At 45.2% G+C, this 72,089-nt stretch overlaps 1 protein-coding gene across 1 annotated transcript; it reads left to right on the top strand.

The window, feature by feature from the left end:
• The first annotated feature begins 41,736 nt into the window (after positions 1 to 41,736).
• On the top strand, positions 41,737 to 48,298 carry LOC123132366 (uncharacterized). The gene is made up of 6 exons (XM_044552142.1): positions 41,737 to 42,204; positions 43,538 to 43,683; positions 46,271 to 46,439; positions 46,572 to 46,670; positions 47,330 to 47,412; positions 47,777 to 48,298. The coding sequence occupies exons 1-6, from the start codon at positions 41,818 to 41,820 to the stop codon at positions 47,910 to 47,912; spliced, it is 1,020 nt and encodes a 339-aa protein (XP_044408077.1). The 5' UTR covers positions 41,737 to 41,817; the 3' UTR covers positions 47,913 to 48,298.
• Positions 48,299 to 72,089: the final 23,791 nt, after the last annotated feature.

Here is a 72,089-nt window from a genome sequence, read left to right as displayed (position 1 = left end):
CCAGATGAGCTTCCAAAAAGGAGGAAGTTGGGGAGTAAATACTTCTCAATATGCGGGCACTTAGGGACTCGGGGTTTTGCAATATTCTCCAGGCCTGCTTGGCTAACATGGCCAAGTTAAAAAGTTCAAAATCTTTGAATCCCAAGCCCCCCATGTTTTTCGGTTGTGTCATGGCCTTCCATGATGCCCAGTTAGGCTTACGTTTTCCATTCTTACTCCCCCACCAGAATTTCCGAATCAACATGTTCATATGTTCGCACAGACTTCGTGGCAGCTTGAAACATGACATGAAATATACCGGGACTGCTTGTGCAACTGATTTAACCAAAACTTCTTTGCCCGCCGTAGACAAGTGTTTTTCTATCCATCCTTGGACCTTGTTCCAGAGTCTATCTTTCAAGTACTTAAACGCTCCATTCTTAGAGGTACCAATGTCACTCGGCATCCCTAGATACTTTTCATTCAAAGTTTCCTTGGGTACATGCAATATATCTTTGATTTGCTGGCACACACTATCAGGAACTCCTTTGCTGAAAAAGATTGACGATTTATCATAATTTATGCGCTGACCCGAAGCTTGGCAGTACACATCCAAGGTTTGGTGGACCTCTGTAGCTCCCATACTGTTGGCCTTAAAAACAGCAGGCTGTCATCTGCGAAAAGTAAATGGTTTACTGGCGGCGCCGTAGGTGCCACAGTTATACCATGAAGGTTTGATGACTCACTCTTTGATTTCAATAGGCACGAAAGGCCCTCTGCTGCAATCAAGAACAAGTATGGGGATATAGGGTCCCCTTGCCTAATACCTCGTGAAGGTGAAAACTGCTCCAACTTTCTCCCATTCATCAGGACAGAAAATTTGACCGAGCTTACCATATCCATGATGATGTTTACCCACCCTTCTGAAAAACCCAGCTTTATCATGATCGCCCTCAAATATGCCCATTCAACTCTATCATAGGCCTTCATCATGTCCAATTTGAGAGCAATGTGCTGGTTCTTCTTTGCCCTGTTCCTCTTCATAAAATGAACACATTCATATGCTGTGATGATATTATCAGTTATGAGCCTTCCTGGGACAAAGGCTGATTGTTCCTCAGAAATTATTTCTGAAAGCACTTGTTTCAGACGGTTAGAAATCACTTTCGACGCAATCTTATATAGGACGTTATATAAACTGATGGGTCGAAGTTGTGATAGTAGGGTCAGGTTTTTTACCTTTGGTATGAGTACCAATACTGTCTCGTTAATGCATGCTGCTGACTCCGTCCCATTAATGATTTTCAACACCGCCTTCATCACTTCCTCCCCACAAATATCCCAATGTCGCTGGAAAAAAAGGGCGGGGAAGCCATCGGGTCCCGGAGCCTTAATCGGAAACATCTAAAAAAGGCCTCTTTTCACCTCTTCCTCCTAATATGGTGCATTCAACATATTGTTCATGGCTGGCGTGACTTTGACTGGCACATGCTGGAGGACCTCTTCCATGTTATTGACCCCCTCCGAAGTATAAAGTGTTTTGTAAAACTAAAACTCTGTGGTCATATTTTCCAATTCTGCCTTATCCTCAGTGAGGCTCCCGTCGGGACGTGTCAAGGCTTTGATTTGGTTCTTTCTTCGCCTCCGACTAGCTCGAAGATGGAAAAAATACGTGTTTTTGTCTCCATGAACTAGCCAATCTAGCCTTGCCCTTTGTCTCCACAAAATCTCTTCGCGGTGGTACAGTTCAACTAATCGATCAGTTATCTTCACTTCCACGTGTGAAGGAGCCGCCCTTGTCGGCTGTGATCGGAGCATATCCAGCTGCCCCTTTAGATTTTTTATCTCCTGGCGCACACTTCCAAAGGTCTCCCGATCCCAGGTGGATAGACCGGCAGCCAATCCTCCCAGCTTGTCCTTTAGTGCATGCACCGAGTCCGCAGCCGTCGCTGTCCATCTGTCCCGAACACATTCAAATAGGCTGGGGTCCCTTTCCCACATCAATTCATATTTAAAACTCCTGGGCCCCGCCCTGCATGCATGCACGTCGACCCTAAGCAGAAGTGCCGAGTGATCGGACGAAACAGTGTTTTTGTGCTCAAGAATGGCCTCTGGGTAGGACAACAACCATTTTGCGGTGGCAACACACCTGTCAAGACGAACTCAGGTGAAGGTGCCCCCCGTCACTTTTCTCTCGAAGGTCCACTTGTTCCCTGTATAACCAATATCCATCTGACCACATGTATCGAGTGCGTCTCGAAATGCGTCCATCTGAGCTTGACTTCTGTTGCCCACTCCATCATGTTCACAACCATGTATCACCTCATTAAAATCTCCAATTACAGCCCAAGGTAGAGTGCTTGTCCCAGCAATGCCTCTTAGCATATCCCATGTTTTGTATCTCTCGTTTACCTGAGCTTCCCCATAAACGAAGGTCACTCTAGATTTTGTTCCAAACAAATCATCAACAATCACGTCAATGTGATACTCTGAGTAACCAGAAACTTCCACTTTTATTGAATCATTCCAAAAAATTCCCAAACCACCACTTCTACCAGAGCTACTAACAGCAAAACTTTTATTGAAACCTAAAGTACTGGATAAATTCTCAACACGTGAGCCTTCTATCTGTGTTTCTAAGATACAAAGAATAGAAGGGGCATATTGCCTCGTCATATCACGAAGCTCTTTCACTGTCGCGGGCTTGCCAGCCCCGCGACAGTTCCAACAGAGGAGACTCATTGCGCTAGGTGCGACCCCTCTAGGGAGCCCGCCAAACGCGCATCAAAAGGTGTGTTGTTGGTGTTGTTCTTCCCACTGATCCTGTCACTAGCCTTAGGTGTGTGCTTGTTTCTCTTCGGCTCTTGTTTCGAAGAAGGGCTCAAAGGATCCCCTGGGTTTGATGTGCTCGTCCCATTCTCCAACATCAGGATGGTTTTGGCTACACCAGACCCGGCCACCTCGTCCACATTAGATGCTACCCTCTTCCTGTTCAGCTCGGCTTCACCCATGTCAGCATCTTCCTCCTCGACTGCTTTGCTGTTATCCTCACCCTGGTCATCAAAATGCTCTTCCCTTCCACGACCGCCATTACGCCCACCTCTGCGTCCTCCTCGTCGACCCCGGCCACCCCCGGACCTTGGCCAGTGCGCATTACCCATGAAGCTCAGAGGTTCTTGAAAATTAAAGCTGATGGTGGGTGGATTCCCGAACCGTGCTCCTTGAAGAGATGCCCCAACATGCCGCAAACAGCACACCAATCCGGGAGCTTTTCATATTTAACTCTGTATATCTGCCGTTTTCCATCTCTTATCATTGACACTGCATTTTTCAGGGGTTTCGTGACATTGATCCGTACCCACACTCGATGGAAATTGCCTGTAAAGTCTAGCGATTGGGGCTCGGCATAGAGAACTTCACCCACCTTCGCCGCTAGAGATGGCACCAGATGGGCATAAAGAGGCGGAATATCATGAACTTGTATCCAGATTTCAATGGAATCCAGTGGGACAGTCGATGGCTTTGCTAAACCGCCGTAGGGTTTAAGGATGACCGCATCACCCCTGAAGTGCCAAGGTCCTTCCTGGGTGACTCTCTCCCAATCCCCTAGACACGAGAATTGGATCGTGTATAGGTTATCCTCCAGCGGTTTGAACTTCACATCTTGGGCCAAATCCCACGCTGCCCTCATATTCCTGAAGAACCAATATTGGCTATAGGTTTTGGTGCAATGGACCCTAGCTAGGGCAATCCATCGAGCAGCCTCTGGTGGTGCAGAATCCTCATCAAAAACCACGTCATCCAGGTCCTCCTCACAAAGACCTAGTTCCTTCATCATTGCCTCCACGTCGTCGATCTCCTGCGACCCCGCCGTAGCAGCACCGGGAGTATCATGTGAAGCCATCTCGAAGCCCTTACTCTATGGAGAAGTTATCGGGTGTTGTTGGAGCCGCCCCAACTCCGCTCCTCCCACCCGTCCCGCCCGGCCTCAGAGAAGTCCCCTTGGGATCCCCTGATCACGAGCAGACTCCGGGAAGGATCAATGGAGGGGCAGGGAAGGTAGATCTCAACGGCGGCGACAAGTCGCCTCCGAGAGGAACAGAAACCCTAGCGTGAGGGGAATACGAGACGCCTTGTTCGGATGTAAGCGAGCCAGATCAGTGTGGCTCGAGTTGGGCCTTGTCGAGATGTATATTGCATGTGTGTTTCTTGTACAAGAAGTCTATCTCCTTTCTTGTATAGTTGAGGTCTAAACTCCTTTTGTACCTATATATATACACGTGCATATGCATCCGATGAATATATCGTGAGTTGCATCAATCCTCTACTCCCTCCATTCCACAATACATGCCTTTCATTTATCAAAATATAGATGTATTTAGACATGTTTTAGTATATAGGTACATTCATTTTTGAACAAATGAAAGTCAAGTATTTTGGAACGGAGGGAGTACATGGTATCAGCCTAACACGGTCCCTCCCCGTGCGCCGCAACCCTAGCCTGCCGCCGCACCTTCCTTCCTCCGCGTGCCACCGATCTACGCTGCCGCCGCGCCCTCCCTTTAGCGCCGCCACCCTGGTCCCCGCGCGCCGCACCTCACGCTTACCCTCCTGCTGCGCCGCTCCCTCCTCTTAGCCGCGCATCGCCTCCCTCGCAGAAACCCCGTCGCGCTGCTGCTCTTCTCCAGCCGCGCCGCTCCCCTCCAAACCCTAAACCTCACCCGCGCCCAGCCCAACCACCGCTGCCGCTGCCATCTCTCACTCCACCCGCTCCCACCCCCGCAACCCGTTCGCCTCCTCCTCCAAGGCCCGTTCTCTCCCCGACTCGGCGTACATCCGTGACGTTTCGATCTTCGATCGCGTCCTGATCAAGCTTTCTCACACGGAGGCCAATTTCTATGCTTGGAAAACCTACTTTAACCTCCTCTTCCGCGAGTACAATCTGCGCGATCACATCGACGGCACCACCGACTTCCTCGCCATGCGTCACGATGAGGATTGGATGGCGGTTGACGCCACCATCATCCGGTGCCTTTTTCTCACCATGTCCAAGGACATCTTACACACCATTGTTCGCGATGGGGACGATGCCTACACGGTGTGGACGAAGATCATCGGCCTCTTCGCCGACAACAAGCTCCAACAGATCGTCTTCTTGCAGCAGGAGTTTTTTGGTTGCCACCAAAACGACTCCTCCATTGATGCCTACTGCATGCGCCTCAAGACCCTCTCCGACGAGCTCAATGACGTCGGCTTCAAGGTTGGGGACGAGCTCCTCCTCTCCACCCTCCCAGCCGGCCTCATCGAAGATCTCGGTAATGCCGCGTCCAATCTTACTCTTATGGCTAACCCTACTTATGAACGGGCGGTGGCTTACCTTCGCCTCGAGGAGCGTCGTCTGAAGAATCTGCGGGCTCGCACGGTCCACACCGCCTTCACCGCTGGTTTCTCCCACGGCGGGTCTTCTTCAGCTCCTCCCGCCGGGGGCCACGGCGCCCCGCACCCGCAGCAGCCTCGTCCGCCGCTGCCTCCAGCACCGGCCGGTGCGGGCGGGTATGGTGCCTTCCCGCCTCGGCCTCCAGCGCCTGGCCTGCCGCCTCCACCATAGCAGCCCAACCAGGGCGATCGCCGTGGCCATGGTGGCCGCCGTGGTCGTGGCAACCGCAACAACAACGGCGGCGGCCAACAACGCAATGGTGGGCAGCAGCAACAGCTTCCTTCGCCGCCCTGGGATACTGGCCACAATCCCTGGACCGGGGTTGTGCATGCTTACACGATGCCAGTTCCCCGTGCTCCACTCCCGGGTCTTCTCGGGCCTCGGCCGGCGACGCACCATGCCTTCTACGCGGCCCCTTGGCCCGGCGCTGCTACACCACCGCCCCCCTACCCTCCACCGTTCGGCTATGGCGCGCCGAACCCTAGTGGGGGTTGACGGGGTTCACTGGCTACCCACTGCCGGTCCCGCCGGTCTCTTACGACCCGGCTCTGCTCTCAGCGCTCCAGTACACGCCTCAGCCCGGTTCCTACACCGGCGATGGTGACTGGTTCATGGACACTGGTGCATCATCTCATATGGCAGCCTACCCGGGTAACCTCTCCTCCGCGTCTCCCGTTCATACTTCTTCCCGTATCATCGTCGGTAACGGTGCTGGACTCCCCATTACTCATGTTGGCTATACTCCCTTTCCTTCTCAGTCTAGGCCATTGTCTCTTAATAATGTTCTTGTGTCCCCTCAACTTATTCAGAATTTAGTCTCTGTTCGTAATCTTTCTCGTGATAACTCTGTAACTGTCGAATTTGACGAAGCTGGTTTTTCTGTTAAGGACGCCCGTACCCGGATGGTTCTTCACCGATGTGACAGTTCCGGTGACATGTACCCCGTCCAGCCCTCATCATCTTTGCATGCTGGACCTCTCGCTCTCTTTGCCGGCATTGATCTTTGGCACGCCCGTCTCGGCCATCCTAGCTCCATCGCACTTCGTCAAATAGTCAAGGATTTCTCTTTTTCATGTAATAAAGCGGATGCTCATTCTTGTCAAGCATGCCGCATGGGCAAACGTGTTAGACTCCCGTTTAGTTCCTCTTCGACAGTTGCATCTTATCCTTTTGAATTAATTCATAGCGATGTATGGACGTCACCTATCACAAGTAATTCCGGTTTTCTATACTATCTTGTTATTCTCGATAACTATTCTCACTTTGTGTGGACTTTTTTGCTTCGTAGGAAATCCGACGTTCCAGCCACTCTCCTAGCTTTTTATTCCTACATGTCTACACAATTTGGTCGTCCCATACTTGCTATTCAAACCAACAGCGGGAAGGAATTCGATAATCTCACCATCCGTACACTTCTCTCCAACCATGGCACTATCTTCCGGTTAACATGTCCATACACCTCCCAACAAAATGGTCGGGCGGAATGAGTCCTTCGTACTCTTAATGATTGTGTCCGCACTCTTCTATTCCATGCTTACATGCCACCCCGTTTTGGTCGGATGCCCTTGCCACCGCCACACTTCTTGTTAACATTCGTCCTTGTTGTGTCCGTTGGAATTATACACCTCATCAACTTCTCTTCGGTTCCCCTCCCTCTTACGATGGTCTCCGCATCTTCGGATGCCTCTGTTTCCCTAGTATAGCCGCCACCACTCCTCATAAACTTGCTCCTCGCTCCTTGCCTTGTGTCTTTCTTGGTTACCCGGCTAACACTAAAGGCTACCGATGTTATGATCTGATGTCTCACCGTGTCATCACCTCTAGGCATGTTTACTTCGACGAGCATTGTTTTCCTTTTGCACAGGAACAGTTGATGGCACCACCTGTAGGAGATGATCCCGCCTTGCCTGGCTCCTCTCACCGCCGCGCTGCACTGGGCCCTGCACCACCGGCCTCGCCAGCTCCCTTGCCTGGCGCGCTGGGCACGTCGGCCTCTTCGCTAGCCTTATTGGGGAACGTAGTAATTTCAAAAAAAATTCTACGCACACGCAAGATCATGGTGATGCATAGCAACGAGAGGGGAGAGTGTTGTCCACGTACCCTCGTAGACCGAAAGCGAAAGCGTTAGCACAATGCGGTTGATGTAGTTGTACGTCTTCACGATCTGACCGATCAAGTACCGAACGCACGTCACCTCCGAGTTCAGCACACGTTCAGCCCGATGACGTCCCTCGAACTCCGATCCAGCCGAGTTTTGAGGGAGAGTTTCGTCAGCACGACGGCGTGGTGACGATGATGATGTTCTACCGACGCAGGGCTCGCCTAAGCACCGCTATAGTATTATCAAGGTGGACTATGGTGGAGGGGGGCACCGCACACGGCTAAAAGATCAACTTGATCAATTGTTGTGTCTCTAGGGTCCCCTCTGCCCCCGTATATAAAGGAGCAAGGGGGGTGTGGCCGGCCAGGAGAGAGGGCGCGCCAGGAGGAGTCCTACTCCTACCGGGAGTAGGACTCCCTCCCTTTTCCTAGTTGGATTAGGACTTGGGAGGGGGGAGTGGAGGAGAAGAAGGAAAGGGGGGCGCCGCCCCCCTCTCCTTGTCCTATCCGGACTAGGGGGGAGGGGCGCGTGACCCTTGCCCTGGCCGCATCTCCTCTCTTCCACTAAGGCCCAATATGGCCCATTAACTTCTCGGGGGGTTCCGGTAACCTCTCGGTACTCCGGTAAAATCCCGATTTCTCCCGGAACAATTCTGATATCCAAACATAGGCTTCCAATATATTAGTCTTCATGTCTCGACCATTTCGAGACTCCTCGTCATGTCCGTGATCACATCCGGGACTCCGAACAACCTTCGGTACATCAAAACATATAAACTCATAATATAACTGTCATCGAAACGTTAAGCGTGCGGACCCTACGGGTTCGAGAACTATGTAGACATGACCGAGACACGTCTCCGGTCAATAACCAATAGCGGAACCTGGATGCTCATATTGGCTCCCACATATTCTACAAAGATATTTATCGGTCAGACCGCATAACAACATACGTTGTTCCCTTTGTCATTGGTATGTTACTTGCCCGAGATTCGATCGTCTGTATCTCAATACCTAGTTCAATCTCGTCACCGACAAGTATATTTACTCGTTTTGAAATACATCATCCCGCAACTAATTCATTAGTTGCAATGCTTGCAAGGCTTAAGTGATGTGCATTACCGAGAGGGCCCAGAGATACCTCTCCGACAATTGGAGTGACAAATCCTAATCTCGAAATACGCCAACCCAACAGGTACCTTCGGAGACACCTGTAGAGCACCTTTATAATCACCCAGTTATGTTGTGACGTTTGGTAGCACACAAAGTGTTCCTCCGGTAAACGGGAGTTGCATAATCTCATAGTCATAGGAACATGTATAAGTTATGAAGAAAGCAATAGCAACATACTAAACGATCGGGTGCTAAGCTAACGGAATTAGTCAAGTCAATCACATCATTCTCCTAATGATGTGACCCTGTTAATCAAATGACAACCCATGTCAATGGTTAGGAAACTTAACCATCTTTGATCAACGAGCTAGTCAAGTAGAGGCATACTAGTGACACTCTGTTTGTCTATGTATTCACACATGTATTATGTTTCCGGTTAATACAATTCTAGCATGAATAATAAACATTTATCATGATATAAGGAAATAAATAATAACTTTATTATTGCCTCTAGGGCATATTTCCTTTAGTCTCCCACTTGCACTAGAGTCAATAATCTAGTTCACATCGCCATGTGATTTAATACCAATAGTTCACATCACCATGTGATTAACACCCATAGTTCACATCGACATGTGACCAACACCCAAAGGGTTTACTAGAGTCAATAATCTAGTTCACATCGCTATGTGATTAACACCCAAAGAGTACTAAGGTGTGATCATGTTTTGCTTGTGAGAGAAGTTTAGTCAACGGGTCTGCCACATTCAGATCCGTAAGTATTTTGCAAATTTCTATGTAAACAATGCTCTGCACGGAGCTACTCTAGCTAATTGCTCCCACTTTCAATATGTATCCAGATTGGGATTTAGAGTCATCTGGATCAGTGTCAAAATTTGCATCGACGTAACCCTTTATGACGAACCTTTTTGTCACCTCCATAATCGGGAAACATATCCTTATTCCACTAAGGATAATTTTGACCGCTGTCCAGTGATCTACTCCTAGATCACTATTGTACTCCCTTGCCAAAAACAGTGTAGGGTATACAATAGATCTGGTACACAGCATGGCATATTTTATAGAACCTATGGCCAAGGCACAGGGAATGACTTTCATTCTCTTTCTATCTTCTGCCGTGGTCGGGATTTGAGTCTTACTCAGTTTCACACCTTGTAACATAGGCAAGAACTCTTTCTTTGACTGCTCCATTTTGAACTACTTCAAAATCTTGTCAAGGTATGTACTCATTGAAAAACTTATCAAGCGTCTTGATCTATCTTTATAGATCTTGATGCTCAATATGTAAGCAGCTTCACCGAGGTCTTTCTTTGAAAAACTCCTTTGAAACACTCCTTTATGCTTTGCAGAATAATTCTACATTATCTCCGATCAACAATATGTCATTCACATATACTTATCAGAAATGTTGTAGTGCTCCCACTCACTTTCTTGTAAATACAGGCTTCACCGCAAGTCTGCACAAAACTATATGCTTTGATCAACTTATCAAAGCGTATATTCCAACTTCGAGATGCTTGCACCAGTCCATAGATGGATCACTGGAGCTTGCATATTTTGTTAGCACCTTTAGGATTGACAAAACATTCTGGTTGCATCATATACAACTCTTCTTTAATAAATCCATTAAGGAATGCAGTTTTGTTTATCCATTTGCCAGATTTCATAAAATGCGGCAATTGCTAACATGATTCGGATAGACTTAAGCATAGATACGAGTGAGAAACTCTCATCGTAGTCAATACCTTGAACTTGTCAAAAACCTTTTGCGACAATTCTAGCTTTGTAGATAGTAACACTACTATCAGCGTCCGTCTTCCTCTTGAAGATCCATTTAATCTCAATGGCTCACCGATCATTGGGCAAGTCAATCAAAGTCCACACTTTGTTCTCATACATGGATCTCATCTCAGATTTCATGGCCTTAAGACATTTCGCGGAATCTGGGCTCATCATCGCTTCCTCATAGTTCGTAGGTTCGTCATGGTCAAGTAACATGATCTCCAGAACAGGATTACCATACCACTCTGGTGCGGATCTCACTCTGGTTTACCTACGAGGTTCGGTAGTAACTTGATCTGAAGTTACATGATCATCATCATTAGCTTCCTCACTAATTGGTGTAGTAGTCACAGGAAAGATTTCTGTGATGAACTACTTTCCAATAAGGGAGCAGGTACAGTTACCTCATCAAGTTCTACTTTCCTCCCACTCACTTCTTTCGAGAGAAACTCCTTCTCTAGAAAGGATCTATTCTCAGCAATGAATATCTTGCCTTCGGATCTGTGATAGAAGGTGTACCCAACATTTTCTTTTGGGTATCCTATGAAGACGCACTTCTCTGATTTGGGTTTGAGCTTATCAAGTTGAAACTTTTTCACATAAGCATTGCAACCTCAAACTTTAAGAAACGACAGCTTAGGTTTCTTACCAAACCATAGTTCATACGGTGTCGTCTCAACGGATTTAGATGGTGCCCTATTTAACGTGAATGTAGCTGTCTCTAATGCATAACCCCAAAATGATAGTGGTAAATCGATAAGAGACATCATAGATCGCACCATATCTAATAAAGTACGGTTACGATGTTCGGACACACCATTACGCTGTGGTGTTCCAGGTGGCATGAGTTTTGTGAAACTATTCCACATTGTTTTAATTGAAGGCCAAACTCGTAACTCAAATATTCTCCTCCATGATCAGATCGTAGAAACTTTATTTTCTTGTTACGATGATTTTCAACTTAACTCTGAAATTCTTTGAACTTTTCAAGCGTTTCAGACTCATGTTTCATTAAGTAGATATACCCATATCTGCTTAAATCGTCTGAGAAGGTGAGAAAATAATGATATCCGCCACGAGCCTCAACATTCATCGGACCACATACATCTGTATGTATGATTTCCAACAAATCTATTGCTCTCTCCATAGTTCCAGAGAACGGTGTTTTAGTCATCTTGCCCATGAGGCACGGTTCGCAAGTACCAAGTGATTCATAATCAAGTGGTTCCAAAAGTCCATCAGTATGGAGTTTTCATGCGCTTTACACCGATATGACCTAAACGGCAGTGCCACAAATAAGTTGCACTATCATTATTAAGTTTGCATCTTTTGGCTTCAATATTATGAATATGTGTATCACTACGATCGAGATTCAACAAACCATTTTCATTGGGTGCATAACCATAGAAGGTCTTATTCATGTAAACAGAATAACAATTATTCTCTAACTTAAATGAATAACCGTATTGCAATAAACATGATCAAATCATATTCATGCTCAACGCAAACACCAAATAACACTTATTTAGGTTCAACACTAATCCCGAAAGTGTAGGGAGTGTATGATGATGATCATATCAATCTTGGAACCACTTCCAACACACATCGTCACTTCACCCTTAACTAGTCTTTGTTCATTCTGCAACTCCCGTTTCGAGTTACTACTCTTAGCAACTGAACCAGTATCAAATACCGAGGGGTTGCTATAAACACTAGTAAAGTACACATCAATAACATGTATATCAAATATAGCATTTGTTCACTTTGCCATCCTTCTTATCCGCCAAATAGTTGGGGCAGTTCCGCTTCCAGTGACCAGTCCCTTTGCAGTAGAAGCACTTAGTCTCATGCTTAGGTCCAGACTTGGGCTTCTTCACTTGAGCAGCAACTTGCTTGCTGTTCTTCTTGAAGTTCCCTTTCTTTCCCTTTGCCCTTTTCTTGAAACTAGTGGTCTTGTTAATCATCAACACTTGATGCTCTTTCTTGGTTTCTACCTTCATCGATTTCATCATAATGAAAAGCTCGGGAATCGTTTTCGCCATCCCTTGCATATTATAGTTCATCATGAAGTTCTACTAACTTGGTGATTGTGACTAGAGAATTCTGTCAATCACTATTTTATCTGGAAGATTAACTCCCACTTGATTCAAGCGATTGTAGTACCCAGACAATCTGAGCACATGCTCACTGCTTGAGCTATTCTCCTCCATCTTTTAGCTATAGAACTTGTTGGAGACTTCATATCTCTCAACTCGGGTATTTGCTTGAAATATTAACTTCAACTCCTGGAACATCTCATATGGTCCATGACATTCAAAACGTCTTTTAAGTCCCGATTCTAAGCCGTTTAAGCATGGTGCACTAAACTATCAAGTAGTCATCATATTGATCTAGCCAAACGTTCATAACATATGCATCTGCTCCTGCAATAGGTTTGTCATCTAGCGGTGCATCAAGGACATAATTCTTCTGTGCAGCAATGAGGATAAACCTCAGATCACAGATCCAATCCGCATCATTGCTACTAACATGTTTCAACTTAGTTTTCTCTAGGAACATATCAAAAATAAAATAGGGGAGCTAAACGCGAGCTATTGATCTACAACATAGATATGCTAATACTACCAGGACTAAGTTCATGATAAATTTAAGTTCAATTACTCATATTACTTAAGAACTCCCACTTAGATAGACATCCCTCTAATACTCTAAGTGATCACGTGATCCATATCAACTAAACCATGTCCGATCATCACGTGATATGGAGTAGTTTCAATGGTGAACATCACTATGTTGATCATATCTACTATATGATTCACGCTCGACCTTTCGGTCTCAGTGTTCCGAGGCCATATATGTTATATGCTAGGCTCGTCAAGTTTAACCTGAGTATTCCGCGTGTGCAACTGTTTTGCACCCGTTGTATTTGAACGTAGAGCCTATCACACCCGATCATCACGTGGTGTCTCAGCACGAAGAACTTTCGCAACGGTGCATACTCAGGGAGAACACTTGTACCTTGATAATTAGTGAGAGATCATCTTATAAAGCTACCGCCCAACTAAGCAAAATAAGATGTATAAAAGATAAACATCACATGCAATCAAAATATGTGACATGATATGGCCATCATCATCTTGTGCCTTTGATCTCCATCTCCAAAGCATCGTCATGATCTCCATCGTCACCGGCATGACACCATGATCTCCGTCATCTTGATCTATATCAATGTGTTATCACATGGTCGTCTCGCCAACTATTGCTCTTGCAACTATTGCTATCGCATAGCGATAAATTAAAGCAATTATTTGGCGCTTGCATCTTATGCAATAAAGAGACAACCATAAGGCTTCTGCCAGTTGCCGATAACTTCAACAAAACATGATCATCTTATACAATAACTTATATCTCATCACGTCTTGACCATATCACATCACAACATGCCCTGCAAAAACAAGTTAGACGTCCTCTACTTTGTTGTTGCAAGTTTTACGTGGCTGCTACGGGCTGAGCAAGAACCGTTCTTACCTATGCATCAAAACCACAACGATAGTTTGTCAAGTTAGTGCTGTTTTAACCTTCTTAAGGACCGGGCGTAGCCACACTCGGTTCAACTAAAGTTGGATAAACTGACACCCGCCAGCCACCTGTGTGCAAAGCACGTCGGTAGAACCAGTCTCGCGTAAGCGTACGCGTAATGTCGGTCCAGGCCGCTTCATTAAACAATACCGCCGAACCAAAGTATGACATGCTGGTAAGCAGTATGACTTATATCGCCCATAACTTACTTGTGTTCTACTCGTGGATATGACATCTACGCATAAAACCTGGCTCTGATGCCATTATTGGGGAACATAGTAATTTCAAAAAAAATCCTACGCACACGCAAGATCATGGTGATGCATAGAAACGAGAGGGGAGAGTGTTGTCCACGTACCCTCGTAGACCGAAAGCGGAAGCGTTAGCACAACGCGGTTGATGTAGTCGTACGTCTTCACGATCCGACCGATCAAGTACCGAACGCACGACACCTCTGAGTTCAGCACACGTTCAGCCCGATGACGTCCCTCGAACTCCGATCCAGCCGAGTGTTGAGGGAGAGTTTCATCAGCACGACGGCATGGTGACGATGATGATGTTCTACCGACGCAGGGCTTCGCCTAAGCAACGCTACAGTATTATCGAGGTGGACTAGGGTGGAGGAGGCACCACACACGGCTAAAAGATCAACTTGATCAATTGTTGTGTCTCTAGGGTGCCCCTCTGCCCCCGTATATAAAGGAGCAAGGGGGTGCGGCCGGCCAAGAGAGAGGGCGCACCAGGAGGAGTCCTACTCCTACCGGGAGTAGGACTCCCTCCCTTTTCCTAGTTGGATTAGGACTTGTGAGGGGGGAGTGGAGGAGAAGAAGGAAAGGGGGGCGCCGCCCCCCTCTCCTTGTCCTATTCGGACTAGGGGGGAGGGGCACGCGGCCCTTGCCCTGGCCGCCTCTCCTCTCTTCCACTAAGACCCACTATGGCCCATTAACTTCCCGGGGGGTTCCGGTAACCTCCCGGTACTCCGGTAAAATTCCGATTTCAACTGGAACACTTCCGATATCCAAACATAGGCTTCCAATATATCAATCTTCATGTCTTGACCATTTCGAGACTCCTCGTCATGTCCGTGATCACATCCGGGACTCCAAAAAACCTTCGGTACATCAAAACATATAAACTCATAATATAACTGTCATCGAAACGTTAAGCGTGCGGACCCTACGGGTTCGAGAACTAGGTAGACATGACTGAGACAAGTCTCCGGTCAATAACCAATAGCAGAACCTGGATGCTCATATTGGCTCCCGCATATTTTATGAAGATATTTATCGGTCAGACCGCATAACAACATACGTTGTTCCCTTTGTCATCGGTATGTTACTTGCCCGAGATTCGATCGTCTGTATCTCAATACCTAGTTCAATCTCGTTACCGGCAAGTATATTTACTCGTTTTGTAATACATCATCCCACAACTAACTCATTAGTTGCAATGCTTGCAAGTCTTAAGTGATGTGCATTACCGAGAGGGCCCAGAGATACCTCTCCGACAATTGGAGTGACAAATCCTAATCTCGAAATACGCCAACCCAACAAGTACCTTCGGAGACACCTGTAGAGCACCTTTATAATCACCCAGTTACGTTGTGATGTTTGGTAGCACACAAAGTGTTCCTCCGGTAAACGGGAGTTCCATAATCTCATAGTCATAGGAACATGTATAAGTTATGAAGAAAGCAATAGCTAGCAACATACTAAACGATCGGGTGCTAAGCTAACGGAATGGGTCAAGTCAATCACATCATTCTCCTAATGATGTGACCCTGTTAATCAAATGACAACCCATGTCAATGGTTAGGAAACTTAACCATCTTTGATTAACGAGCTAGCCAAGTAGAGGCATACTAGTGACACTCTGTTTGTCTATGTATTCACACATGTATTATGTTTCCGGTTAATACAATTCTAGTATGAATAATAAACATTTATCATGATATAAGGAAATAAATAATAACTTTATTATTGCCTCTAGGGCATATTTCCTTCAAGCCTCGCCGGCCACGCCAGCTTCGCTGGATTCCTCAGTCACGCCGGCTTCTTCGCCGGGCTCCCCGGCTATTGGGGATATTACTACTGGGCGTAAACCGGCCTATCTGGGCCGGATTAACTTCATCAGTAGTTAAGCATGTTAAAGCCTATGAAGATAGATGAGGGCTGCAGACCCATAATCGGCTGAGAGCCTGTAGCCGTAAACCAGTGTCAATATGTAACTTGTATTGTAAGTAAGGAATAAGTAGAGACCAAACCGGACACATCTATGAGCCGGTGTTGGGACTCTGTAAACCGACGGGCGTCACCCATGTATATAAGGGGATGACCCGGCGGCGGTTCAACAACAACAGACAACAACACGAGACATAGGCGAAGCTTATTTGCTCCCTAGTCATCGAAACACCCATCAATTCCATCACAACTAGACGTAGGCTTTTACCTTCCTTGAAGGGGCCGAACTACTATAAACTCTCTTGCATCCTTGTGTCCGCTTTAACCCCTTCAAGCTAACCCGTAGCGATGGCTCCACGACTAAGTCCTTTCTCTAGGACATTTGCCGTGACAAAACCACGACAGTTGGCGCCCACCGTGGGGCCATCGCATGATGGTTTCCGGTTCTTGGAGGGCCGCTTTGAAGGACTTGAGGGCTACACTGTAGGCCGGATGACTAAGAGTCGTCGCGGCAAACTCTACATCGATGACGCAGGCTGGGGCCCCGAGGCCGGCTCAATTGAGTATGGGTACCGGGTCCCCTTTGGTAGCATTCACGTTTTCATTGGCAAGATCGGCGAACCGGGCCCTGAGCCGAACATCTGCACCAACCTCGTCGAGACGGCTCAGCGTACGTGATCTGCCCGGGTTAAACCGGCCATGAAGCGTGCCTTCGTGGGAATGATCCATGGAGGGAGTTACGAGGATGGATCGGAGCTTCGCGGGGCGACTGCCGTTCGTCCTGGTGATGAATCTTCGACCGAAGAAATCGAATCTCTTTATCAGCTACAAGATGGCCGGATTGAGAGCTGTTCCGATGGCGACAGTATTCTGGACCCCTCTGATCTGCCTAACCGGGTTGGAATATTCATGACCGGAACACAAGCAGCGCTTCACTCTTCGACAGCCGCGACAACGATCTCCGGTTCAGCAACGGCAACGGTTGCCGGGGTGGGAGGCCCTGTGCGCCCACCGGCTCAGGTTCTATCAGAACTATTTGATGCATTGGCTGTGCTTATGGCAGAAGTTAATCCGCCAGATCAGGACGCTCACAACGCGGAGATTGCAAAGGTGAAGGAACAAATCATCCAGGCCAAAACGGATCTGGCGGCTGAGGACACCAGGATGGCCGCAGAGCGGGCCGCTTTAGACGCACAGGCCTACAGGCTTATGTTGGATCAGAGCGCGTCACATGAAGTCATGAGGAGGAAGCACCGGTCCTGCTTACCTCCAGTTTTCGAGGACAGAGACCTTTTCAACACTCCAGGACCAAGAGCCAGTAATCCGCTGGAGGGGAACCGGGCAGAAACCCTTGGGACCGGTGCACCAGTTCAGCCCCGTCAGATGGACCCGCCTCGTCAAAACACTGTTATACCTCAGGATGCTTTAACGCCTCCGGGTCACTACTCCAACCCAATGGACAATCTTGTTGCCGCTGCTGCACGACTGGAGGCCATTCCAGTTGAAGGTGACTCGCCGCAAGCAGTAGAGACGCGACGGGTCAAGGAACTTCTGAGGACGGCTTTGGCCCAACAGGAGGCGTACTCGTACAGCCGCGACCGAATCCACTCGACCCCCCGTCCAAGCCGGAGCTATAGCAGACATATGGATAAACCAACAGTGTCGAGTAATGAACGACGTGGAGCACCCCGTGGTAACAACCCGACGGGTGGTGCTGATGACGCTCAGGAAGTGGTGAACCGGGCCCGAGCGCGTAGGGAGGCCGAGTTAGCCACACAGCATCAGGCTCGGCAGCTCACGCGGGTTCGTCCAACCATTTCAATCGAACCTTGTGTTACTTCTAGTTCTTTGGGGGTGCCTTGCCTCATCCCCGCTTTACGCAACGTGCGCTTGCCCAAGGATTTCAAAGGCCCACGCAAGGTACCAAATTATATGGTGGATCAACCACCAGAGACATGGGTAGAGAGCTATGAGATGGCCATGGAGATGCTTGATGTGGATGACACGGCGTGTGCGAAATACTTCACCATGATGCTCAAAGGAACAGCCCGTACTTGGTTAAAAAGCTTGCCCACTAATTCTATCAGTTCATGGGCCCAATTACGAGCCCGGTTTATCAACAATTTCAAGGATACCTGTAAACAACCTATGTCGATAGTGGACTTAGCTGCATGCGTCCAGGAGGAAGGAGAGTCAACGACTCATTGGGTGCGCTGGGTTTCACAAGTGTTGCACTCCTCAGACCGCATCAACGCTGACACCGCAGTATTAACCCTAGAAGGCAACTGCCGGTTTGGGCCCCTGAAGTTGAAATTGGGACGGATGAAGCGTCATTGCACCGACATGGGGACCCTGATGGCCGCTTTGGTAAAATATGCTGATTCTGATAGTACCAAGGATCCCGAATCTGATGATGACAAGACAGGGAAGGGGAAGAAGAACAGCAGCTCCAAAGGTCAGCAGCATCACTGGGTAGGCAATGGCGGAGGAGGCAAGCGTAAAGCGGATGGCAACATGGATTTTGTGGCTAATACCAACGTACAGGACAATGGCCAACGGCGCAAGGGTAGGCCGAAAAATCATAGTGGAGCACCCAACCCCAACCCAAACCGCCTGAACTATCTGCTAAGCCAGCCCTGTCCAAGACATGGGACGAAGGAGGAGCCAGCAAACCACCTTTGGAAGGATTGCTTTATTATGCAGGAGTTCAAGAATTCTAATAATTTCCGGTATGATCACGGATCTGGCAGTGGCTCAGGGTCCGGGCCGGGTTACGGTGGAGGAAGTTCCGGTTCAGGATTTAATGGTAATCCGGGCGGACATAATGGTCAAAAAGTCAGAACAACCAGGGTGGTTACAACCAACAGCAGCAACAGTCAGGTTACCAAAGCAACCCAAAGCAGTTGAGTAATGGGCAGTACCATGTCTTTACCACTAGCTTGGACAAGCGAGACCGGAAGGTTCAGAGGCGGGCAGTCAACTCTGTTGAACCGGCCACACCCCGTTATCTACGTTGGTCTGAACAGCCAATCATATGGAGCAGAGAGGATCACCCACTCCAGGTCGATAATCCGGGTCAGTTGGCTCTGGTGGTGGCGCCTCAGGTGGGAGGTTATAAGTTCACCAAGGTGCTCATGGATGGAGGGAGCAGCATTAACATCCTATACTATGAGACCTTCCGTCGTATGGGACTTACAGATAAGAATCTCAAACCGTCCAATACAGTATTCCACGGTGTAGTGCCTGGCAGATCAGCATATCCCGTTGGTAAGATAGCTCTTGAAGTGGCCTTTGGGGATGATCATGATTCCAGGGCGGAGACATTAACGTTTGAAGTGGTGAAAATCCAAAGTCCATATCATGCCCTGTTTGGGCGTCCGGCATACGCCAAGTTTATGGCTCGGCCCTGTTATGTGTATTTGCAGCTCAAGATGCCGGGTCACAAGGGGACAATAACGGTTCACGGTAGCCGCAAAATCGCTTTGGAATGCGAGGAAGGAGATGCGGCTTATGCAGAGACGGTTTGTGCCACCGAGGAGTTGAAGTACTATAAAGACAATGTTGACCCGGCGGACATGACTCCGTTGAAGAAGCCAACTACGGAGCATGATCCGGCCCTGAAGTTCAAATCGGCAGCAGAAACTAAGCTTGTTGACTTCGTACCTGGCGATTCGTCCAAGCAGTTCAGCATTAGTGCCAACTTGGATCTGAAATAGGAAAGCGCGCTCATCGAGTTCATCCGTGAGAATCGGGACATTTTTGCATGGAAGCCCTCTGACATGCCAGGTGTACCGAGGCAACTCGCTGAGCACACACTTAATGTGGATCCTAAATACAAACCGGTGAAACAGTTCCTCCGCCGGTTTAACAAAGAAAGACGCAAGGCGATTGGAGAAGAGGTAGCCAGGCTCTTAGGAGCTGGTTTTATTGTTGAAGTTTTCCACCCTGAGTGGCTTGCCAATCCGGTGCTAGTCCTTAAGAAAAACGGCACCTGGCGTATGTGTGTGGATTACACAGATCTTAATAAAGCTTGTCCAGCAGATCCTTTTGCCCTCCCCCGTATTGATCAAATCATTGATGCTACGGCGGGTTGTGAGCGTTTAAGTTTTTTGGATGCATATTCTGGCTATCATCAGATCAAAATGGCAGTTAAGGACCAGGAGAAGACGGCATTCATAACTCCCTTTGGAGCCTTCTGCTATGTGTCTATGCCCTTTGGGCTCAAAAGTGCCCAGGCAACTTATCAACGGTGTGTACAAAATTGTCTTCACAAGCAGATTGGCCGTAATGTACATGCTTACGTGGATGATATCGTGGTTAAATCCAGGGAGAAGGAGACTCTGGTTGATGATTTGAAGGAAACCTTTGATAACCTAAGGACGTACAAGATGATGCTTAATCCGGACAAGTGTGTCTTTGGTGTACCGGCGGGCAAGTTATTGGGTTTTCTGGTGTCCAACAGGGGAATTGAGGCTAATCCGGAGAAGATCACAGCCATCACCTCCCTGGCTAAACCGAAGTGTATCAATGATGTTCAACGCCTGGCAGGCCGGATTGCCGCGTTAAGCCGGTTTATCAGCCGCCTTGGTGAGAAGGCGATCCCTTTGTATCAGATGTTGAAGAAGACGGATCAATTCGTCTGGAGTTCTGCTGCTGATGAAGCATTTGAGGACTTAAAGCGGCAATTGGCCAAACCGCCTGTGCTCGCCGCTCCCATTGACAAGGAGCCGTTACTGCTATATGTTGCTGCTAATGCTCGTGCGGTCAGCGTGGCTATTGTGGTGGAACGAAAGGAGGCAGGTAAGGAGCATCCGGTTCAACGTCCGGTCTATTATATCAGCGAGGTACTCATTGAGTCCAAGCAAAGGTATCCGCATTGGCAGAAGCTGGTGTACGGAGTTTTTATGGCAAGCCGGAAGCTTAAGCAATACTTCCAAGGGCACCCAATTACGGTGGTCAGTTCTGCTCCTTTGGGAGATATCATCCAGAACCGGGAAGCAACTGGCCGGATTGCAAAGTGGGCTATAGAGCTGGGGCCGTACGGTTTGAAATATGTGCCTCGGACAGCGATTAAGTCTCAAGCACTTGTTGATTTCATCAATGATTGGACGGAAATGCAAGCACCTGAAGAAAAGCCGGATCATACGTATTGGACCATCCATTTTGACGGATCCAGGCAGTTGGAAGGCTCGGGGGCTGGAGTCGTATTAACTTCCCCACGAGGTGATAAGTTTTGTTATGTTCTCCGTTTAATGTTCCCTTGTACTAACAATGCAGCTGAGTATGAAGCCTTGCTCCATGGTCTTCGGATGGCTAAGGAGATGAATCTAAGTCGAGTTAAGTGCTTCGGTGATTCGGACCTTGTGGCTCAGCAAGTGTCTGGCACTTGGGACTCCAAGGACCCACTCATGGCAGCATATCGTCGTGAGGTGGATATTGTTGCAGGTTATTTCAGAGGCTATCAGGTGGACCACGTGGACCGGCGGAAAAATGAAGCGGCGGACGCTTTAAGCCGGCTGGGCTCTCAGCGCAAACCGGTCCCACCCAATGTTTTTCTGGATGTGCTGCACAACCCGTCGGTGAAGATCCCTGGTGAAGAGGATTTGGCCATTCCTGATCCGGAGGCTCAATTGGTGGCAGTTCTTCATGTTATTCCGGATTGGACGCTTCCTTATCTGGCGTACAAGAACCGGGGCGAGTTGCCAGAAGATGAGATTCTGGCCCGGCAGATAATCCGGCGATCCAAGTCCATGGCTGTCATCAACGGTGAGTTGCATCATTGCAGTGTATCAGGAGCTTTTCAACGTTGCGTGTCTCCTGAAGAAGGCCGTGAAATTTTGCGGGAGATCCACGAAGGAGATTGTGGTCACCATGCCGGTTCAAAGTCTCTGGTGGCTAAAGCGTTTCGCCATGGTTTCTATTGGTTAACTGCTCATGCTGATGCGAAGGATCTGGTCAAACGATGTGATGGTTGCCAAAGGTTTTCAAGACGTGCTCATGTACCGGCTCAAGAATTGAGGATGATTCCAATTACTTGGCCATTTGCGACTTGGGGGCTGGATATGGTTGGGCCTTTCAAAAGGTCCAAAGATAAGAAGACCCACCTCCTGGTGGCGGTGGACAAGTTTACAAAGTGGGTGGAGGCAGAACCTGTTAGCAAGTGTGATGCGGCCATGGCAGTTCAGTTCATCAAAAAGGTGATTTTCCGGTTTGGCTTTCCCCCACAGTATTATCACAGATAATGGTACCAATTTATCCAAAGGTGCTATGAAGGAGTTCTGCGAACGGGAGCACATCCGGCTCGACGTTTCATCAGTGGCACATCCACAGTCCAATGGTCAAGCAGAAAGAGCTAATCAAGAGATCTTGAGAGGCATCAAGCCCCGGCTCATGGTTCCTTTGCAGAGAACGCCGGGTTGTTGGGTAGAAGAACTACCATCTGTGTTATGGAGCATCAATACAACACCCAACATATCAACAGGATACACACCATTCTTCATGGTTTATGGAGCGGAAGCGGTTCTCCCCAGTGATATCCGTCATGATTCACCTCGTGTCACGGCTTATATTAAAGCGGACAACGAGACAGCACGGCAAGATGCTTTGGACCGGTTGGATGAAGAGCGTGACATCGCAGCCACCCGATCGGCGATTTACCAGCAGGATCTTCGTCGTTATCACAGTCGCCGAGTGAGAACCAGAGCCTTCCAGGAAGAAGATTTGGTGCTTCAGCTCATCCAAGATCAGACTGATATGCATAAGCTATCCCCACCTTGGGAGGGGCCTTTTGTGGTCAGCAAGAATCTGCACAACGGGTCGTACTATCTGATCGATATTCGAGAGCATAAGGACTCACGTACATCAGAGGAAGAGACTAACAGGCCGTGGAATATAGCTCATCTTCGGCCTTACTATACCTGAGCCATTGGCTATGCTTATGTACATACAATGTATATATTATGATTAAGTATAATAAACCGGAACCTCAGCTAAAGCGGGGTATCTGTTCTTTTACATCATGTGAGGTTACACGGAGTTGCTCTAAAGCGGCCTCCGGTTTACCCCTTGAGTTCGCTTTGCTAAAAGCATCGTGTTATATCACTTGGAGGATTGGTCGTCTACGAACCAATACCATGCCTCTTGATAGGCGAAAGCCACTAGATCACTTGGGGACTTGGTCATGTCTGAACCAGTCATGCCTCTTGATCGGCCTAAGGCCACAGAATCACTTGGGGGCTTGGTCGAACCCGAACCATGACCACGCCATTTGGTCGGCATAAATGCCACAAGAATCACTTGGGGACCTGGCTAACTAGAACCATAGTTACACCTAACGGGAGCTTGGTCGTGTTTGGCCATGGTTACGCCATTTGATCAGCTTAAATAAATCTTTTTTGGCAAACATTTTTGTCGTTGCTTTTGCTTCATACTTTTCTTTGAAGGTTTTTTTTGCTTTTTATTGTGTTCTTTAAAACCGACAAAGTTTTTTAAACAATCAATTGACGGAACACAGTTCACGTCAATCCGGAGACTATTTGTCTGGTTTGATCCTTGTTGTTAACATCCTCTTATGGAGTAACACGGTGTTCATTATAACCCGACACGGTTTACATGGTAACCAGTGTCATATACATATACAGGAGTTGTTATTTCCTCCAAACAGTGTGGGTTTGCAAAAGCTCCGCTTCAAGGTTGGCCAAGCCACCTTCACACTCAATGGTGGCAGGTATTATGTATCTCAATTTTTTTGATCATATACTTAAAATTTTATTTTGGATGTTTTGACTTTATATATACAAACATCATATTCCGCCTAACGGTACAACCGCGGTGGCACTTAACGAATTTCTTATTTCAGAAAGTATTTTGGAAAGTTCATTACCACAGGAAGAACAAGTTATGCGCGAAGGCATATCAACATCAAAGGTATCAGCTAGCCTATTACAAGGCAACATGGTGCCCATAATAACATAATTGTTTTTCACAAAGGAGAGACAGTTTTAAAACTGGCTTCCGGTTTAAGCTTGGCCACCAGCCTAGCCTGATGGTTGTGGGTCATCCTGCGCCGTTTCAGCTTCCGTTTCTCTACCCAGTGGCTGAAAATCCACAGTTGTCCAGTCGATTCCCATCAATGCTTGAAAAACAGCTTCGTCATGGATTAGCGAAGACGGGTCAATATCGGGAGCGTAAGTATGCTTATGGATTGGAGGGATCAGGTTTTCCAATTTATGGATTGGTGCAGCTATTCGCTTGTTCTGGCTGTCATGTTGGGCTTGATAATGAGACAAATCTGCTTCCTCAGCCGGTTGACAAGCTAGCGGACGTACCTCCCGGTTTATGGCTCTCAGATCTGCTTCACCAAATTCTGACCCGTCTTCCTTCAAACTGGGATAACCCTGAGCCGCTTCAATAGGATCAAAATCCGGCACCCAGGCTTTTGCCCGGATTAAAGCATTGATTACGCCGGTTCGAGCAGCAGATTTCTTCAGCTCTTCAACCCGGGCAGGAAGCACTGACAGTTTCATCAAAGTATCTTGAATCAGAGTGGGCGCCGGTTTGTTATGAGACGCGGTATAGATGATCCGCTGGGTACCAGTATACAATTGTTCAACCAAGGTATAGGCGGCTTTCAATTTCTTCCGCACATCTGACCCCAAGTGACCAATGCGTGTCCCTGAAATACCATAAAAGGTTAATAAACCGGCGACTCTGTAAGAAGGCAGAACCAATTCAGAAGGCAAGCTGGCTTACCAAAGATAGCAGTGGTCATGGCATGAACGTGCCGCTTTATCCTGGTCAGTTCATCCGTCACTGGTTTCAGTGCAGCCTCAACATCCTCTGCTCGTTTGATCAAAGCGGACTTTTCAGTGGCCCAATCCGCCCGTTTCTTCTTGAAGTTCTCCTTAAGTTGTTCCATGGCGCTTAAGGCACTGGCCAATTCCTCTTTTGCCTTGGAGGTTTCAGCCTGTTGGGTTTTTAGGTTTTCTCGCAGATCGATGACTTGGCTTTCTTTCGCCTTCAGCTCCGCCTGCAGGCATACAGATATATGTTTCAACAAATCGGTAGAAGGATTCAAGTACCAACCACATAACAAGTTATGCGCTTGGCACTTGGGGGCTAATGCATATTCGATCTTCATCTTTCAATTATTTACAAAGTCCCAAGCTCAATACAAGTATTCAACTTGGCACTTGGGGGCTAATGCATATTCGATCTTCATCTTTCAATTGTTTACAAAGTCCCAAGCTCAATACAAGTATTCAACTTGACACTTGGGGGCTAATGGCTATTTGATCATATGTATTCTGATGCGGCAGTTTCAATTACTTAAAGTACCGGTTTAACTACGCTAAGTTGAACCGGCCCTTGGGGGCTACATCAGCAAATTTCAAAGCATCAAGATTTATATTATTAAGTCCCGGTTTGAAAGAATAGTTCAAGCCGGCCCTTGGGGGCTAGGAGAGTCAGCAAGAATAAAAGCATACAAGCAGGAAGGAGCATATGGAAGTTACCTCATATTTATCTTTCATCATATTAACCAGACTGGCTTCGTAGTCACGGCTGGTATACAGCCGGTTCAGATAGCCGGAATGGATATCTTGGGCGTTCAGAGCAGAGTAAGCCGTCAGATCAGTGTTCCACGTGCCTTTGCCAAAAGCAGCAAATTCTTCCTTGGCAGAATGTTTGGATAAAGCGACAGTATTGCTTGGTTCAGCATGACCAGTGCCAGTAATGACAACCTCATCATCCTTGGTACCGCCGGTTTGCACTGGAGCTGTTGGCTTCTTAGTAGATTTTGCTGGACAGGTGGAGCTTTCAATCCGGATGGAACCTGTGGGCTGTTGGATAGGGCCTGAGGTATCAACAGGTCTCTCTTCAGCAATAAGATCATCATATGGCTGCGGTGGATTGTTGGGAATATCCTCAGAGATAGCCGCTTCAGGAATGACATCTTCTTCGGCCGCTTTGTCCAGGCGGGCCTTCTTGCTTGGCCTAGGTTTGGCCCTGAGAAGAGTAACCAAATTAAACACAACATGTGTTCTGAGGCAATGTACTGCAAACATCACAAAAATATGGCTTACCCAAGCACCGTTTTGAGCGGCGGGAGCTGAGTGGCCGATGACTCGCCAGAAGATGAGTGGGAAATAACCTGGTAATCGGAGTCAGACGGATTAAGAGGTTGACGAAAGCAGCCCGCTTTAGGACAAGCACTGATAGGCGAGTTAGAGACCTCGGAATGACGTTTCCGAACCGGACTGTTCGGTAAACCGGCGGAGGTAACTACCTGGCCGCTGTGCCGGGTGGTGCGGCGAGCCTCGTGTTGTTGAGTCTTCATAAGAAGTTTAGGATCCAAATAAGCAAGAGGATGAGAAAATTTAACTTTCCGGTTTGCCTGACGGATTTTTTGTGAAGGCAAAGTTTCTGAATCGGAAGAGAGAATAATTACCTCTGCAACATCCGCGTGGCTGGCTTCGGCATCATCCTGACAAATATCATCATCAATAAGACGCATGAAAAATAAACCAAGTGAGTCAAGCTCTACCTCAAAGTCCGGATTATCCACCTCATCATCAGGGGCCGGATTAGAAGATGCAGTGGTTCTTTTCCTGTGGGCAGTCTTCTTCACAGCTTTAGTTTTTTGCCGGATTGCTCTTTCCAGTTTGTCTGCCTTCTCTGGTTTCTCTTGCGGTAGCTTTTTGCTCCAAAACGGATCATCGCCCTGATTATACAGACACTGATATTACAAACAATGACCAGACATGTCAATAACATATTCAGCAAAGAGAAAAATCAAAGTCTTACAGCTGGCGGTTTGTTGGTGGCACAGAAGGGAAGCAGGCCGGTTCTAGCGCAGATGTGCTCCGGTTCATTCAGTATCTTACGCACAGCCTCTGTGATTTCTTCACCGGAGAGCTGGAGTCTTGAATGTCACAGTGGGTCATCCACACTATCAGTATATTCGCACATCAAACCGGAGCGCTGACTAAGGGGCAGTATGCTGCATGATATCCAACAGCGAGCAAGGTCAACCCCTGTTAAACCGTTGGCCATAAAGGCTCTGAGCTTTGACAGCTGAGGAGCATATTTGCTTCTCTCCTGGGCAGTCAATCATTGAGGAAAAGGATGGGTATTGCTGAGCCGCTCCGGACGAAAGCCAGGCAAGGGATTCTCACCAGCAGGGGAGGTGTCTTTGCAGTAGAACCATGTCTGATTCCATTCCTTGGGGTGACTGTGCAGCTTGGCATGAGGGTATGTGACCTCTTTCCTTTTTTGAATCGCCATGCCACCCAACTCCGTATTAGAGCCATCAGTCCTTTCTCTAGGACATCTGCCGTGACAAAACCACGACACCGGCCATGCCGGCCTCTTCGTCAGGCTCGCCGGGCATGCCGGCTACTTCATCGACCACGCCGGGCTCACCGGCTGTTTCACCGGGATCGCCGGGCTCACCGGCTGTTTTGCCAGGATTGCCGGCCTCTTCTTCACCAGCACCCTAACCGAGACAGACGCCCCGTGCGCCATCTTCTGGCGCCGCGCCTGGGTCGCCCTCGGCTCCTGCAGCCCCGGCCACTGTCATACAGCCCGTCGGCCCTACTACCCGTGCCCGCATGGGGGTTCATCGGCCGAGTCTTAGTTACTCTGCCGACGAGTATTCATGTCCAGTGATGACCCACAAGTATAGGGGATCTATCATAGTCCTTTCGATAAGTAAGAGTGTCGAACCCAATGAGGAGTAGAAGGAAATGATAAGCGGTTTTCAACAAGGTATTCTCTGCAAGTACTGAAATAAGTGGTAACAGATAGTTTTGTGATAAGATAGGTTGTAACGAGCAACAAGTAACAAAAGTAAATAAAGTGCAGCAAGGTGGCCCAATCCTTTTGTAGCAAAGGACAAGCCGGAACAAACTCTTATAATAGGAAAAGCGCTCCCGAGGACACATGGGAATATCGTCAAGCTAGTTTTCATCACGTTCATATGATTTGCGTTTGATACTTTGATAATTTGATATGTGGGTGGACCGGTGCTTGGGTGATGTCCTTACTTGAACAAGCATCCCACTTATGATTAACCTCTATTGCAAGCATCCGCAACTACAACAAAAGTATTAAGGTAAACCTAACCATAGCATGAAACATATGGATCCAAATCAGCCCCTTACGAAGCAACGCATAAACTAGGGTTTAAGCTTCTGTCACCCTAGCAACCCATCATCTACTTATTACTTCCCAATGCCTTCCTCTAGGCCCAAATAATGGCGAAGTGTTATGTAGTCGATGTTCACATAACACCACTAGAGGCTAGACAACATACATCTTATCAAAATATCAAACGAATACCAAATTCACATGACTACTCATAGCAAGACTTCTCCCTTGTCCTCAGGAACAAACGTAATTACTCACAAAGCATATTCATGTTCATAATCAGAGGGTTATAATATGCTTATAGGATCTGAACATATGATCTTCCACCAAATAAACCAACTAGCATCAACTACAAGGAGTAATCAACACTACTAGCAACCTACTAGCATCAATCCCGAACTTTGAGACAACAATTGGATACAAGAGATGAACTAGGGTTTGGAGATGAGATGGTGTTGGTGAAGATGTTGATGGAGATTGCCCTCTCCCGATGAGAGGAGCGTTGGTGATGACGATGGTGATGATTTCCCCCTCCCGGAGGGAAGTATCCCCAACAGAACAGCTCTACCGGAGCTCTAGATTGGTTCCGCCAAGGTTCCGCCATGTGGCGGCGAAGTCTCGTCCCAAAAAGTTCCTTCTTATTTTTTTTTCTCATCAAAAGACTTCATATAGGAGAAGATGGACGTCGGAGAGCCACCAGGGGGCCCACGAGGTAGGGGGCGCGCCCTAGGGGGGCGCCCCCCACCCTCGTGAGCAGGGTGTGGGCCCCCTGGCCTTCATCTTTGGCGAGGATTTTTCTTTATTTGTTTTAAGATGTTCCGTGGAGTTTCAGGACTTTTGGAGTTGCACAGAATAGGTCTCTAATATTTGCTCCTTTTCCAGCCCAGAATTCCAGCTGTCGGCATTCTCCCTCCTTATGTAAACCTTGTAAAATAAGAGAGAATGGCCATAAGTATTGTGACATAAAGTGAAATAACAGTCCATAATGCAATAAATATCGATATAAAAGCATGATGCAAAATGGACGTATCTACTCCCCCAAGCTTAGACCTCGCTTGCCCTCAAGCGAAAAGTCGATAACAATAAATATGTCCTCATGTTTAGAGGTAGAGGCATCGATAAAAATAAAATACAGACATGAAGGCATCATGATTATTCTCATAACAGCAACATATATAGATTTTGTCATATGATTACTTATGTTCAAGTGATGATCTATTCACAATGCAAAAGTATAAATCATAAACCTTATTGGGCTCCGACAAACTATAATCTTAGTCATTGAAGCAATTGCAATTTATCATAACATCGGAAAGAGTCTATGTCAGAGCTAAAAAGCAAGTCCACATACTCAAGTATCATTTAGTCCTCCATAATTGCTAACACTCACGCAATACTTGTGGTTACGGAGTTTTAATCGGACACAGAGAAATATAGGGGTTTATAGTTTTGCCCCACAACCTTTTACCTCAAGGGTAATGTCAACAATAATGGTTCATGCTCCCCTACATCCAATTAGATATATATATCATGTTCTTTCCAACATGCTGAGCTTGCCAAAGGATAAAATGAAAAAGAAAAGGTGAAGATCACCATGACTCTTGCATAAGGTAGAAGATAATAATAAAGGATAGGCCCTTCGCAAAGGGAAGCAAAGGTTGCCATGCACTTTTATGGTTGAATGCATAAAATCTCAATGCTAAAGAACGCCACTTTATATTGCCCCTTGTGATATGAACCTTTATTATGCAGTCCATCGCTTTTATTACTTCCACATCACAAGATCGTATAAAGCTTATTTCTCCCACACCAATCAATCATACATATTTAGAGCAATTTTTGTTGCTTTGCACCGATGACAACTTACTTGAAGGATCTTACTCAATCTATAGGTAGATATGGTGGACTCTCATGGCAAAACTGGTTTAAGGATATTTGGAAGCACAAGTAGTATTTCTACTTGGTGCTAAGAATTTGGCTAGCATGAGGGGGAAAGGCAAGCTCAACAAGTTAGAGGATCCATGACAACATACTTTATCTCAGATATAAGAAAGACATAACTCATTACGTTGTCTTCCTTGTCCAACATCAACTCTTTAGCATGTCATATTTTAATGAGTGCTCCCAATCATAAAAGATGTCAATGATAATATATCTATATGTGAAAACCTCTCTTTCCTTATTACTTCCTATTAATTGCAACAATGACCAAAGCTATGTCTGCCAACTCCCAACAACTTTTAATCATCATACTCTTTCTATGTGAAGTCATTACTCTCAATAAGATCAATATGAACTCTTTGTTTCTTTTTATTCTTTTCTCTTTTCTTTTATTCATCCAAGATCATGCCAAAATAGTCAAGCCCTTGACTAAACACTAATCTTTATTATATATAGCTCACGGACTCGATTACATAGAGAGATCATAAAGCAAAACTCAAAACTAGATCATGCCATAAACTTTATTCTACTAGATCAAGATACTACTAATAGGATCGAACTAAGAAAAACGGTAAAGATAGGAGTTGTGATTGTGATACGATACCAGGGCACCTCAGCTTGGCAGTTGCCAAGGGGAGTGCCCATACCCATGTGATTATATCTCCTTTGTCGGTGAAGAAGGTGGTGGTGATGTTGGCTTAGTTGATGGCTTAGGCTTCTCCCTTAATTTGCGCTCGAGGACGGCATTTTGATCCCTCATATCATCAATCTCCCACTCCAGGGTTAATATCTTTTTGCATAGGTCCTGCTTATTTTCCTGCAAGAGATGAAAAGGGATAAACTCGAACTTGGGTTTCTTTACCCTATCAGGGAGACTTGACTTTTTGAACTCCACGTGCATGTCCCCAAGTTGAGGTAATGGTGCTTCATCTTCATCTGAGCTTGTCTCCTCCTCCCCCTTGGGTTCATAGTCCTCTTCTTCCTCCGTGGTCCATCCATCGTGTTCCACATCTCCATAGACCTTTGGATTTTCTAAGTAATCATCCACATAGCTTTCTCCTTCCGAATCCTGGGAAGACATGTTGATTTAATCTGCAATGGGACAGCTCGAAACGAAAAACAGAGGATATTTGCGTGATACGGGAGTCAAAACCTTCGGGAGGTTATATAATAAATTTTTACCGACCAAAATATGTAACGTGCAAGAAAACGGAGTCCGGAAGGCACACGAGGTGCTCACGAGGTAGGGGGCGCGCCCAGGGGGTAGGGCGCGCCCACCATCCTCGTGGGGCCCTTGTGTCCTTCCCGAACTGCTACTTATTTTTCTATTTTTCTAAATATTCCAAAACGGAGAAATATTGCCTTAAAAATTGTTTGAGAGCCGGTTTACTTACCGTACCACATACCTATTCCTTTTCGGAGTCTGAAACGTTCCGAAAAGTGTCTCTTATGTATTCCTCCGGGGTTACGGTTTCAATAATATTGGTTTCAACATTTATGGGATTACCTGAGATATAATGTTTAATTCTTTGACCGTTTACCACCTTTGGATTTGTGCCCTCGAAGTTGTTGATTTTTATGGCACCGGAACGATAGACCTCTTCGATAACATAGGGGCCTTCCCATTTAGAGAGAAGTTTTCCTGCAAAAAAATCTTAAACGAGAGTTGTATAGCAATACATAATCACCTACATTAAACTCACGCTTTTGTATCCTTTTGTCATGCCATCTTTTAAACTTTTTCTTTAAACAACTTGGCATTTTCATAAGCTTGGGTTCTCCATTCATCAAGTAAGCTAATATCAAATAACCTCTTCTCACCGGCAATTTTAAAATCATAGTTAAGCTCTTTAATAGCCCAATATGCCTTATGTTCCAGTTCGAGAGGTAAGTGACATGCTTTTCCATAAACCATTTTATACGGAGACATACCCATAGGATTAATAATATGCAATTCTATAAGCCCATAATGCATCATCAAGTTTCTTAGACCAATTCTTTCCAAACCTATTAACAGTCTTTTGCAAAATTAATTTGAGCTCTCTATTGCTCAACTCTACTTGACCACTAGACTGTGGGTGATAAGGAGATGCAATTCTATGATTAACATCATATTTAGCAAGCATTTTACGGAAAGCACCATGAATAAAGTGTGAACCACCATCAGTCATTAAATATCTAGGGACTCCAAACCTTGGGAAAATAACTTGTAGATGGAATAGCTTCTACCCACTTAGTAACGTAATCAACAGCAACTAAAATATGTGTGTATCCATTAGAGGCAGGAAAAGGTCCCATATAATCAAAGCCCCAAACATCAAACGGTTCAATAACAAGAGAATAATTCATAGGCATTTCTTGACGTCTACTAATATTACCAATTCTTTGACATTCATCACAATACAAGACAAACTTACAGGCATCCTTGAAGAGAGTAGGCCAATAAAAACCAGATTGCAATACCTTATGTGCAGTTCTATCTCCAGCGTGGTGTCCTCCATAAGACTCGGAGTGACACTTGCGTAGGATCTGTTCCTGTTCATGCTCAGGTACACAACATCTAATACCACCATCTACTCCTTCTTTATAAAGATGTGGGTCATCCCAAAAGTAATGTCTTAAATAATAGAAAAACTTTTTCTTTTGCTGGTATGTGAAGCTAGGTGGTATAAGCTTAGCAACAATATAATTAGCATAATCAGCATACCATGGAGTACTACGAGAAGTACTTATAACATTTAATTGTTCATCAGGAAAGCTATCATTAATAGGTAGTGGGTCATCAAGAATATTCTCTAACCTAGACAAGTTGTCTGCAACGGGGTTCTCAGCTCCTTTCTATCAATAATATGCAAATCAAATTCTTGTAGCAAGAGAACCCATCTAATAAGTCTAGGTTTAGCATCTTTCTTTTCCATAAGATATTTAATAGCAGCATGATCAGTTTGAATAGTTACTTTAGAATCAACAATATAAGATCTGAATTCATCACAACCAAATACAACTGCTAAAAGCTCTTTTTCAGTAGTAGCATAATTTCTTTGAGCATTGTCTAGAGTCTTACTAGCATAATGAATAACATTTGATTTCTTATCAACTCTTTTCCCTAGAACAGCACCTACAGCATAATTACTAGCATCACACATAATTTTAAAGGGTAAATTCCAATCAGGTGGCTGAACAATAGGTGCAGAGACTAATGCTTTCTTAAGTATTTCAAATGCTTCTACACAATCATCATCAAAGACAAATGGTATATCTTTTTGCAATAAATTAGTCAGAGGCCGAGAAATTTTTGAGAAGTCCTTAATGAACCTCCTGTAAAATCCGGCGTGACCAAGGAAACTTCTTATACCTTTGATGTCCGTGGGACATGGCATCTTTTCAATAGCATCAACCTTGGCTTTATCAACTTCAATACCTCTTTCAGAAACTTTATGCCCCAAGACAATACCTTCATTAACCATAAAGTGGCACTTTTCCCAATTCAAAACAAGATTAGTTTCTTCACATCTCTGCAAAACTCGATCAAGATTGCTCAAGCAATCATCAAAAGAGGAACCATAGACGGAAAAGTCGTCCATGAAAACCTCACAAATCTTTTCACAAAAGTCAGAGAATATAGCCATCATGCATCTCTGAAAGGTAGCAGGTGCATTACATAAACCAAAAGGCATACGTCTATAAGCAAAAGTACCAAAAGGGCATGTAAAAGTAGTCTTTGATTGATCTCTAGCCGACACAGGTATTTGAGAGAAACCAGAATAACCATCTAGAAAGCAATAGTGTGTATGTTTGCATAATCTTTCTAGCATTTGATCAATAAAAGGTAAGGGGTAATGATCTTTCTTAGTAGCTTTATTTAATTTGTGGAAATCAATTACCATCCTATTGTTGGGGAACGTAGCAGAAATTCAAAATTTTTCCTACGTAACACCAAGATCTATCTATAGAGAGACCAGCAACGAGTAGAAAGGGGAGTGCATCTACATACCCTTGTAGATTGCTAAGCGGAAGCGTTCAAGTGAACGGGGTTGATGGAGTCGTACTCGTCGTGATTCAAATCACCGATGATCAAGTGCCGAACGGACGGCACCTCCGCGTTCAACACACGTACAGCCCGGTGACGTCTCCCACGCCTTGATCCAGCAAGGAGAGAGGGAGAGGTTGAGGAAGACTCCATCCAACAGCAGCACAACGGCGTGGTGGTGGTGGAGGAGCGTGGCAATCCCGCAGGGCTTCGCCAAGCACTATGGGAGAGGAGGAGGAGGGAGAGGGGCAGGGCTGCACCAACGAGAGATCAAATCGCGTGTTATGGGCAGCCCCTAGGCCTCATATATATAGGGGAAGGGGAGGGCTGCACCCCCTTTAGGGTTTCCCACCCCAAGGGGCGGCGGCCAGCCTCCAGATGGCATCTGGTGCGGCGGCCAAGAGGGGGGGAGGAGTCCATCCTCCCCAAGGCACCTCGGAGGTGCCTTCCCCCTTGAGGACTCTTCCCTCTAGGGTTCCCTAGGCGCATGGGCCTCTTGGGGCTGGTGCCCTTGGCCCATGTAGGCCAAGGCGCACCCCCTACAGCCCATGTGGCCCCCCGGGGCAGGTGGACCCACCCGGTGGGCCCCTGGGACCCTTCCGGTGGTCCCGGTACAATACCGATGACCCCGAAACTTGTCCCGATGGCCGAAACAGGACTTCCTATATATAAATCTTTACCTCCGGACCATTCCGGAACTCCTCGTGACGTCCGGGATCTCATCCGGGACTCCGAACAACATTCGGTAACCACATACAAGCTTCCTTTATAACCCTAGCGTCATCGAACCTTAAGTGTGTAGACCCTACGGGTTCGGGAGACATGCAGACATGACCGAGACGTTCTCCGGTCAATAACCAACAGCGGGATCTGGATACCCATGTTGGATCCCACATGTTCCACGATGATCTCATCGGATGAACCACGATGTCAAGGACTCAATCGATCCCGTATACAATTCCCTTTGTCTAGCGGTATTTTACTTGCCCGAGATTCGATCGTCGGTATACCGATACCTTGTTCAATCTCGTTACCGGAAAGTCACTTTACTCGTTCCGTAACACATCATCCCGTGATCAACTCCTTGGTCACATTGCGCATATGATGATGTCCTACCGAGTGGGCCCAGAGATACCTCTCCGTTTACACGGAGTGACAAATCCCAGTCTCGATCCGCATAAAACAATAGATACTTTCGGAGATACCTGTAGTGCACCTTTATAGTCACCCAGTTACGTTGTGACGTTTGATACACCCAAAGCACTCCTACGGTATCCAGGAGTTACACGATCTCATGGTCAAAGGAAGAGATACTTGACATTGGCAAAGCTCTAGCAAACGAACTACACGATCTTTTGTGCTAGTCTTAGGATTGGGTCTTGTCCATCACATCATTCTCCTGATGATGTGATCCCGTTATCAACGACATCCAATGTCCATAGCCAGGAAACCATGACTATCTGTTGATCACAACGAGCTAGTCAACTAGAGGCTCACTAGGGACATATTGTGGTCTATGTATTCACACATGTATTACGATTTCCGGATAATACAGTTATAGCATGAATAAAAGACAATTATCATGAACAAGGAAATATAATAATAATACTTTTATTATTGCCTCTAGGGCATATTTCCAACACCTATAACATGTGATAATTCTTTGTGGAATCAATTCATCTTTATCATTAGGAACAACAGTAATGCCTCCCTTCTTTGGGACACAATGGACAGGACTTACCCACTCACTATCAGCAACGGGATAGATTATACCTGCCTCCAAAAGCTTGAGTATTTCTTTTCTTACCACTTCTTTCATTTTAGGATTCAGACGTCGTTGAGGATCACGAACTGGTTTGGCATCTGCTTCCAAATTTATTTTATGTTGACATAGAGTGGGACTAATGCCCTTAAGATCATCAAGAGTATATCCAATAGCAGCACGATGCTTCTTCAGAGTTTTCAATAATCTTTCTTCTTCATGCTCTGAAAGGTTAGCACTAATAATAACAGGATATATCTTCTTTTCATCAAGATAAGCATATTTAAGATTATCAGTCAAAGGTTTAAGCTCAAACACGGGATCACCCTTGGGTGGAGGAGGATCCCCTAAAATTTCAACAGGTAAATAAGTTGCAGAATAGGTTCCTATTTAGAGAATACTTCATCTATTTCCCTTCTTTCATTCATGAACATATCATTTTCATGGTCTAGCAAATAGTGTTCTAAAGGATCACTAGGAGGTACGACAATAGAAGCAAGACCAATAATTTCATCCTTACTAGATAATTCTTCCTCACGATGTTGTTTACTAAATTTAGAGAAATTAAACTCATGAACCATATCATCCAAGCCAACAGTAACAACATTCTTTGTGCAATCTATGGTAGCATTGACAGTATTTAAGAAGGGTCTACCAAATATAATGGGACAAAAACTATCTTGTGGGGAACCAAGAACAAGAAAATCAGCAGGATATTTAGTTTTCCCACACAAGACTTCAACATCTCTAACAATTCCAATTGGTGCAATAGTATCTCTATTAGCAAGTTTAATAGTAACATCAATATCTTCTAACTCAACAGGTGCAATGTCATGCATAATTTCTTTGTATAAGTCAATAGGTATTGTACTAGCACTAGCACCCATATCACATAAGCCATGATAACAACGATATCCTATTTTAATAGAAATAACAGGCACGCCTACCACAGGTCTATGTTTATCTTTATCACAAGGTTTAGCAATTCTAGCAGTTTCACCTTTGAACTGAATAACATGCCCATCAATATTATTAGACAAGAGATCTTTAACAATAGCAATATTAGGTTCTACTTTAACTTGCTCAGGAGGTGTATAAGTTCTAATATTGCTTTTACGAACAACAGTTGAAGCTTTAGCATGATCCTTTATTCTAACAGGGAAAGGTGGTTTCTCAATATAAGAAGTAGGAACAATAGGATCATTATAAGTGACAGTCTTTTCTTCAACGTTAATAGGTGCAGCTACTTTTACTTCTATGGGAGGATGATATTTAAACCACTTCTGCTTAGGGAGATTAACATAAGTAGCAAAAGATTTACAGAAAGAAGCTACTATCTCAGATTCAAGTCCATATTTAATGCTAAACTTATGGAAAATATCGGTATCCATAAAGATTTAACACAATCAAACTTAGGTGTCATACCTGACTCCTTACCTTCATCGAGGTCCCAATCTTTAGAGTTGCATTTAATTCTATCCAATAAATTCCATCTAAGTTCAGTAGTCTTCATCATAAAAGAGCCAGCACAAGAAGTATCGAGCATGGTGCGATTGTTATCAGAAAGCCGTGCATATAGATTTTGAATAATCATTTCTCTTGAGAGCTTATGATTGGGGCATGAATATAACATTCATTTAAGCCTCCCCCAAGCTTGAGCGATGCTTTCTCCTTCGCGAGGCCAGAAATTATATATATAATTGCGATCACGATGAACAAGATGCATAGGGTAATACTTTCGATGAAATTCCAGCTTCAATCTTTTATAGTCCCATGATCTCATATCATCACATAGCCTATACCATATCAATGCGTCTCCCTTCAAAGATAAAGGGAAGACCTTCTTCTTAGCAACATCATCGGGTATACCTGCAAGCTTAAATAATCCATAAACTTCATCCACATATATTAAGTGCTCATCAGGATGCTTTGTTCCATCTCCTGTAAAAGGGTTAGCTAGCAAATTTTCCATTATACCCGAAGGAAATTCAAAAGGAGATTCATTTTTAATAGGTTCAGTAGGTTGAGGAGCAACTCTTTGCTCTACTGGACGGGGTGAAGATACCCCGAACAAGCCCCTTAGAGAATTACTTTCCATAGTAACAAGTGACAGTAAATTTCAGCATACTATATAAATTTTTCCTTACCAAATTCCACCTACCAAAGGCGCTACACTCCCCGACAATGGCGCCAGAAAAGAGTCTTGATGACCCACAAGTATAGGGGATCTATCATAGTCCTTTTGATAAGTAAGAGTGTCGAACCCAACGAGGAGCAGAAGGAAATGATAAGCGGTTTTTAGCAAGGTATTCTCTGCAAGTACTGAAATAAGTGGTAACAACATCAACTACAAGGAGTAATCAACACTACTAGCAACCTACTAGCACCAATCCCGGACTTTGAGACAAGAATTGGATACAAGAAATGAACTAGGGTTTGGAGATGAGATGGTGCTGGTGAAGATATTGATGGAGATTGCCCTCTCCCGATGAGAGGAGCGTTGGTGATGACGATGGTGATGATTTCCCCCTCCCGGAGGGAAGTATCCCCGGCAGAACAGCTCTTCCGGAGCTCTAGATTGGTTCCGCCAAGGTTCCGCCTCGTGGCGGCGGAGTCTCGTCCCAAAAAGTTCCTTCTTATTTTTTTCTCATCGAAAGACTTCATATAGGAGAAGATGGACGTCGGAGAGCCACCAGGGGGCCCATGAGGTAGGGGGCGCGTCCTAGGGGGGGGGCACCCCCACCCTCGTGCACAGGGTGTGGGCCCCCTGGCCTTCATCTTTGGTGAGGATTTTTCTTTATTTGTTTTAATATGTTCCGTGGAGTTTCAGGACTTTTGGAGTTGCGCAGAATAGGTCTCTAATATTTGCTCCTTTTCCAGCCCAGAATTCCAGCTGTCGGCATTCTCCCTCCTTATGTAAACCTTGTAAAATAAGAGAGAATAGCCATAAGTATTGTGACATAAAGTGAAATAACAATCCATAATGCAATAAATATCGATATAAAAGCATGATGCAAAATGGACGTATCATCCAGCCTCCACGGTGGCTTTGTCGCCTCTTCCGACCTCCGCTCGTATGGCTCTTCGTGATCCACTTTGGTACAGAACGATGAAGGAGGAATTTGAGGCATTGCAGCGCAATGCAACTTGGCAGCTTGTTCCCCGTCCCCGGCACGCCAACATCACTACCGGGAAGTGGGTGTTTAAGCACAAGTTTCACCCCAACGGCACACTCGATCGCTATAAAGCTCATTGGGTGGTCCGAGGCTTCCGACAGCGCGCTGGCATTGATTTCACGGATACATTCGCCCCGGTTGTCAAGCCCGGGATGATTCGCATTGTACTTCAGCTCGCAGTATCTCGCTCCTGGCCGGTGCACCAGATGGACGTTTCCAACGCATTCCTTCATGGTCATCTCGAGGAGCAGGTGTATTGTCAGCAGCCGACGGGATTCGTCGACGACACTCATCCGAAGCATGTCTGCCTGCTTTCCCGCTCCTTATATGGGCTCAAGCAAGCTCCCCGCGCTTGGTACCAGCGCATCGCAGCGTTCCTCTGTCAGCTCGACTTCCGCTCTACACGCTCCGATGCTTCGCTGTTCATATACCGACACGGTGATGCTACCGCCTACCTTCTGCTCTATGTCGACGATATCATCACGACATCGTGCTCTAGTGCTCTTCTTCGACAGCTTACCGATCGTCTTCGTGCTGAGTTTGCCATTAAGGACATGGGTCCTCTGCACTACTTCCTCGGCATCGAGGTTGCTCGCCATGCGGATGGCTTCTGTCTTCATCAGCGGAAGTATGCTCATGAGCTTCTTGATCGCGCTGGGATGCTTAATTGCAAACCCGCGCCTACACCTGTCGACATGAAGGCCAAGCTCTCTGCCACCGACGGCTCCCTTGCTCCGGATGCTTCGTTTTATCGGTCTATTGTGGGCGCTCTTCAGTATCTCACGCTGACCCGACCGGAGCTTCAATATGTTGTCCAGCAGGTCTGCTTACACATGCATGCTCCTCGTGATGCTCACTGGACCGCGGTCAAACGGGTTCTCCGTTACATCTGCGGCACCATGGATCTCGGCTTGACTCTTCATGCCTCGACTGCTACGGACATCACCGCCTACTCTGATGCTGACTGGGCCGGCTGCCCCGACACGCGACAGTCCACCTCGGGGTATTGTGTTTATCTTGGACCGTCCTTGATCTCTTGGTCGTCTAAACGGCAGCCCACTGTTTCTCGCTCTAGTGCCGAGGTCGAGTATCGAGCTGTGGCTAACGTTGTTGCCGAGTGCTCCTGGTTTCGCCAACTTCTTCATGAGCTCTCTTGTCCTGTCGACAAGGCCACGATTGTCTACTGCGACAATGTCTCCGCGGTTTACCTCTCTGCCAACCCGGTTCATCATCGTCGCACCAAACACATCGAGCTGGATATTCATTTTGTTCGGGAACAGGGAGCTCTTGGTCATGTTCGAGTTCTCCATGTCCCTACTTCCCAACAGTTTGCGGACATCATGGCCAAGGGGTTGCCTACGACCCCCTTTTGAGGAGTTTCGATCCAGCCTTTGCGTCGACCGTAGCGACGCTTCGACTGCGGGGGGGGGGGGGGGTGTTGAGATGTATATTGCATGTGTGTTTCTTGTACAACAAGTCTACCTCCTTCCTTGTATAGTTGAGGTCTAGACTCCCCTTGTACCTATATATGTACGTGCATACGCACCCGATGAATATATCATGAGTTACACCAATCCTCTAGAGGCCTCCTTGATGAAATTAACAAAGCTACACCGACAGACAGAGAAGGCGCAAATGTAATAGAATTTCTCCTGTGCGATGACAAGTTTTGTTGGAATTATATGGATATTGTTGATATATTGGAGGTCATCGCTTCTACTTGTTGGTACCTATGATGGCAAAGAAGGGAAATGGCCAAAGGAGAACAAATCCAGAACCCTTTTCGCACTTCAATGGCGATCCGAGCATTGTCACTAAACTATGTTGGTGATGCGAGTAAACCCAATCCGGTGGATCGTCAGAAGACATGGAAGAGGGCACGAACTGGGATGCAAATTCTGAATGTTGATGCAACTTTCACCGAGGAAGATCACACGGGAGCGTGTGAGATGGTGATGCGCGACCATGACGGAAGGTTCATTGCGGCAGCAACAACGCAAATGAAACATGTGGCTGATGTGATGTCAGCGGTGGCTGATGTGATTGTTCATACGAGGCCTGTGATAAAATCATGATTCAGTCGACAGTTTGATCGTCGCGGATGCTCTGAAGTTGAATGAAAGGTACACACTGGTGGCTACAACAATTCTAGACGATAGTTGTAATCTACTACAAGATTTTGGGAAGGTTACAGTTGAACATTGTTTTAGAGAGACAAACATGGTTGCCCATTATTTAGCTAGCTATATGGGAGGAGTAATCCGATGCCGACGGTGCGGTCGGATACACCTTCTAGTTTTATTCTTAATGCTTTAGCAAATGATGTAAGTTTGATTTGAGGTAATGAAGCCGTCGTGAAGGCTTTTCCGTAAAAAAAAAGTTAACTTTGACTTATAACACATACACTATTTTTCTGGTGACGGAGGGCCAAAATTCTGAAAGCCCATCGACATGCGTCCATCTGAACCGCTCGATACGTAATCCAAGGAAATACAAACCTTGGCTATATCCTAGCCAAAAAAAACTCCTCCTCTCACCGGCTCCTCCTCGTCGGAGCTCACCTCACCACCATGCTCTCCTCCTCCCTCATGCTGACCTGCGGCCACGCTCCCCTCCCGGCGTTCCGCAAACCGCGGCGCCTCACCCTCGATAGAACCGCCGCCGTCACCCAAACCAACGCTTCTCTCTCCACCTTCCTGCCCGGGCGGGGAGGAGCAGCAGCCGCGCCGCGCCGGGGCTGGGCCCAGATCTGCCGGGATTCCTCCCGGCCGGGCGCCGATGCCGCGGAGCAGGACAGAGAGAGCAAGAACGACTTAGCGACGGCGACCGTCCCCAAGATTGGCGGTGGCGGCGGCGGCGGCGGGCAGCTCAGCGACTGGATAACATCGGTGCTGCTGTTCGGGATATGGGCGGGGCTCATGTACTACGTCCTCCAGCTCGCACCAAACCAAACGCCAGTATGTACGGTCCTGCATATTCTCACCTCTTCATTCTTCGAAAGCAACTTATCAACCATTGAACTGCCAATTGGCAATTGCTATGCATTTTGATGAATTTAAGTCGTTGTTTCAGTACAGTGGCAATGCTAGGGCCTAGGAGACAGTTCTACATGCTTACTTGTTAGAATCCTGATTAATATCCGGGGAAAAAAAGGAATCCTGATTAATAAACCCTGTCTTGAATCTTGATATAGCAGGCTAAGATCATTTTGTTTTCTTTTCGAAAAGGAAGATATCCCCGGCCTCACACAACCATCTATATATATTGCAAAGTTTCAAGATTCAGAAGTGTCATACAAAGAGGTAGAAGCTAGGACACCACTATGCTGTTATCCATGTTGTCTTTGCCCTGGCAATGTTGTCCCATAGAATACGCAACCATCTGGGTTGGATTGGCTGTTACCTGGTGAGACGCGTGTATTTTTCTTGGTAATCCGATCATGGCAACGGTCAGCATCGATAACAGAGATGGTTGGGCCATTGGTGCTGATCACAGATTCAGAGTTCTCACTCCCTAAAAGGAAAGAAAAACAGATTCATGTCTGAGATGAGCCACACAGTTTACCACACCACCGGTGAAGTTTTTGATCTGTGAAGACGTCCTTGTAGTGAACAACGGTACCTTGATCCGCTAGGCTATTATCACGAGTCTGTGACTCTAGACGCTAAACCATTATTGATGCGGAGCATCCCATGGACATCATCATGACTCACCAAATGGACCAATGGCACGAGCACGTGCATGAGCCATCCAAATTGAGGTGACTTCGCCCCTCTTTGAGCTTCCTACACATTTGAATGAGACTTGGCTACTACCTCAAAACCGGAACCCTATGTGTCCTTAGGTGTGATGGCATTGATCCAAAATGTAGTCTTCTTGGGATTTTTGGGGAAGCATAAGACATAGCTGCTTTGTAAGTGGAAGCAATTGGCAATTTCCAAAATAATTGGAAGGGGCATATTTTTGTAGGTGGGGTTTGAATTATCAAGATTAAAGGGTTCAGGATTTATGGCGGAGAACTGGGAATTGATCAAATCTCCTTGGCAGGGCAAGTGTTAAGGATGCATGCCATCTTATAGATATAATTTTCATAAATTCAAGCATGCAATCAAATTATGGGTGACACAATTACTCGCTCCCCTAGTCTAGTTTAGCAATCAACTTAGAGATGGTAAAACTAATCTAACCCATAATCTGTAACAGGATTTACAGTAACACAAGGCACTTTATGTGAATAGTATTGCTGCATCTGACAATCACTTACTAATTCTAAATTGCTTTTGGTTGCAGTACAGGGACACATATTTCTTGGAGAAGCTTTTAAATCTTAAAGCCGATGATGGCTTTCGAATGAACGGAGTTCTTGTGTCTCTGTGGTACATAATGGGAATCTGGCCACTGGTGTACAGCATGTTGCTTCTTCCTACTGGAAGAAGGTAAATGGATCAGCAGATTTAGTCACAATCTTCCTCTTTTCTATCTCTACAGTTGCAGCAGAGAACCATACCATGTTTAATGTGTAGTTTAATTTAAGCTTTTCTTAATATATGGTTTAGCTCACGTAGCTGTCTTTAAATTATAGAAATAAGTTGTGTTGCTGAATTAAAATGGCTGTCTACAAAATTTTATCAGATCCACTGTACTCATGCTGCTCATATGTTCATGTAATCATCTTGCACTTCTCTTTGGATTTGAACGTAATCATAGGACTAGAAAAAAACTCAAAAACTCGAAGCTCCTGTTCCTTGGAAAAAGGCTAGCTTATCCTGAAAGCATGCCCTTAACGAGCTGGGTAGATAATGAGCGATGGTAACGAGTACGTACATACACTCACCCCTATGGACGCACGTACACACACCCTACCCCTATGAGCACCTTTGAGAGACTGAGCCATTGGGCCTTGAACTTGACGAAGTCACCACAGACACCTCATCACTGACGCGAACGTCGCCTCCCAGTGAAAGAACATTCCACCTTTATGAGGCACCAAAGCGTCAAACCTGGGGTTTGATCCCTGGTGGGCTGGGGGTACCACTGCCCTCATAACCATCCGACCACAGTTGGTTCTCCCGTCAATGTTTAACCCGAGGTGTCAAGTTATAAGGTAATCTCGAAGATAGCCATATATGTTTAGGATTTGATCCCTTCCTGTGTGTTTAAACCTGGCTAGCAGGGTTGTGTCGTGTTGGGCAAGTTCAATAGGCCATTTTGGCACGAACTCTTCGTAAAACTCTATATAAGGCAAAGCAATAGGAGGAAAGTAGGTCTCTACCTTCGGTTCCTCTCCAGTCTGACCGTCCATGATGCTCCTGTTGTTCGCAATGCTGCCGCTACGACTACGGGGGGTGCTAGAATATATTTGGTAGTTAGAGATTGCACAGGATTAGATAGGAACTGCTTCCATCTTATCTCTAGGAGCCATCTTGCCATCCATGTCTTGTACCTCTATATATACTCGCCCACGACTCTAAATAATACACAAACCGCATTGCACCAATTCCTCCTCTATCTAATCCTCGTACAATCGCTGGGAGACCGAGGGTGCTCCGTTGCCTTGAGCAGGGCGTTGTTGATAGTTGATAGCCGGGCCATGCTGTCGCATTTAGGAGGATTTCGTCGGCCGGGTAGTATTGTGCCGTGCTGCAGGATACCACATGATGTCTATTGGTGTCGTGAACGCCGCGGGAGATATGGTTGCACGCGACGTCTCGCTACCGACAAGGGATGCACATGACAACGCGTTGGATGTAGCTGCAGCTCCAACCGTCGGCGCTGCCTGAGGAAGCGCTGTGGGGAGCCATGGTTGGACGCGACGTCTCGCTGCCAACAGGGGATGCGCGTGACAATGCATTGGTGGTGCGACCTCGTGGCTGTCACCTATGGAGCCAGTGTGCAGGGCAACCGTGAAGCTGCCGCGCAACCCGGAACTCATGCCCGGGTTGTTCGTCCCCAAGGGCTTCGTGGTGTTCTAGGCATGCGTGGTCGCTGGCACCATCAACCCGCGGGGTATAGCCATATCTAGTGTGCGGAGGCACGGATCTGACTCTGATGGCGTGGGCTTGTGCTGGAGGGGACGTCGTGGCCCTGCCTAGGGGCCTGACCATGCGGATGGGGGTCGTGTTGGAGGACGGCAAGGTGAAGGCCTCAAGGTGGTGGTAGTCGGATTCGCGAGGTAGCTGCAACGACGACGACTTGCGAAGTGGCTACAACAACGACCTGGTTGGAAGACCAGCTTACGTCCAAGCGTCCCTTTCATCCCTTTTGATGGGGATCAAAGGAGGTGCGGCAGGGACCAGAAGCATATGACGACGTGGAACCTGCATCTGGCTTCTTCTCTGGCAGTTTCAGTGGGCTTGGGGTTCTCTCACGCCAGGATCTGGCTAGCGAGACGTTGTTAGCTGGTAGAGTGGATGATGGCAAATGATGGATTCGTCGCAGGAATGCGTTTACTCCGGTGAAAACTCTCAGTCTATCCTTTTCGGCTTGATCATGCAATGTCAGTGTGCGAGCGTCGTGTCCTTGTTGAAGGTCTTGGCCCAAAGCTAGACTTAGGAGATAAAAATCCCTTGTTTGACCTTTGGTTGAACTCGTCAATATCGGCGCACGTATGTCGATCCCTTGTTGAAGGCTTTTGTCTAGGAGTAGCCCGTTTAATTTGGTCTGTTGTCATAGGTTAGTTGTAGAACTGTGGAGATCCTGTCATGATGCAAATCCATTTTGGCCGGCCCCGGGTTTTTCCTTTTTCTTAAAACCGATTTGTTTGACATTGATGTTACGCTTTGCCTGGCTTCAAGAAATAATCAATATTATATGGTTGTGTCCATCAATTGATGCAGAGGCCAGGGGTGATACCCTCCTTTTTGAAAAAGTAATTATTTTGCACTAGCAGCATTCTTGTTAATGCATTTCTTGATCTACATGTCAAAACAAACATAAAAGATGTGATGTTAACCATCTGTATTGTTGTCTTCTTTTATTATTAAGTCACTGTATTATTTATGTTACAGCAATTTGTTATTGCAGTTCAAAAAGCAAGATTCCAGTCTGGCCATTCCTGGTGCTTTCATGCATTGGAGGAGCATATGCGTTGATTCCTTACTTTGTTCTGTGGAAACCTCCTCCACCTGCCATTGATGAAGATGAAATTGGACAATGGCCATTAAAATTTCTCGAATCTAAACTAACTGCAGGAGTATGTGCTAGTTTTTGCGTCTTTACATTCTCATACTCTTGATTTAAGTAGCACGCAACATCAGTAATGTATCTTCAAACCCTGGTCAACCTTTTCAATCATTGAGAAGATTCTGTTCCAATCATGTTGCAGGTAATTTTTGCCGTGGGCCTTGGACTGATTATATTTGCAGGCAAAGCTGGCGGTGATGATTGGCGGGAATTTTTTCAATACTTTAGAGAGAGCAAGTTTGTAAGTTTTGCTTTATTCAATCCTTGGCAAAATATGAACAAAGTTTTACCATGGCATATTATTATATAATAAGTTGTATCCGGCGCGCATGCAACTTTTTTTTCCTCGAGAATCACAGGCAACTTTCATGTTTTTACGCCTAAATGCTTGCTCAATATTGTCAAGTGACACTTGCAAAATTGTTTTTTTTTTGTGTGTGTGTGTGTGGGGGGGGGGGGGGGGGCTTGCAAAATTGTTGCAACTGACTTCCTAAAAACTTCAGACTTGTTGCAGGTATACACTGTAGAACCTAAAGCCACCAATTTTCAATCATTATTCTGTTAGTGCATTCAACAATCATAACACATGGAATGGTGTGGGTACATTAAAAAGTTGCATGAAATACTGGTTTAATGCACAAATGGACATGTGCGAAAAGGAAGTGAAAATCAGGCCTTTACTCTGTTTTTCACCATTCCAAGCTTCTGAATGACCTGTTTGCTGTACTTTGTCATAACCATATTTGATATGGTTGCCATATATTGAAATGGTATATGCATATCTGTTGCTTTAGAAAGCATGAACGTTTTGAGGGCTGAACTAATTTCCATTCTGTGTTTTAAAAAGCAGAAAGGTTTAATGGCCGAACTAATTTCCTGTTGTTTCATGCCATCTGTCAGATCCATGTCACGTGTATTGATTTTACTTTGCTCTCGACCTTCTCGCCATTTTGGGTCTACAATGATATGACATCAAGACGATGGTAAGAGTGCTAGTCCCAATGCTTATGACCTTAATAATGTAAACAAAAAGGGAGTAACTTCACCTTGCTTGATGCAAACATAAAGATATACAGATGTCCCGTTAGAGCAAGGTTAAATAGTATAGCCAAGAACACTCAGCTATATGGAGTTGTCACGTCACTTATAGCCAACCTAATAGCCCACTCATACAATAGTTAGTCATACTTATACGCTACTGTATGTCCGTGCTACAACTGGTTCAAAATCTACAATCTGCTTATCTTCTCTCTTCTCCAACTAGGCAAAAATATAATGTGGCATCTCTTATAGCTTGCCTACGTCGTAATATTATAATTGCTCTTTGTTTTCTCATTCCGTTTGCAGGAAAAATGGTTGGGTTCTGCCACTGGCAGTTGTGCCTTTGCTTGGACCCTCCTTGTATCTTTTGCTGCGTCCATCTCTGTCGTCTCTGCTAGGGGCAACCTCTTCATCATCTGACAATGAGAAGCCTCTGAAATAACTAGAATGCAGCGATGGGTTAATTTTGGCCATGAGTAAATGATATAGTTCAAAACTGCGACACTTATTTTGGATCGGAGGGAGTACAATTTAGAAGATCAGTTAAGATTAAATTCTGGAGATTGCGTTCATCAGCTTGATCGGGAGAATTCTTCAGAATTGACATGCCAGTACAGTATTTGCCTTGAAAAGGAAGTCTGGAGAATGAAGATGTTAATCAACATTACATCAACTTAGCATGCGAATACCTCACAGATTTCATTTTTTTCAACAATGAAGCCTGTCAGGTAATCATGTGTGCCTTCGATTATTTTTTCTTTCAAGGATGAAGCCCGCCAGGTAATCAGCAATATTTGTGTACTAAAGGAAAAAAAAATCTACCGGTGATATTATACTGGCATACTCTGTTTAGGTATATACTCCCTCCGTTCCATAATATAAGTCTTTCTAGAGGTTCCAACAAGTGACTACATACGGAGCAAAATGAGTGAATCTTAACTCTAAAATATGTCTACATGCATCCGTATGTTGTAGTCCATTTGAAATGTCTAAAAAGACTTATATTTAGAATGGAGGAAGTACATACATAATTTTGATCCTTTTTTGTTTACATGGAACACCTTACATTCCATTAACTAGTGACCGCGGCAACATCGCCGGCCACATCACTCGTTACATCCAGTGGTAGATCCGTAAGCCACACAGTCTGGTTCCCACCCAACACCCTAACACCATGACTCGCCAGTCAATGCGCTGGAACATTACATCCACGGGGACAGCGATCAAACTTTATGATCTATGAAACCCATTTGGAGAAGGTACTTTGTTCCCCTGAACATGTGACTCCCGGTTGAGCTCGATCGAAATTGCTTGAGGCAATGGCTTGCTGTGGTGGGAGGCAATCAGTGGTGAAAAATGATTATGCTCATGCTGAAACTCTTGCCATTCAGTCACTTGGGCATTGATCTGGCTGGCCAGTGCTGCCGGTGCTGCACAGCGGTCACCATGCCTGATCCTGTTACGTTCAGACCACCATCGCCATAAGTACTCCCTCCGTCCCATAATATAATATAAATCGTTTTGCTAACCCCGCTGCACGCCATAGTGCTTCCACATTCTTGCACCTGAAGAACAGATGGCCACCGTCCTCAAAACAGCTGCAGCAAACGGCACATCTGATGTCCACTTCTACTCGTCGGCGTTCAATATTCCTGTACAAAGGATGGGTATTATGCCCAAAACGCCACAGGAAATGGTGCACCTCCCCGGGCAGTGCACACTCCATATACATAATTTTGGTCTTCGTGACCAGTATAGGCTACACATTTGTGTGTGTGTTTTTTCTTGAAGACGCAGGAGAGATACAAAGCGTTTCTTTTAAGAAGGAAACCTCCATATTTGTGTTTCTGAAGACAATTTCTCAGCGTTGTAGTAACAGCTATGGTGATGAGTGTCAAAAAAAGAACAGCTATGGTGATTGTTTTATTTTAGCGTATTTGTTGAGTCATTTCTCCTTAAGCGTCTTACGTTGGAGATGCTCTAAGCGACCTCACTTGAACACCTAAAAAAAGATCAGGAAGCAGACTACCGAATGGAAGCATTACACTTGGAGGGTAAGTCATCGGACAAGCAACTCTTTGAACCCCGATGCTCCTGCATAGGACATGTTGGAAATATGAGCACTTTTCCGATTAGATTTATCCACAAGTAAACAGTAAGCATGGCATAGAAGGTATGCCTCTCATAGCGATACCTAAGCATACTAGCATGTATAGAACATAGAATCGAACCTTCTATGAGCAACACATATACGGCTAGTATAAGTACGATTAAACGAGGGATGAACAGATCATACCCTCCAGTTGGCTAGGCCAACGCGGCGGCAGCAGCAGCCTCGGTGTTGTCCGTGGCCTTCTTTTTAGCGGCGGCAGCAGCAGCCTCGGTGTTGTCCGTGGCCTTCTTTTTAGCGGCGTCAGCGTCGGCCATGGTGTCGATGCAGAGGAAGTAGTGGAAGCAGAGGCGAACGGAGTTGGGGACAGATCGGGAGCAGTCGCGTCGAGACACTCCCCAAAAACCTTATTGCCGTTCTCCCGGGCAGGATCTCGAACGATAGGGTTCCGGAGACACCTGCTCTACTGACCAGCCGTGCACGCGGTCGTCTGGATGGGATCCCCGGAGGCAGCACAGAGTGAGGAATAGTAGATGACGGCTAGGTCACGCGAGAGGGAGTGAGTGAACCGAACTAGGTTACCTCACTGGTCAGAGCCTTCTTATATAGTCCGTAAGGGAGAAAGTCGTGGGCCTTGCCGAGGCCCACGATCGAGTCGACCCACTCCCGACAAGGGAGTCGTTGTTCCCGGCAAGGGTCGCACTCTCGGCAAGGGAGTCGACGAAGTCAGCCCACAGTCTAACGTCTTGGACAGTGGCCCACATGTTAGCGACTCATTAATTAATCCCTAATTAATTAATTCGTTCCTGAGCAGCAAAAGTAAGCTTCGGCTCATTCCCGCAACCCGCGGCGTGCGCGCATCGTGACGAGGCGAGGCGAGGCGAGGCGAGGCGGGCGGCGGAGGAGGAGCGCGCGTGTACCACTCCTCTTCCCAAGCAACCAATGGCAAGTGGTAGAGCAGCTCTTATAAAGGGGTCTCAACTCTCCTCAACTAGCAAGGTGGGACTAAACTTCCCACCACCTGCCATCTCATACATGGGCCTCAAGATTAACCAGGGATTAGTGTCTTATATGGGCCTAAGCCCATCCATAATCCAACAATCCCTCACCAGATCTCGAGGCACATAAGTTTGTTAACTGTTCCAAACAATGTTTGATATACCAGAATTTTCAGTGGAGACTGTTAAGTTGAACTTCCACCTAGAGCAACAGGATTAGACTTCTTCACAACTGAACAATGGACTATGCCTTGAATTGTCAGTTTGGCGTGCAGAAGTTTCGCCTATTGTCAGCTGATACATGGCTGCCGTAGGCTAAACCCCACGGGTGGAGCTTATTAGTCATACTTCGTACCTTCTCATGAGCTTGCTAGAGATTACCCAATCTCATAGACTGTGACCAACTGTCGGACTCACATATATGTGTTCCTCCAAAAAATGCTCTGTAGGTTAGCATCTTGTTTACATAAGCTTTGGAACACATTAAGACAAAAGTCAGCCTGCCTTATAGAATTAAGAGTATTACTGCATCTCCAACGGAGTGGGTTTACTAAGGATACTCTCCTCAGTTGACCGCTGGATTGTTTTCCCAGGTCCTAATTCACGGGATCTCCGATCACATAGGTTGGGTTACCCCATGACAACTTACGTGGGTCTCATACCCATCTCCCTCGATGCATTTTCTATCACAATCCGTGATAGCCCTTGCGTAAAAGGGTCTGCCAGATTCTTAGCCGTCTGGATACAATCCAACGCTATTACTCCGGAGTTTCGTGATTTTTTGACAAATTTCAATCTTCTTCTTATGTGCTTTGTGGATTTCATGTTGTCCTTTGAATTCTTAGCCTTGGCAATCACTGTTTGATTGTCACAGTTCATAAGGACAGCCGGCATTGATTTATCAACCACCGGCAAATCCATCAAAAGCTCTTGAAGCCATTCTGCTTTGACGCATGATGTGTCTAATGCTGTGAGTTCTGCTTCCATAATTGATCTGGTTAAGATCGTCTGCTTGCAAGACTTCCAGGAAACAGCACCACCACCAAGTGTGAAGACATGTCCACTTGTGGCTTTCATCTCATCAGCATCAGATATCCAATTCGAATCACTATACCCCTCAAGTACCGTCGGGTACCCAGAATAGTGAATTTCATAGTTCGCAGTACCTTGCAAATAACGCATCACTCGCTCAACAGCATGCCAATGCACATCTCCTAGATTGGAAACAAACCGGCTCAGTTTGCACACAACAAATGAGATGTCAGGATGAGTAACACATGCTAGGTACATCAGTGAACCAACCACTTGAGAATATCTCAATTGATCTACAGCTGTGCCTTCGAACTTTCGAATCCGCACGCTAGGATCATATGGTGTTGCAGAAGCTTTGCAGTCCGAATATCCAAAATGGCTCAAAATCTTCTCAACATAGTGGGATTGCAAAAGTATAATTCCACCCTCAGAATTTCTCAGTAGCTTGATGTTCAGGATAACATCAGCCACACCCAGGTCCTTCATCTCAAAGTTGTGAGATAGAAAAGACTTGACCTCCTCAATGACCTTGAGGTGGGTCCCAAATATTAGTATGTCATCGACATACAGACACAGTATAACTCCTTCGCCCCCACCATGGCGATGGTATACACATTTGTCGGCTTCGTTCACAACAAAGCCAGCAAATGTCAGAGTAGTGTTGAACTTCTCATGCCATTGCTTAGGCGCTTGTTTCATGCCATACAAAGATTTCACTAGCTTACACACCTTTCTTTCCTGACCATTTACTACAAAGCCATCCGGCTGTTGCATGTAAATTTCCTCGTGTAGCTCTCCGTTAAGGAAAGCCATCTTAACGTACATCTGATGAACGAGAAGACCATGTGAGGTGGCCAAAGTGAGTAACACTCGAATAGTTGTCAGTCTAGCCATAGGTGAATAAGTGTCAAAGAAATCCTCTTCTTCTTTCTGGGTATAACCCTTGGCCACAAGCCTAGCCTTGTACTTCTCAACGGTACCATCGAGCCTAAGCTTCCTTTTGAACACCCACTTACATCCTAATGGTCAACAACCATAAGGACGATCAGTGATCTCCCATGTCCAGTTAGCCAAGATGGAATCCATCTCACTACGGACCGCATCCTTTCAGTAGTCAGCATCCGGAGATGCATAAGCTTCTGAAATGGAGCTGGGAGTATCATCATCCACGAGGTACACGAGGAAATCATCACCAAAGGACTTTGCAGTCCTCTGTCTCTTGCTCCTAACAGGAGCTTCCTCGTCATCCTCCGTGGAACTCTTATCACTTTTATGTTCATAATATTTCATCGGAATAGCAGGTTCAGGAGTCCCATCAGATTCCAGTCTAGAATTACTTTGCATATCTCTTATGGGGAAAATACCCTCAAAGAATGTAGCATCCCTAGACTCTATAATTGTACCGACCTTTTGGTCAGGTACCTCAGATTTCACCACTAGAAATCTATAGCCAACGCTATGCTTGGCATAGCCAAGAAAAACACAGTCCATGGTCTTTGGTCCCAACTTGCGCTTTTTGATTATCGGCACGTTGACTTTCGCCAAACAGCCCGAAGTGCGCAAGTAAGAGAGTGTAGTTCTTTTCTTTTTCCATTGCTCATAGGGAGTAGTCTCATTATCCTCTGTGGGAACTTTATTCAGGACATGACAAGATGTTAATACAGCCTCCCCCCACCATGCCTTGGATAAACCCGATGTATCTAACATGGCGTTAACCAAATCAGTTAGAGTATGGTTTTTCCATTCAGCAACCCCATTTGACTGAGGTGAGTAGGAAGGCGTCCTCTCATGAATAATACCATGTTCCGCACAGAATAAATCAAACTCATTAGAAAAGTACTCTCCACCACGATCAGACCGGACTCGTTTTATTTTCTTCTCGAGTTGGTTTTCAACTTCAGCCTTATAGACTTTAAAGTAGTGTAGAGCCTCATCCTTAGTATTTAACAAATACACATAGCAGAATCTAGTGGAATCATCAATCAGAGTCATGAAGTATTTCTTTCCACCTTTAGTCAACACACCATTCATCTCACAGAGATCTGAATGTATGAGCTCTAGAGGTGCCAGGTGTCTCTCCTTCGCAGGCTTGTGAGGCTTACGAGGTTGCTTAGCTTGCACACACGCATGGCACTTAGAGCCTTTGGCTAAAGTGAAACTCGTGATTAAATCCATCTTAGCTAGCCGCGTCATACAACCGAAATTTATGTGACAAAGACATGAATGTCAAACCTCAGATTCGTTCACATTAGAATGAATTTGGTTCACGACTTTATTACAGAAATCCTCCAGGGAAAGGCGGAACAAACCACCACAATCATATCCTTTTCTAAAAAATAGTCCATATCGAGATACAACTGCTTTGTTAGACTCAAATAATAACTTAAACCCTTCTTTACATAGAAGAGAGCCACTAACGAGATTCTTCTTTATGGTGGAGACATGCTGCACGTTCTTCAGTTGCATGATCTTTCCCGAAGTAAACTTCAGATCTATCGTGTCAACACCATGAACAGAAGCATGCGAGCCATTCCCCATCAGGACGGAACAATCTCGTGCGACCTGGTAGGAAGAAAACAAAGACACATCAGCACACACATGAATATCGGCCCCAATGTCAACCCACCAATCGGTGGACTGACAAACTGAAAGTATGGTAAACAGATTACCATACCCAGATGTTGTATCATTGTTGCTCAGAGTGAGATTCACAACTTGGAGTCTTGTGCTGGCTTCTTATACTTCTTTGGGCACTTGTTTGCCCAATGTTCATCTAAACCACAAGTAAAGCAGCCATCTCTCTTTTTGTCTTTCTTCTTACCCTTCTTCTTAAAGGTACTTCCTCCGTTCGGAATTACTTGTCGCAGAAATGGATGTATCTAGATGTATTTTAGTTCTAGATACATCCATTTCCGAGACAAGTAATTCCGAACGGAGGGAGTAGTATTCTGCAGGGAGTTTTGCAATAATGCAAACTTCAGGAGTGCATCATAGGTGTCAACCAACTTATCTCCAATCACACTCAGAACTGCTCCTAGAAAGATTGTGGTTGCCTCCCTAAACGCCTTCTCCTGTTCGAGAGCAATCCTTTCTGTGAGGGACACACCACCAACCCAGTGAGCCACAAGGTGGTCCTAGTCTGCCAACGCTTATAAAATGCGTCCCGGTAAGAACATAGAATTGAACCTTCTAGCATAAGTACAAGTAAACCAAACTAGGTTACTTCACTTTCCAAGGCCCATGACCGATTCGACCCACTCCCGGCAAGGGAGTCGACGAAGTCAGCCCATAGTCCAACGTCTTGGATAGTGGCCCACATGCGAGGCGAGGCGGGCGGCGGAGGAGGAGCGCGCGTGTACCACTCCTCTTCCCAAGCTCCCAATGGCAAGTGGTAGAGCAGCCCTTATAAAGGGGTCTCAGTGTGACGCCCCAAGACTGGCGCTCCAGATGCCCTCCATGGGTTGCGAGATTCGTCGTGTGATTTGTTTGGTTCGTTGCATTCATCATTGCATCTTTGACATTGCATCATGTCATCTTGCAACCCATTTTTTCTTAAAAACTCAACTAAATAATTTGCATGGATCTCCGGTCCATTTAAACTGAGGGAATTCACATGGTGATTCTCTTTATAACGTATACTCTCATTATTATTAGGGAGCTATAATAAATATTCCATTCATATGGAATCAACCCAAACAAACTTGCATTTTAAATCTCTTTCATTTCCAGATTCTAGAGTCCTTATCTCATCTCTTTCTGTCTCCATTTAAATTGCTTCCAAATTCAAATAGTTTGAGTGTTATTCAAACTTATTTGAATTTGTATATTCTAAACTCTCTCTCACCTTTTTTTCATTATTTCTCTATATTTTTTTGTCTCGAGAAAAATATGTCACGTGTGGGAATTCCACTCCCACCCTTCCATTCTTTTCTTCTAAGTTTTTTTCCTATTCTATAAAAATTAAAAAGGAAAGAATTTGGAGGAAGAGAGGAGCAGGCCGGCCCATTCTTTTCCTCCTAAGGCCCAAGGCCCATCCAGCCAACAAGCCCATCTAACACCACCTAACCCTAGCGCTCGCGCTCTTGTTCGTTCCCTCGTCCTCCCTCTGCCGCCAGGAGCCCGACTCCCTCCTCACCTCTCGTTCGACCCCCCTCTCTCTCGTTTCCCTACTCGCGCCGCTAGAGAGGAGCAGAGCCCCGCTCCTCCCGATCCACATCACCGTCGTCGACCCGACGAGCACGTCGCCGCCGTTTCCCTGCCAAGTCTCCCTTCTGCTCGCACCCTCCTGGCTAGCAGTGCCCCTCCATGGCCTTCTGCTCGAGCCACCAACCCGTCGCGCCTCCATGCGCCTGCACCGGCGACCTCCGCCTCCAGCCATGGCCGGCGAGCAGGCCGCTGCCGTCCGCCTCCTCGCCATGGCCCCTCGCAAGCTGCCTCTGATGCTTTGCCTCACCTCCTGCCTCCTGCGCGCCTCCTCGCCAAGTCCCCGTCGCCCGAGCGCTCGAGGAGAGGAGCTCCTCGAGCACCTGCGCCCGCACCCGGTGTCCTCCGTGCCCAGCAGGAGCCCCAGCACCGGTCGCCCTACACCCACGAGCACCACCACCTCCGGCCACTAGTAGAAAAAGGGCCTATTGTCCCGGTTGGTGAGGGCCTTTAGTCCTGGTTCATGAACCGGGACTAAAGGGTCGGTACTAATGTCCTGACCCCTTTAGTCCCGGTTCAATCCAGAACCGGGACAGAAGGGCCTCCACGTGGCCTGTCCCCTGAGCCCAGGCAGGAGGGCCTTTGGTCCCGGTTGGTGGCACCAACCGGGACCAATAGGCATCCACGCGTCAGCGTTTATGTGGCTGTGGTTTTTGTTTTTTTTGAAAGGGGGGGGGGGTTGGGGGGTTTTGGGGGGTTAATTTAGGTGTTTCATATATTGTGCTATAGCTAGCTAATTAATAGAGAGAAGTGTCCTCTCTTTTGTCCGTGCTTGGTCGACGCTACGTACCATACATACATACGTATAGAGAGGACTAGCTAGACACGCTAGCTAGCTAGTAAGCAAACAGAAGATCGTCATGAACATATATGCATACAGAGAGAAGTGATATCGACCACCTCTCCTTCTCCGAGAGATTGGTCGAACAAACAAGTTCTCGTATATCTATCCGACACTACCGGCTACATATATACAATAATTATCTTTTACAAATATATAATCTCCTAAAATACGGACGCGTGGTCCACATAGTATTCTCCGTCTTCAGCGATCACGTGGTCAAGAAAGAATGCCGCCAATTCCTCTTGAATTGCTCGCATGCGATCTGGTGCTAGGAGTTCATCCCGCATCCGAAACATCTAATTTTAAGAAGGGGGTCAATACATATATATATATATATATATGAATGAATGAAACTCAACACAAATGATGGTAATAAAATAAAATTGTGAATATTGTTATTTACGCACTTCATATTGTTTGTCGGAGTAGCCCCGCTCACAGGTCGTGTGGCGGATGGACTCGCAAATGTAGTATCCACAGAAATCATTCCCTTGTTCCTGCCACAACCACTTTACAAGAAATAGAGGTCAATCAAACTGATAATTAGCAAGCATGCTAAATGGTATTGATGAAACTAGCGCTTGAATCACTAGGAGATGCCTGGAATATGCTACTATATAGTACTTACTTTCGGGTGCCTAAATTGCAGCTTCTTCGGTAGTCCCGGAGCTTTCTTCTTTCTCCTCTATTCCTTTCTTTCTTCTTCTCCTCTCATGTTGAAGTTATCGGGAGGGGTATATCGACGATGACAGAGGAGAAGATCGAAGAAAAAAAAGAAGAAAAAAAAGAGGAGAAGAAGAAAGGAATAGAGGAGAAGAAGAAAAAATAGAATATTTTCTATTTTTTCTTCTTCTCCTCTATTCCTTTTTTCTTCTCCTCTTCTTTTTCTTCTTTTTCCTCTTCTTATTTATTTCTCCTCTTCTTCCTCCCCTCTTCTTCTCCTTTCTTCCTCTTCTTTTTTCCTTTTTCCTCTCATTCTTTTTCTTCTTCTTCCTTCTTAAAAATACATGAAGTAGTATTGCTTATTTTTTTTAAAATAATGTTCAAATAAAAATCTATGAACAGAAAACATATATATACACAGAGAACATATATACATTTTTATAAAAATGCAAAAAACAAAAAAATCTAAAAAAAAGACATATAAACAGATATACACATATACATATATACTCATACATATACACACATAATCAGGAAAAAAACTATATTTGCAAAAAAAAGGGGGAAGAGGGGGGCGGTGCCGGCCCTGACCAAAGCGGCGCGGGGCGAGGCAGAGGCGACGGCTAGGCAGAGGCGGGGCGGCGACGGCGTCGGGACGGCGCGGCCGGGGTGGCCCGCGGCGACAGCGTCGGGGCGGCGCGGGGTGGCGACGGCGTCTGGGCTCGAGGGCGTGGCCGGCGACGGCGTGGGCTCGAGGGCACGGGCGACGGCGACGGCGGCGGGGCAGCCTGGCGGCGTCGTCGGGGGGCAAATGCGCGATGAAACTGAAAATTTTCACAAGTGTTGTTTATATACACTGAGCATTAGTCCCGGTTGGTGGCACCAACCGGGACTAATGCCCCCCTTTAGTCCCGGTTGGTGCCACCAACCGGGACCAAAGGCCAATTTTCAGCAGCCCAAAGGGCGGGAAGCGGCGGCTTTGGTCCCAGTTGGTGGCACCAACCGGGACTAAAGGGGGCATTAGTCCGGTTGGTGCCACCAACCGGGACCAAAGGCCTTGTGCTGCCCCGCGCCAAATGTTTAGTCCCACCTCGCTAGTTGAGAGGGAGCCGCACCAGTTTATAAGGTGCGGTGCGGCTCCCCTCTCGAGCTCCTCTCTAAAGCAGGCTTTCGGGCCTAACTCTGCCATCTGTGCCTGTGGGCCTACTGGGCCTTCCACGGGCCTGAATCCTGGCCCATAGGGTTTCTAGTCGTATTCAGGCCGTGGGGGCCCAGTAGGTGGCATTTTTTTTGTTTTTTTGTTTTATTTGTTGCTTTATTTAGTTTATTTTGGTTTTGGTTTATTTTTCTTTTGGTCTTTTGCTTTATTTTTTAATTCTTTTTGCTTTTAGTTTTAGAAAAATTATAAACTTTCTGTTAGTGCCATTAGTTTTCAAATCTGAAAACTCTTTTTTTGTTTTCTTTGTTGCTTTATTTATTTTATTTTGTTTCTACTTACAACAAAATACTTATTGTTGCTATTTTTATTTTTTTTCAGTTTTTTGTTCTGTTTTCTGCATTATTTAGTTTTTGTTGTTTTTTGCTTTATTTTTTAATTCTTTTTGCTTTTAGTTTTAGAAAAATTATAAACTTTCTGTTAGTGCCATTAGTTTTCAAATCTGAAAACTCTTTTTTTGTTTCCTTTGTTGCTTTATTTATTTTATTTTGTTTCTACTTACAACAAAATACTTATTGTTGCTATTTTTATTTTTTCAGTTTTTTGTTCTGTTTTCTGCATTATTTATTTTTTGTTGTTTTTTGCTTTATTTTTTAATTCTTTTTGCTTTTAGTTTTAGAAAAATTATAAACTTTCTGTTAGTGCCATTAGTTTTCAAATTTGGAAACTCTTTTTTTGTTTTCTTTGTTGCTTTATTTATAAACCGGTGTGAGCGCCCTTCGGTTGGCGAGGTTTTAAAATTCATAGTTTTCAAATGAACTCTGAAAAAGTTGGCATAGCATGTGCATGTACAAAACGGACAATGGTATCATACTCGTCTGTTACAAAGTTGGCATGTTATCATCATAATAGTTGCGGGAGAAAGTCTTCACTTTTTCTTCGCTTGTGTCGTTTGCTTATTGCGCCGTAACCATGGATAATCTTCATCGTTTATCAGGATGCTTGGGTCAGCCTTGACTTTGAAGGGGGGAATTTCATGAAACTTTTCATACTCTTCAGACATGTCTGTCTTGCCCTCCACTCCCAGGATGTCCCTTTTTCCTGAAAGAACTATGTGGCGCTTTGGCTCATTGTATGATGTATTCGCTTCCTTATCTTTTCTTTTCCTCGGTCTGGTAGACATGTCCTTCACATAGATAACCTGTGCCACATCATTGGCTAGGACGAACGGTTCGTCAGTGTACCCAAGATTTTTCAGATCCACTGTGGTCATTCCGTACTGTGGGTCTACCTGTACCCCGCCTCCTGACAGATTGACCCACTTGCACTTAAACAAAGGGACCTTAAAATCTACTCCGTAGTCAAGTTCCCATATGTCTGCTATGTAACCATAATATGTGTCATTTCCATTGTCGGTTGCTGCATCAAAGCGGACACCGCTGTTTTGGTTGGTGCTCTTTTCATCTTGGTCAATCGTGTAAAATGTATTCCCATTTATCTCGTATCCTTTCCAAATCATTACAGTCGAAGATGGTCCCCTGGACAACAAGTACAGCTCATCACAAACAGTGCTGTCACCTCTGAGACGTGTTTCCAACCAACTGCTGAAAGTCCTGATGTGTTCACATGTAATCCAGTCGTCGCACTGCTCCGGGTGTTTGGAGCGCAGACTGTTCTTGTGTTCATCGACATACGGGGTCACCAAGGTAGAGTTCTGTAGAACTGTGTAGTGTGCTTGAGACCAAGAATATCCGTCCCTGCATATTATTGAGTCCCTTCCAAGCGTGCCTTTTCCAGTCAGTCTCCCCTCATACCGCGATTTAGGGAGACCTATCTTCTTAAGGCCAGGAATGAAGTCAACACAAAACCCGATGACATCCTCTGTTTGATGGCCCATGGAGATGCTTCCTTCTGGCCTAGCGCGGTTACGAACATATTTCTTTAGGACTCCCATGAACCTCTCAAAGGGGTACATATTGTGTAGAAATACGGGCCCCAGAATGACAATCTCGTCGACTAGATGAACTAGGACGTGCGTCATGATATTGAAGAAGGATGGTGGGAACACCAGCTCGAAACTGACAAGACATTGCGCCACATCACTCCTTAGCGTTGGTACGATTTCTGGATCGATCACCTTCTGAGATATTGCATTGAGGAATGCACATAGCTTCACAATGGCTAGTCGGACGTTTTCCGGTAGAAGCCCCCTCAATGCAACCGGAAGCAGTTGCGTCATAATCACGTGGCAGTCATGAGACTTTAGGTTCTGGAACTTTTTCTCTGGCATATTTATTATTCCCTTTATATTCGACGAGAAGCCAGTCGGGACCTTCATACTGAGCAGGCATTGAAAGAATATTTCTTTCTCTTCTTTCGTAAGAGCGTAGCTGGCAGGACCTTCATACTGCTTCGGAGGCATGCCCTCTTTTTCGTGCAAGCGTTGCAGGTCCTCTCGTGCCTCAGGTGTATCTTTTGTCTTCCCATACACGCCCAAGAAGCCTAGCAGGTTCACGCAAAGGTTCTTCGTCACGTGCATCACGTCGATCGAAGAGCGGACCTCTAGGTATTTCCAGTAGGGTAGGTCCCAAAATATAGATTTCTTCTTCCACATGGGTGCGTGATTCTCAGCGTCATTCGGAACAGCTAGTCCGCCGGGACCCTTTCCAAAGATTACGTGTAAATCATTGACCATAGCAAGTACGTGATCACCGGTACGCATGGCGGGCTTCTTCCGGTGATCTGCCTCGCCTTTGAAATGCTTGCCTTTCTTTCGACATTGATGGTTGGTCGGAAGAAATCGACGATGGCCCAGGTACACATTCTTCCTGCAGCTTGCCAGGTATATACTATCGGTGTCAAGTAAACAGTGCGTGCATGCGTGGTATCCCTTGTTTGTCTGTCCTGAAAGGTTACTGAGAGCGGGCCAATCGTTGATGGTCACGAACAGCAACGCCTTTAGGTTAAATTCCTCCTGTTTGTGCTCATCCCACGTACGTACACCGTTTCCATTCCACAGCTGTAAAAGTTCTTCAACTAATGGCCTTAGGTACACATCAATGTCGTTGCCGGGTTGCTTAGGGCCTTGGATGAGAACTGGCATCATAATGAACTTCCGCTTCATGCACATCCAAGGAGGAAGGTTATACATACATAGAGTCACGGGCCAGGTGCTGTGATTGCTGCTCTGCTCCCCGAAGGGATTAATGCCATCCGCGCTTAAAGCAAACCATACGTTCCTTGGGTCCTTTGCAAACTCATCCCAGTACTTTCTCTCAATTTTTCTCCACTGCGACCCGTCAGCGGGTGCTCTCAACTTCCCGTCTTTCTTACGGTCCTCACTGTGCCATCGCATCAACTTGGCATGCTCTCCGTTTCTGAACAGACGTTTCAACCGTGGTATTATAGGAGCATACCACATCACCTTCGCAGGAACCCTCTTCCTGGGAGGCTCGCCGTCAACATCACCAGGGTCATCTCGTCTGATCTTATACCGCAATGCACCGCATACCGGGCATGCGTTCAGATCCTTGTAGGCACCGCAGTAGAGGATGCAGTCATTAGGGCATGCATGTATCTTCTCAACCTCCAATCCTAGAGGGCATACGACCTTCTTTGCTGCGTATGTACTATCGGGCAATTCGTTATCCTTTGGAAGCTTCTTCTTCATTATTTTTAGTAGCTTCTCAAATCCTTTATCAGGCACAGCATTCTCTGCCTTCCACTGCAGCAATTCGAGTACGGTACCGAGCTTTGTGTTGCCATCTTCGCAATTGGGGTACAACCCCTTTTTGTGATCCTCTAACATGCGATCGAACTTCAGCTTCTCCTTTTGACTTTCGCATTGTGTCCTTGCATCGACAATGACCCGGCGGAGATCATCATCATCGGGCACATCGTCTGGTTCCTCTTGATCTTCAGCAGCTTCGCCCGTTGCAGCACCATCGTGCACATCGTCTGGTGCATCTTGATGTTCAGTAGCATCACCGTATTCAGGGGGCACATAGTTGTCATCGTACTCTTCTTCCTCGCCGTCTTCCATCATAACCCCTATTTCTCCGTGCCTCGTCCAAACATTATAGTGTGGCATGAAACCCTTGTAAAGCAGGTGGGTGTGAAGGATTTTCCGGTCAGAGTAAGACTTCGTATTCCCACATATAGGGCATGGACAACACATAAAACCATTCTGCTTGTTTGCCTCAGCCACTTCGAGAAAATCATGCACGCCCTTAATGTACTCGGAGGTGTGTCTGTCACCGTACATCCATTGCCGGTTCATCTGCGTGCATTATATATAATTAAGTGTGTCAAAAATCATTACAGAACATCATGAATAGATAATTAAGTGACCAAATTAATAGAAGTTCATCATCACATAAAAACCAAAGTAGATACATAGTTCTCATCTAACAACATAAAGCTCTGCAGAGCATCTAAATTAATTAAACCATACATTGAAACTATGTAAAACATTTCAATGCGAAAACAAATGCGATCATAATCGCAACCAAGGTAACAACTGATCCAACGGCATAATGATACCAAGCCTCGGTATGAATGGCATATTTTCTAATCTTTCTCATCTTCAAGCGCATTGCATCCATCTTGATCTTGTGATCATCGACGACATCCGCAACATGCAACTCCAATATCATCTTCTCCTCCTTAAGTTTTTTTATTTTTTCCTTCAAGAAATTGTTTTCTTCTTCAACTAAATTTAACCTCTCGACAATAGGGTCGGTTGGAATTTCCGGTTCAACAACCTCCTAGATAAATAAAATCTATGTCACGTTGGTCGGCATAATTTTCATAAACAATAAATGAACCAATAGTTATGAAAAGATAATATATACCACATCCGAATCATAGACAGGACGAGGGCCGACGGGGGCGGATACCAAAACCATCGGCGCACTATATAAGATGCAATAATAAAAGTAAGAAAATAATACAAGTATCTATCTAAACAAACAAGTAATAATATTTTTCCTTTCAGAAAGAAGATAAGAACAAGAGGCTCACCACGGTGGTGCCGGCGATGAGATCGGCGCGGGTGATCGACGGTGGTGAAGACGGGGACGGGGCGTGACGGACCGCTAAACCTAGATAAATATTGAGGAAAATGGAGCTTGGCGGTCGAGCTTGGAGAGGAGAAACCTTAAGTAGTGTGGCTCGGGCATTCCATCGAACACCTTGTGTGCATAGGAGGTGAGCTAGAGCACCACCAAGCCCTCTCCCCCTCGGCCAGAAAAAACAGAGCAGTGTGCTCTGCTCTTGCGCGAGGGGCTATATATAGGCACCACTATTGGTCCCGGTTGGTGGCATGAACCGGGACTAAAGGTAACCCTTTTGGTCCCGGTTCATGCCACCAACCGGGACCAATAGTGGTGGGCCAGGAGCCAGGACCATTGGTCCCGGTTCGTCCCACCAACCGGGACCAAAAGGTCCGGACGAACCGGGACCAATGGCCCACGTGGCCCGGCCGGCCCCCTGGGCTCACGAACTGGGGCAAATAGCTCCATTGGTCCCGGTTCTGGATTGAACCGGGACTAATGGGCTAAACTGGCCTGGACGAAAGCCCTGTTTTCTACTAGTAGGCGCATCTCAGCCTCTATTTTCGGCGACCTCGACCCCCCCCCCCCCTACGCCAGCCCCTTGCATCGAGCAGCAATAGCTCGACCGCTGCGCATGACCCTACGTTTGAATCTGGGAGCACCTTCGGGTCTTCCCCAACATCGTGTCTTTTTTTGGATCACGCCAAGATCAGGGCCCTAGTACCACGATGACCGACGCAAGTTCCACTACCATCGAGTGCATTTTGCCAAGTCCGATTACGACATGAACGGCTGCACGAAGACCCCGAAGAAAATGGATTCGCCAAGTTCCTCCTCGACACGTGTACCATCTGCCGCCCGAACATCTACGGAACGTGTACCACAACCATCGTCGAACATCCGTGAACGACTACCGATGACCTTCTACGTCTACGGCGGTGTACCTCCACAACCATGGGTTACACCAAGATCGACTACGTGGGTTCGCCAAGTACCCCACCGGCAAGACCGACGCCCGAATGACTTCATACCGAAACGACAAGTTCCTCTCTGAACCGTGTATGACTACCGTCGCAAGAATGAGACCGGCAAGTCCGGAGACCCCAAGTATCACGACAACCCCGAAGGACTCGGATTTGTCAAGTCCCCCTCCGAACCGGGAACCACTACTTCCGCTAACATCAAACCTGAACCGTCCGGAAACGCACGCTTTGAAGGTATAACCCTGAGACGACCGCCCGTGAACGAATGCATGTGATGTATGAGATGAACTCTATGTTTGCACCGTGCCCGTTTGTTTCATGCACGTCCCCGTTTGCCATGTCGTCGACCCGTGGGAACCCGGTAACCGGGATCACCCCACCATCTTTTGCACGCTCCCGCCACACTTCCTTTGCACCGGTATCTCCATGAGCTACCCGAACTGTTATGTTGCCGTGGCAACATTTTCGGATTCGTTCCCATGGCCCCTTTTCCTTCCGCCATGGCGACAAATGCTCCATATCATGTTCATATCAACATTTTCATAAAATTGCTTAAAACTTGCAATGTCATCCGCATCATGATAACAACTTCAAGAATGTTTAATTTGTTGTTTGCTTCAAATTGCTAAATTCATATGGAGAATTACCGGAATTGTTGTTTGATGTTTCCGGCCTCATTTAAAATGCCTAACTATGTTTTTTCTCATGCTTCACCCTCTTGCCATGTTTAAACAACATTTAATATTGTTGAGTACCTAACGGGAGAGAACTAAATAAATGTATGTGGTGTTTCGTCAATATGCAACTCGTTGCATATTGAGCTCCACTTAATTTATAGTATTGTTTGTGCACTTTGCCATGCCATGCATATTTAAACCGGACATGCACCATACTTGTTTGCGCATTATGCCATGTTTATGTGATGATTGTTTACTATGTTGCTTGCTTCTTTTCGGGTTGCTTCTCTCGTTAACTTTGGTTTCGTTCCGGAGTTGTGAGGATTCGTTCGACTACGTCCGTTTGTCTTCTTCATGGACTCGTTCTTCTTCCTTGCGGGATTTCAGGCAAGATGACTGATGTCTACTACACAACCTTCTTCTTGTAGACGTTGTTGGGCCTCCAAGTGCAGAGGTTTGTAGGACAGTAGCAAATTTCCCTCAAATGGATGATCTAAGGTTTATCAATCCATAGGAGGCGTAGGATGAAGATGGTCTCTCTCAAGCAACCCTGCAACCAAATAACAAAGAGTCTCTTGTGTCCCCAACACACCCAATACAATGGTAAATTGTATAGGTGCACTAGTTCGGCGAAGAGATGGTGATACAAGTGGTATATGGATGGTAGATAAAGGTATTTGCAATCTGAAATTATAAAAACAGCAAGGTAACTAATGGTAAAAGTGAGCGTAAACGGTATTGCAATGCGTGGAAATAAGGCCTAGGGTTCATACTTTCGCTAGTGTAAGTCCTCTCAACAATAATAACATGATTGGATCATATAACTATCCCTCAACATGCAACAAAGAGTCACTCCAAAGTCACTAATAGCGGAGAACGAACGAAGAGATTATGGTAGGGTACGAAACCACCTCAAAGTTATTCTTTCCAATCAATCTGTTGGGCTATTCCTATAAGTGTCACAAACAGCCCTAGAGTTCGTACTAGAATAACACCTTAAGACACAAATCAACCAAAAACCCTAATGTCACCTAGATACTCCAATGTCACCTCAAGTATCCGTGGGTATGATTATACGATATGCATCACACAATCTCAGATTCATCTATTCAACCAACACAAAGGACCTCAAAGAGTGCCCCAAAGTTTCTACCGGAGAATCACGACGAAAACGTGTGCCAACCCCTATGCATAGGTTCATGGGCGGAACCCGCAAGTTGATCACCAAAACATACATCAAGTGAATCACATGATATCCCATTGTCACCACAGATATCCACGGCAAGACATACATCAAGTGTTCTCAAATCTTGAAAGACTCAATCCGATAAGATAACTTCAAAGGGGAAACTCAATTCATTACAAGAGAGTAGAGGGGGGAAGAAACATCATAGGATCCAAATATAATAGCACAGCTCGCGATACATCAAGATCGTATCACCTCAAGAACACGAGAGAGAGAGAGATCAAACACATAGCTACTGGTACATACGCTCAGCCCCGAGGGAGAACTACTCCCTCCTCGTCATGGAGAGCACCGGGATGATGAAGATGGCCACCGGGGAAGGATTGCCCCCTCCGGCAGGGTGCCGAAACGGGTCTAGATTGGCTTTCGGTGGCTACGAAGGCTTCTGGCGGCGGAACTCCCGATCTATTGTGCTCTGTGGTGTTTTTAGGGTATATGGAGATATATAGGCGGAAGGAGTACGTCAGGGGGGCACGAGGGGCTCACGAGGGTGGACGGCGCGCCCAAGGGGGTGGGCGCGCCCCCCTGCCTCGTGGCCTCCTCGTAAGTCCCCTGGCGTGCACTCCAAGTCTTCTGGGCTTCTTTCCTTCCAAAAATGAGTTCCATGAAGTTTCAGGTCAATTGGACTCCATTTGATTTTCCTTTTCTTCAAAACCCTAAAACAAGGTAAAAACAGAAATTGGCACTGGACTCTGGGTTAATAGGTTAGTCCCAAAAATGATATAAAAGTGTATAATAAAGCCCATAAACATCCAAAACAGTAGATAATATAGCATGGAGCAATCAAAAATTATAGATACGTTGGAGACATATCAGCATCCCCAAGCTTAATTCCTGCTCGTCCTCGAGTAGGTAAATGATAAAAACAGAATTTTTGATGCGGAGTGCTACTTGGCATAATTTCAATGTGATTCTTCTTAATTATGGTATGAATATTCAGATCCATAAGATTCAAGACAAAAGTTTAATATTGACATAAAAACAATAATATTTCAAGCATACTAACTAAGCAATCATGTCTTCTCAAAATAACATGGCCAAAAAAAGCTATCCCTACAAAATCATATAGTCTGGCTATGCTCCATCTTCACCATACAAAATATTTAAATCATGCACAACCCTGATGACAAGCCAAGCAATCGTTTCATACTTTTGATGTTCTCAAACCTTTTCAATCTTCACGCAACACATGAGCGTGAGCCATGGACATAGCACTATAGATGGAATAGAATGGTGGTTGTGGAGAAGACAAAAAGGAGAAGATAGTATAATATCAACTGGGCGTATCAACAGGCTATGGAGATGCCCATCAATAGATATCAATGTGAGTGAGTAGGGATTGCCATGCAACGGATGCACTAGAGCTATAAATATATGAAAGCTCAACAAAAGAAACTAGTGGGTGTGCATCCAACTCGCTTGCTCACGAAGACTTAGGGCATTTTGAGGAAGCCCATCATTGGAATATATAAGCCAAGTTCTATAATGAAAGATTCCCACTAGTATATGAAAGTGACAACATAGGAGACTCTCTATCATGAAGATCATGGTGCTACTTTGAAGCACAAGTGTGGTAAAAGGACAGTAGCATTGCCCCTTCTCTCTTTTTCTCTCATTTTTTTATTTTTTTATTTGAGCCTTCTCTTTTTTTGGCCTCTTTTCTCTCTTTTTTTATTTGGGCTTCTTTGGCCTCTTTTATTTATTTTCGTCCGGAGTCTCATCCCGACTTGTGGGGGAGTCATGGTCTCCATCATCCTTTCCTTACTGGGACAATGCTCTAATAATGATGATCATCACACTTTTATTTACTTACAACTCAAGAATTACAACTCGATACTTAGAACAAGATATGACTCTATATGAATGCCTCCGGCGGTGTACCGGGATGTGCAATGATGCAGGAGTGACATGTATGAAAAAATTATGAACAATGGCTTTGCCACAAATACTATGTCAACTACATGATCATGCTAAGCAATATGACAATGATGGAGTGTGTCATAATAAACGGAACGGTAGAAAGTTGCATGACAATATATCTCAGAATGGCTATGGAAATGCCATAATAGGTAGGTATGGTGGCTGTTTTGAGGAAGGTATATTGTGGGTTTATGGTACCGGCGAAAGTTGCGCGGTACTAGAGAGGCTAGCAATGATGGAAGGGTGAGAGTGCGTATAATCCATGGACTCAACATTAGTCATAAAGAACTCACATACTTATTGCAAAAATCTATTAGTTATCGAAACAAAGTACTACGCGCATGCTCCTAGGGGATAGATTGGTAGGAAAAGACCATCGCTCGTCCCCGACCGCCACTCATAAGGAAGGCAATCAATAAATAAATCATGCTCCGACTTCATCACATAACGGTTCACCATACGTGCATGCTACGGGAATCACAAACTTCAACACAAGTATTTATCAAATTCACAACTACTCAACTAGCATGACTCTAATATCACCATCTCCATATCTCAAAACAATTATCAAGTATCAAACTTCTCATAGTATTCAACACACTCATAAGAGAATTTTATTATTCTTGAATACCTAGCATATTAGGATTTTAAGAAAATTACCATGCTATTTAAGATTCTCAAAATAATATAAGTGAAGCATAAGAGTTCATCTATTTCTTTAAAATAAAACTACCACCATGCTCTAAAAGATATAAGTGAAGCACTAGAGCAAATGACAAACTACTCCGAAAGATATAAGTGAAGATCAATGAGTAGTCGAATAATTGTGCAACTATGTGAAGACTCTCCCATTCAATAATTTCAGACCTTGATACTTTATTTAAACAGCAAGCAAAACTAAATAAAATGACATTTAAGAATAGCAAACATCATGTGAAGAAGCAAAAACTTAGGATCAACCGATACTAACCGATAATTTGTTGAAGAAGAAAGGTGGGATGCCAACCGGGGCATCCCCAACCTTAGACGCTTGAGACTTCTTGAAATATTATCTTGGGGTGCCTTGGGCATCCCCAAGCTTGAGCTTTTGTGTCTCCCTAATTTCTCTCATATCACGGTCTCCCTAAATCTCAAAAGCTTCATCCACACAAAACTCAACAAGGACTCATGAGATAAGTTAGTATAAACCATTGCAAAAATCTTACCATACTCTACTGTAGCAAATCACTAAAATTATTATTACAAATTGCATACTAAATTCCTCTGCATATTTAGAAGCAAACATATGCAAACAATGCAAACATAACAGCAATCTGCCTAAACAGGATAGTCTGTAAAGAATGCTGCAACATCCATACTTCCCTAACTCCAACAATTATGAAAGAAAATTCCCACTATAGTAAATTTATCAGATCTTAATATGCAAAAGGTTTCAACATTTTATCACATTCTGACTTTTCTAGGGAATTATTGCAACAGCGGTAAACTTTCTGTTTTCAAACAGGAACATGAAGACTTGTGACAAAGGCATAGTAAAGACTATCAATGCCATTTTTATTGGAATAAAAGATGCAAAACATTGTTCTAAATAATATCAAGCAAATTCTAACAAAATAAATTGATGCTCCAAGCAAAACACATATCATGTGGTAAATAAAAATATAGCTCCAAGTAAAGTTACCGATGAACGAAGACGAAAGAGGGGATGCCTTCTGGGGCATCCCCAAGATTAGACTCTTGGCTATCCTTGAGTATTACCTTGGGGTGCCTCGGGCATATCCAAGATTAGGCTCTTGCCACTCCTTATTCCATAGTTCATCGAATCCTTACCCAAAACTTGAAAACTTCACAACACAAAACTTAACAGAAAACTCGTAAGCTCCATTAGTACAAGAAAATAAATCATCACTTCAAGGTACTATAATGAACTCATTATTTATTTATATTGGTGTTAACCCTACTGTATTCCAACTTTTCATGGTTTATAAACTATTTTACTAGCCATAGATTCATCAAAATAAGTAAACAACACATGAAAAACAGAATCTGTCAAAAACAGAACAGTCTGTAGTAATCTGGATCAAACGTATACTTCTGGGACTCATAAAATTCTAAAATAAATTTTTGGACGTGAGGAATTTATCTATTAATCATCTGCAAAAAGAATTAACTAAATAGCACTTTTCAAATAAAAATGGCAGGAATTCTCGTGAGCGCTAAAGTTTCTGTTTTTTACAGCATGATCAACAAGACTTTCCCCAAGTCTTCCCAAAGGTTCTACTTGGCACAAACACTAATTAAAATCATAAAACCAAATCTAAACAGAGGCTAGATGAATTATATTACTAAACAGGAACAAAAAGCAAGGAACTAAAATAAAATTGGGTTGCCTCCCAACAAGCGCTATCGTTTAACGCCCCTAGCTAGGCATGATGATTTCAATGATGCTCATATAAAGGATAATAATTGAAACATAAAGAGAGCATCATGAAAAATATTACTAGCACATTTAGGTCCCTCTTTTTATGCATAGGGATTTTGTGAGCAAACAACTTATGAAAACAATAATCAATTAGCATAGGAAGGTAAAGCAAGCAAAACTTCAAGATTTTAAGCACATAGAGAGGAAACTTGATATTATTGCAATTCCTACAAGCATATATTCCTCCCTCATAATAATTTTCAGTAGCATCATGAATGAATTCAACAATATAACCAGCACCTAAAGCATTCTTTTCATGATCTACAAGCATAGAAATTTTATTACTCTCCTCATAAGCAAAATTCTTCTCATTCGGAATAGTGGAAGTATCATAAGAGACTTGAATACTATAAATTGTTTCCACAATAAAAGAGTAATGTTCATAAAACGGGTAATCATAATCATGACAAGTTTTATAAATATAATCACTACTTTTTATAGCATAAGTATCATCACAATAATCATCATAAGTAGGAGGCATGCTATCATCATTATAAACTTGCATATCAAAACTTGGGAGACTAAAAATATCATCTTCATTAATCATAGCTTCCCCAAGCTTGGGACAAACATTAATTGCAGCAAATATATTCTCAAATATATCATCCTCATCAAACATAGCTTCCCCAAGCTTGGGCCTTTTCATATGATAAGCATAATCACTCTCATCATTAATAGTATGGATAGCACCAATAGTATAGCAATTATCATATTCTTCCAAGTAAGTGCCAAAAAGATTTTCAAGATCATAATAAGTATCATTATATTCCACAATTATATTTTTATGAGGCACAATAGTAATAGGAGCACCATTATTTGGGAGGGATACCTTTTTATCTCTCTTCCTTTTTCTTTTCTTCTTCTTCACCACATTATTTGCGGGTTCAATCCTCTTTTTGGAGCTCCTTATTAATGAGATTGGTTGAATAGGAGCCTCCTCGTTAACTGATTCATCATAAGAAATAATAGGAGGATATTGGGAAGTCTCTTCCCTTTCATTAGTATTCTCTTAATCTTCTATTTCTTTTCTTTTCTTTATGTAATTGGCAATATAAGGATTTTCAATGCAATTCACCGCATAATACATATAAATCTTCTCTAGATCAAAATTAAGAATTTTATCAAGATTAAATTTTGGAATACCCTCAGTTATACGTTTCATTTCTTCATAACCCAAAAGAAGACTAAGCTCTTTATGATGCTCAAGGGTAATCAAATTATCACAATATTTGGACACGACTTGATCATGAA

The sequence above is a fragment of the Triticum aestivum genome, chromosome 6A, assembly GCF_018294505.1.
Source record: "Triticum aestivum cultivar Chinese Spring chromosome 6A, IWGSC CS RefSeq v2.1, whole genome shotgun sequence".
NCBI lineage: Eukaryota > Viridiplantae > Streptophyta > Magnoliopsida > Poales > Poaceae > Triticum > Triticum aestivum.
The sequence above is the reverse complement of the archived record's forward strand: the minus strand, read 5'-3'. Positions and strand labels throughout refer to the sequence as shown.

What these genes read in the sequence shown, in the direction of transcription:
- LOC123132366 (XM_044552142.1), top strand. Translation starts at nt 41,818, where the DNA reads ATGCTCTCCTCCTCCCTCATGCTGACCTGCGGCCACGCTCCCCTCCCG. An exon ending in ACTTTAGAGAGAGCAAGTTT is followed by an intron (nt 46,671 to 47,329) that starts GTAAGTTTTGCT and finishes GCCATCTGTCAG; the next exon opens with ATCCATGTCACGTGTATTGA. An exon ending in GATATGACATCAAGACGATG is followed by an intron (nt 47,413 to 47,776) that starts GTAAGAGTGCTA and finishes TTCCGTTTGCAG; the next exon opens with GAAAAATGGTTGGGTTCTGC.